This window comes from Triticum aestivum, chromosome 6A, assembly GCF_018294505.1.
Source record: "Triticum aestivum cultivar Chinese Spring chromosome 6A, IWGSC CS RefSeq v2.1, whole genome shotgun sequence".
Classification (NCBI taxonomy): domain Eukaryota; kingdom Viridiplantae; phylum Streptophyta; class Magnoliopsida; order Poales; family Poaceae; genus Triticum; species Triticum aestivum.
Window position 1 is genome coordinate 192,999,321 of NC_057809.1, and position 72,089 is coordinate 193,071,409.

At 46.0% G+C, this 72,089-nt stretch overlaps 2 protein-coding genes and 1 long non-coding RNA gene across 5 annotated transcripts; all 3 read right to left on the bottom strand.

Moving 5' to 3' along the window:
- Positions 1-17,419: 17,419 nt before the first annotated feature.
- On the bottom strand, positions 17,420-19,357 carry LOC123130545 (uncharacterized). Its single transcript, XR_006463866.1, has 3 exons — positions 18,939-19,357; positions 17,850-18,845; positions 17,420-17,741 (listed from the first exon to the last, which is right to left on the bottom strand). It is a non-coding gene; the product is annotated as an uncharacterized lncRNA (long non-coding RNA).
- Positions 19,358-20,748: 1,391 nt separating this feature from the next.
- LOC123127240 (uncharacterized) lies at positions 20,749-25,020 on the bottom strand. Of its 2 annotated transcripts, none has more exons than XM_044546844.1 (9): positions 24,660-25,020; positions 24,030-24,180; positions 23,802-23,930; positions 23,576-23,691; positions 22,115-22,196; positions 21,876-21,935; positions 21,681-21,788; positions 21,546-21,591; positions 20,749-21,194 (listed from the first exon to the last, which is right to left on the bottom strand). In XM_044546844.1, the coding sequence occupies exons 2-9, from the start codon at positions 24,123-24,125 to the stop codon at positions 20,977-20,979; spliced, it is 855 nt and encodes a 284-aa protein (XP_044402779.1). In that variant the 5' UTR covers positions 24,126-24,180; positions 24,660-25,020; the 3' UTR covers positions 20,749-20,976. The 2 variants fall into 2 exon arrangements, with proteins under 2 accessions (XP_044402779.1, XP_044402778.1); XM_044546843.1 differs by lacking the exon at positions 24,660-25,020 and adding an exon at positions 24,467-24,548.
- Positions 25,021-47,809: 22,789 nt separating this feature from the next.
- Positions 47,810-52,009, bottom strand: LOC123127241 (uncharacterized). Of its 2 annotated transcripts, none has more exons than XM_044546846.1 (9): positions 51,663-52,009; positions 51,033-51,183; positions 50,805-50,933; positions 50,579-50,694; positions 49,119-49,200; positions 48,880-48,939; positions 48,685-48,792; positions 48,550-48,595; positions 47,810-48,198 (listed from the first exon to the last, which is right to left on the bottom strand). In XM_044546846.1, exons 2-9 carry the CDS (start codon positions 51,126-51,128, stop codon positions 47,981-47,983), a joined length of 855 nt encoding a protein of 284 aa, XP_044402781.1. In that variant the 5' UTR covers positions 51,129-51,183; positions 51,663-52,009; the 3' UTR covers positions 47,810-47,980. The 2 variants fall into 2 exon arrangements, with proteins under 2 accessions (XP_044402781.1, XP_044402780.1); XM_044546845.1 differs by lacking the exon at positions 51,663-52,009 and adding an exon at positions 51,470-51,551.
- Between the last annotated feature and the right edge of the window lie 20,080 nt (positions 52,010-72,089).

A 72,089-nucleotide genomic window follows, 5' to 3' on the forward strand; every position in this document is an offset into this window, starting at 1 on the left:
CCAGACATGTCTGGATCATGCGCTGATATGTTGCGCCGGCGTTTTTCAGCCCGAAGGGCATTGTGTTGAAGCAGAATGGGCCGTATGGTGTGATGAATGCTGTTGCAGCTTGGTCTGATTCTGCCATCTTGATTTGATGGTAACCGGAGTATGCGTCGAGGAAACACAACGAGTCGTGTCCTGCGGTGGCATCGATAATTTGATCGATACGGGGGAGGGGGAAGGGATCCTTTGGGCAAGCCTTGTTAAGGTCTTTAAAATCGACACACAGGCGCCAGGATTTGTCCTTCTTTGGTACCATCACCAAGTTTGCTAGCCAGTCCGGATGTTTTATGTCTCTAATGAATCCGGCCTCCAATAGCTTGGCTAGCTCCTCTCCCATAGCCTGTCTCTTGGGTTCGGAAAAACGCCGAAGGGCTTGTTTGACAGGTTTGAATCCTTTTAGGATATTTAAGCTGTGTTCGGCCAGCTTGCGTGGGATCCCTGGCATGTCTGAAGGGTGCCAGGCGAAAATGTCCCAGTTCTCTCGTAGGAACTCTCGCAGTGCGGCGTCTACATCAGGGCTCAGTCGTGCCCCGATGGAAGCTGTTTTATTGGGGTCCGTTGGATGGACCTGGAATTTGACTATTTCGTCAGCTGGCTTGAAGGATGTGGATTTGGATCTCTTATCGAGTATCACATCATCCCTGTTAACCGTGGAGCGCAGCGCAGTCAGTTCCTCGGCCGCTAGGGCTTCGGATAGTGCCTCAAGGGCTAATGCGGCCGTCTTGTTTTCGGCGCGGAGTGCAACATCCGGATCACTAGCTAGAGTGATAATTCCGTTCGGCCCGGGCATCTTAAGCTTCATGTACCCGTAATGGGGTATTGCTTGGAAGATTGTGAATGCTTCCCGTCCCAGTAAAGCGTGATGTCCGCTCTTAAACGGGGCCACTTGAAACGTGACTTCTTCGGACCTGTAATTATCCGGCGTGCCGAACACCACATCTAGTGTGATTTTTCCTGTGCAGCGCGCTTCCCGACTGGGGATTATTCCTCTAAAGGTTGTGCTGCTTCGCTCGACGCGGCTCCAGTCTATTTCCATTTTTTGAAGGGTTTCCTCATAAATGAGGTTCAGTCCGCTGCCTCCATCCATGAGCACCTTGGTGAGGCGAAAGCCGTCCACTATGGGACTGAGGACCAATGCGGCTGGTGCTCGGGCTGTTCGGAATTTAGGTTCATCACTTGCGTTGAAGGTAATAGCAGTGTCGCTCCATGGATTTATTGTTGCAACTTGATAGACTTCGGCGAGGCTGCGGAGTGTTCTTTTTCGCACATTGTTTGATGCGAAAGTCTCGAAGACTGTGAGAACGGTACTGGTGTCCTCGGGCTGGCTTTCTGCGGCCTCCAGGATTAAGAGGTCCTCGCCAATTTTGGCCACCTGCCGGAGTATCCAACATGCTCTAAGGCTGTGAGTTGGTGTGGCGTCCTCTGTACTGTGAATTCTACAGGGTCCATCAAGCCACCTTTCCAGTACGGTTCCATGCCCTGTAGAGGGTTTTGGCTTTTTGGTGTTTATCCCGGGTGTCCTATGATGATGCACCCTCTTAGTTCGGACGGGATTACTATTCAAGGCCGGATTATCCCAAAATTTTATTTCGGTTTTCCAGGCGCTTTCCATCGCACAATATTTTTGTACTATGGACGCCAAGTCAGCGAAGCGTGTAATATCACGACGACTTACGGCGTTAAGGATTCCCTCGTCCGTGCAATTACTGCAGAAAATTGAGATTGCGTCTTCCTCGCGGCAATCCTTTATCCTGTTCATAACCAGGAGGAATCTGGCCCAGTAATGATGTACTGTTTCCTCGGGCCTCTGCCTGATTTGGGAGAGATCGCTTATGTTCGGGTGGGCGGGTGTCGTTGAATCTGAAACCTCACCCAATCCAAGATTCGGAGGCCGAAGAGTTTCCGAACTCTGAAGTTCGGATTCTTGGATGTTGTCCAATGAATCTAGCCCGTTGCCTGATCCTAAGCTCAGGTCTTGAGTTACATCCTCCCCTCCGCGGGTATCCGGCTTGGAGGAGTCAGGAATTCGGACGTAGCTAGTCCTTAAAATAGATGAAGGGTCGCCGCACTGCGCCTCTACCACGGCAACGTGGTGGGTGACTTGGGGAGAGTTAATTTCTCTTAGATCGGGTTTAAGCCCAACCTGGTCGTAATCCGTAGCGACCCCCAGGGCGGCGATGCGATCCAAGAGCTCTCTTACGGAAGAGAGCTCCATTGGATCTAGCTGCTCGACGAGCTCCGAGCTGACGTGTAGGTTGCTTTTGATGACCCGAGAGGTCACTGTCGGCGCAACAGCCAAACAGGTGGTCATGAGGAAACCACCTAGCCGGAGGGTCTGGCCAACAGCCAAGGCTCCCTTAGCAACGGCACCGTCTTTAAAGACGGGAAGAGGCATCCTTCCTGATTGTGACGGCACAGAGGAACTCTCAATGAAAGCACCAATGTCGGTGTCAAAACCGGCGAATCTCGGGTAGGGGGTCCCGAACTGTGCGTCTAGGCCGGATGGTAACAGGAGACAGGGGACACTTTGTTTTACCCAGGTTTGGGCCCTCTCGATGGAGGTAATACCCTACTCCTGCTTGATTAATATTGATGATATGGGTAGTACAAGAGTAGATCTACCACGAGATCAAGGAGGCTAAACCCTAGAAGCTAGCCTATGGTATGATTGTTGTGTATGGAGTTGATTGCCTACGGACTACAACCCTCCGGTTTATATAGACACCGGATAGGGTTAGGGTTACACAGAGTCGGTTACAATGGTAGGAGATCTTGAATATCCGCATTGACAAGCTTGCCTTCCACGTCAAGGAAAGTCCCATCCGGACACGGGACGAAGTCTTCAATCTTGTATCTTCATAGTCCAAGAGTCCGGCTGAAGGTATAGTCCGGCTACCCGAACACCCCCTAATCCAGGACTCCCTCAGGAGGTGTCCAACTCCTGATACTCTCCACGAAGACGTGTCAGAGCAGCATAAGCAGCATCGTGGACCGCCATGTCGATAGTCACTCCAACACCATGAGCAGTGTGCAGCACAGTAGTGGAGTCATACTCTCGAGAGTAGAGATGGACGATGGCACGGTACTACTCCTGGTTGAAGTCCTGGTACTCCTCATAGACGGTGTACTCAGGGTGCCAGCGATAACCCAGATAGGTCATCATCTCAACCAACACAGCAGGTGATCCCGAGGCACCAATGGCTGTCGTGTGGCACAGGACCTGTCTCGTGGGTTCCATCTGAAAACAAAGACGTTTCAAAGGAGTCAACTGACAGTGTGGATAATGTTCAATATACAACTCTAAAGAATAGGTTGGGCTTATCCAACTTTGGGGTGAACGTGGTTACGGGATCCTAGTGTTAGAGTTAGTAAAATCGTTTAACCCGAGTAGGAGAGAGTTCAGAGTCCCAGAGTAAGGATTGAGGAGTAAAAGATCCTAATACCACCTAGATGGCGACGTGGGCCCGTAAGGCACACAACCATGTTAGTAAAAGTTTTTGTAATGTCTAGACTCGACTTCGGCCAAGGAGTGTGGAAGGGGGATTCCTACAGGCAGTCGGCTCTTATACCAACTTGTGACGCCCCCGATTCAATCGTACACTAATCATACACGCAAACGTGTACGATCAAGATCAGAGACTCACGGGAAGATATCACAACACAACTCTACAAATAAAAATAAGTCATACAAGCATCATATTACAAGCCAGGAGCCTCGAGGGCTCGAATACAAGAGCTCGATCATCGACGAGTCAGCGGAAGCAACAATATCTGAGTACAGACATAAGTTAAACAAGTTTGCCTTAAGAAGGCTAGCACAAACTGGGATACATATCGAAAGAGGCGCAGGCCTCCTGCCTGGGATCCTCCTAAACTACTCCTGGCCGTCGTCAGCGGGCTGCACGTAGTAGTAGGCACCTCCCGAGTAGTAGTAGTCGTCATCGACGGTGGTGTCTGGCTCCTGGGCTCCAACGTCTGGTCGCAACAATCGAGTATAGAAAGGGGGAAAAGGGGGAGCAAAGCAACCGTGAGTACTCATCCAAAGTACTCGCAAGTAAGGAGCTACACTACATATGTATGCATTGGTATCAAATGGAAAAGGCTATCATATGTGGACTGAACTGCAGAATGCTGGAATAAGAGGGGGATAGTGTCACGCCCTCGATGCGGCTATATCTCCCATGTGTCGAAGCACGACTTAGAGGCATAACCGCATTGAAAGCAATGTCGCAAGTGAGGCAATCTTTGCAAACAACCCATGTAATACAATAGGGGAAAAGATACATAGTTGGCTTACAATCACCACTTCACACAATTACATGAATAAAGCATTACATCATCCAAATACACTCAAGGTCCGACTACGGAACCAAAATAAAAGAAGAACCCCAAATGCGACAAAGGTCCCCGGTCGACCCCAACTGGGCTCCACTACTGATCAACTAGAACGAAGCAACACAAAGGACAAGATCTTCAATGAGCTCCTCCTTGAGCTTGGTTGCGTCACCTGCTCTGTTCAACGGCACCTGCAAGCTGGTTTTGGAAGTATCTGTGAGCCACAGGGACTCAGCAATCTCGCACCCTCGCGATCAAGACTATTTAAGCTTATGGGTAAGGTAAAGGTATGAGGTGGAGCTACAGCAAGCGACTAGCATATATGGTGGCTAACAAACGCAAAAGGGAGCGAGAAGAGAAGGCAAAGCACGATCGATAAAAGTATGATCAAGAAGTGATCCTAAAACAACCTACGTCGAGCATAACTCCAACACCGTGTTCACTTCCCGGACTCCGCCGGAAAGAGACCATACGGTTACACACGCTGTTGATATATTTTAAATTAAGGTTAACTTCAGGTTTTCTACAACAGGACGTTAATAAATTCCCATCTGCCCATAACCGCTGGCACGGCTTTCGAAAGTTCAAATCCCTGCAGGGGTGTCCCAACTTAGCCCATGACAAGCTCTCACGGTCAACGAAGGAATAGACCTCCTCCCGAGACATTCCGATCAGACTCGGTATCCCGGTTCTTCAAGACATCCTCGACAATGGTAAAACAAGTCCAGCAAAGCCGCCCGATGTGCCGACATCCTGATGGGAGCTGCACATATCTCATTCTTAGGGCAACACCGGATAGGTCAAGTTACGAGTAAAACCAGCCCTCAAGTTTCCCCGAGGTGGCCCCGCAGGCTGCCCATTTCAGACCAACACTTAGACAAGCACTGGCCCGGGGGGGTTAAAATAAGATGACCCTCGGGATGTGCGACTCCCAAGGGAAAAAAGGCTAGGTGGTGAATGGTAAAACCAAGGTTGGGCCTTGCTGGAGGAGTTTTATTCAAAGCAAACTGTCAAGGGGTTCCCATTATAACCCAACCGCGTAAGGAACGCAAAATCCGGGAACATAACACCGATATGACGGAAACTAGGGCGGCAAGAGTGGAACAAAACACCAGGCATAAGGCCGAGCCTTCCACCCTTTACCAAGTATATAGATGCATTAATTAAATAAGAGATATTATGATATCCCAACAAGTAAAATGTTCCAACAAGGAACAACATCTCCATGTTCTAACAAGGAACAAACTTCAATCTTCACCTGCAACTAACAACGCTATAAGAGGGGCTGAGCAAAGCGATAACATAGCCAATCAACGGTTTGCTAGGATAAGGTGGGTTAGAGGCTTGGTTCAACAATATGGGATGCATGATAAGCAAGTGGTAGGTATCACAGCATAGGCATAGCAAAAGAGCGAGCATCTAGCAAGCAAAGATAGAAGTGATTTCGAGGGTATGGTCATCTTGCCTGAAATCCCGCAAGGAAGAAGAACGAGTCCATGAAGAAGACAAACGGACGTAGTCGAACGGATCCTCACACACACGATGTTATCGGAACCAACCCGAAGAAGCAAACACCGGAAAGAAGCAAACAATCATGGTAAACAACCACCACATAAGCATGACACGATGCGCAAACAAGTATGATGCATGTCCAGTTTAATGAGGCATGGCATGGCAAAGTGCACAAACAGCCCTACAAATTAAGTGGAGCTCAATATGCAACTCCGTTGCATATTGACGAAACACCACATTCAAGTTATTTAGTTCGATCTCGGTTAGGTACTCAACAAAATTAAATGTTTGTTAACATGGCAAGAGGTGAAGCATATGAAAAAAAACTACCTATCTAGGCAAGTTTAAATGAGGCCGGAACAACAAACTACAATTCCGATAAATCCTCATGTGCATTAGCAATTTAATGCAACAACAATTTTTAAACATATTAAATGTTGTTATCATGATGCGGATGTCATGTTCAAGTTTATGCAATTTTAAGAAAATGTTAACAAGAGCATGTTATGAAGCATTTGTCATCGTGGCGGAAATGAAAGGGGTGCCATGACAACGAATACGAAAATGATGCCATGGCAACATATCGGTTATCCGGTAGCCCATGGGGATACCAGTGCAAAAGGAAGTGACGGGAGCGTGCAAAAGATGGTGGGCTGATCCCGGTAACCGGGTTCCCACATGTCAGTGGCAAGGCAAAAGAGGGGCAACGTGCACCGATAGTTAAGACTCGAGGCAAAACAAGGGTGCATCTCATACAACATGCATGCGTTCGTTCACGAGCGTCGTCTCGGGGTTATACCTTCGAAGCGTGCAAACGGGACGATTCCCGTTTGGTGCAAAGTAGAGGAAGTAGTTGTTCTCGTTTCGTAGTTGTACACACTCCGTAGGTGTTCGGGGTCACACCAAGGAACTTGTCGTCCGCGGGTTCTTCGAGGGTCGACGGTAGTGGTACTCGGTCGTTTTGAAGAGGTACTTCGTGACATGCACGGGATGGTAGTTGTACACGGTCATCGTGGGAAGTAAAGGTACACACGAAGGTAGTCGAACTTGACGGTTCCGTTGCACGGGTCTTCGGCGACAGTAGTGGTACGCGTTTCGTAGTCGTTCGGGTCATCGTTAGAGGAACTTGGCAGAGTTGAATCCCTTCGAGGTTGTCGTGGTACTTGGCGATTTCGAAGGCGGCGGAAACAAACTTGGCGGTCTCCGTTGACCTGGTACTTGGCGAATCCCTGTTCGGTGGTCTTCCTTGGCGGTTCAGGGCACGGTGCATGTACTTGGCATGATGCAGGGGCGATGGCCGCAGGACACTAGGACCCGAAGTGGAGGAGCAGGGGATCGAGGCTCTGGCCATCTCCTGAGGTGTTGCGCTGGACGGCGGCGGTAAGGCGACAGCGGCAGAGCTGCCATGGATGGCAACAGCGCCATGGAAGAAGCAGGGGCGTGAGAACGGCGGAAGCGGCAAGGTGGACTTGGGCGCTGGAGGAAGCAGCAAGGTAGCACCATGGAGTTCCTGGACGACGGGGCCAGATTGGCCGGCAGGGCGCCAAGGGACATCGAGGTGGCGGAGGTCGCAGGTCGGGCGTCAGGCTTGAGGTGCAGGGGAACCCCGGGCGGCGGCGAGGATGGCCGGCTGCGAGGAGGCAGCAGAGACGCGACGAGGTGCATCGGTGGGAGCTTCGAGCTCGGTCGGCTACGGCCATGGAGGACGGCGGCGCGAAGGCGGGGCCCTTGAGGGCGCGACGCTCGGGATCCGGTGTTCGCCCATGGTCGCGATAGCGGCCCCCTCTCTGTGCAGCGATGCCAGGAGGAAAGGGAAGAGAGGCGGCGCGAGGCCAGGAGAGGGCGTCGGCGAGGATGGGATCGAGGGAGAGGGTGAGGAGGCACTGGATGATCGAGAGGGAGAAGGAGGTCGAGCGCACGGGGATGGGATCGAGGGAGAAAGAGGCTGGCGGCGTGAGGATGAGTCGAGGGAGAGAGGAGGGATGCGCTAGGGTTAGTGCGGCTGGGCTGCGAGATGGCCTTGGGCCAAATGGGCCTTAGAGGCCGGCGGGGCTGCTGGTTGGACCTCGATCTGCTGAGCCAGACCATGGAGAGGGAAAGGCCAGAGGCCTGGTCGGCTGTTGTTGCTGGCATCTACCTCTCTCTTCTTCAAATCTCTCACAAAAACAGGAAAGCAAAGAAATAAAAGGAGAAAAAAGAAGTGAGTGGACAAGAATTTGGGCAAAGGGATTATTTTCCCGGACTCACAAAAATACGCTTGTTTCGAGAAAATATAAAAGGCCAAGATTGGAAGATGTAAATTCAAACTCATTTGAATTTAATTCAAATGGGTTTGAACTAGGACTAGGTTTTGGAAGTGTCCAAAAATGTTGAGAATTTAGGTGGAGCTCCGGAAAATGACGAAAGGATATATGGCAATGTTTGAGGAGCAACTCGAAGCAGAAAAGACTTGAGAGTTACATTGCAAGTGCGTCACGGTAACTCCACAAGAATAGAAATATTTATAATAGCTCCCTAATATCGGGAGGATATGTTATAAAGAGAATCACCATGTGAATTCCCTCGATTTAAATGGACCGAAAATCCATGCAATTTATTTAGTGAGATGCAAAAGACTTATGACATGATGACATGATGACATGATGCAATGCACGAATAAAAGGGCGGCACAAATGAAACACACGGTGAAACCCAGAACACATGGAAGGCATCTGAAGCTCCGGTCTTGGGGCGTCACAACACTTCACCACTATGAGAGGATCTCGTCCCGAGATCTAGGATGGCACCGGAGGGAAACGGAAAAGGAAGAGAAGAGGTAAAACTAATTGCTTCTTTGACAAATGAGTGAAACCAAAGAACCTTGCGAGGTTGAACAAATTTAAAGAAGAAAACAACGAAGATGGACGAAGTTGAAAACACTCCGTTAGAAAAGAGAAACAGGGAAGAACAAATTCGGACATCACTCCGGTAGAAAAGAGATGCAAGGCTTGATAAGGCGAAAAGAACTTGAGCAAAAGGGCGCAACACTCCTGTTAAATGGATAGGCATGAAAAGAACATGATCTTTGAAAAAACGAGATGATGGGTGAAAAGAACAACGTCGCAATGCCTCCGGAAGAGAGAAATAGAATATAGATCATTGAAATAAAAGAATGGAGAAGAAAAGCCAACTTCTGCCACAAAGAGCTTGAAAAGGCATCTTTAGGAGAAGGGTCGAACGGAGTTGTTGGAACACCAACAACGGAAGGACAAACTTGAAGTGGACTTATAGAAGGCATCTCAACATTATGAGGTGACAACTTGCCACTCACAGAAAAAATTTGATTGGGTTGATAACAACGAGGAGACGAGAAACTTATTTCACCGGGAGGATAAATGAAGAACTTGGGTCAATTATAAGCACCATAATAGCAAAAATCCTTAGGGAAAGCTTTAGGTGAAATATAACCCAATATAACTCCAATGACGAGATTGATGGATTTAAAATATCTCATTCTTGACCACATGTGAATCATGAAAACATGAACTCAATTATCAAGAATGACATAAAACCACCTCCAATAATATGGAAGAAAGAATTGCACTCCCGATAGCAAGATGGAGAATGCTTGAACTCCTTTGAAAAGAATCTCAATGAACACTTCGAGAAGGAAATAAATCCTTGATGAACCATCATGTAGGGCCTTCATGAAGAACTCCGGTAATGAAAGAATGATCAAACAAAAGAAAGAGAAGTTGAAGGCACAAGGTGAATCCTTGTAATGACTTAGATGGATCTCCGTGATGAAATAGTTGAAAAGGTTGGAACTCCGGGAAAAAGAGAAGATGAACAATTGGAAACAAGAATTTTGATGAACCTCCGGAATAAGGAATTGAATAAACTCGATGAAACAAGAATAAGAATTACATTATGCGTATCCTTCACCAATTAAAATTGATGACAAGCAATGGAATTGGCATACTACTTATTCTCGTAGAAAGGATTATGATAGATATAGCGCCAACTTGAGAAAGTCTTCAGCAAGTCACCGGTAGGATAGAAAAACAACGAAAGAATTAGTATGACAACCAAGGAAGAGATCTTGAGCGAACCACCGTAAAAGTTGAAAAGAACGATGAGAAGAAAAAGAAACACCGGGTAAGAATTAGCAAATGAATGAAGAAGCTTGAGAGAATTTAGATACAAGAGAACAAAGAGATCACGAGCTGATTGAAGATCACTTAAACGAAGCACCGGTAAGATTGGAGAATGATAACTGAAAGCTAAGAAAGAATACCCCTGAATTGATGGACTCCGGATAACAAATTGAGAAGACTCTTGAATTAGCTCCGGATAGTTGAAAAGAATTCTCGCAATCCAAAAACAACTATGAGAGGATGGCAACAAGCTAGAATCACAAATCTTGAAGAGAATGGAGCAAGATATGGAGGAAAATTCTTCTTCGGTCTTCAAGTGTTATGAAAGATGATGACAGACACCACCATAAATTATTGAGGCACTCCGGAAGAAACAAAAGCGAAGAGGTTGAGCCAACTATGAAAAGAATTTGGAAGATCTTGGAGAAGTCATTTGACTGACGATAATTCATTCTTACGTCAAACTTCGAAAAGAATTTAGTATAGCTCCGGGAAAATAAGAAGAGTCAGGTAAGATCCTGGAAAAAGACCTGTGGTTTAGGGCCCACTCAAAAGAAACACCGTAGAATCATTTGGAAGGGAGATTGCACCGGTTGAATTAAATGGCTTGAATGAGATAACATCCTCAAAAGAGCTTGAATGAATGTAGAGTGGAAAACACGAATCATCGAGATATCTTGAGCACTCGGGAACAATAGAATAGCAAGCGGGGAAGTTTAAGAGGTGCACCGGCATGAAAAGACATTTGAAACGAGGAAAAAGGATATGATCAACACCAAAAGCTTGAATTGGTTCCACCGGAGAAGAAAAAGAATGGATAATGGTGAACTAGAAACTGCGTTAAAATCTTCATGAGCATCACCGGGTACGAACATGAAGGAAGAAGAATGGAGAGACTTCCATAATAAAATGGATACTTGATAAAGAAATCCGAGTCCTAGGAGAAAAAACAAAGGGAGGGAGGGTGGGAAAAACAAAGACAATTTGGAATGGGTGAAACGAACACCGTTGAGAAGAACTGATACTTGATCTTGCTGATGTTGAAAGGATCGGATCCACTTGAAGAGAAACAAGCCGGTGAAAAGGATTGACATGACAAACTCGATGATCAAGAAGGATTGGTATCCACATATAAATATGAGAACACCGTTTAGGAAAGGTATGGAATCAACATTTGACTTTGAAGCAACTCGAATACCATGACTCAAAACAAAAACAAGGGATTGGCTTGCAAAATAAGCCGGAACAAACATATGATGGAGTTTTCGTCCGAAGTTTTCGTGGTGGGGCCTACACGGGCTCGATCGTACAACACCATCATGTACAAGGCAGTGCACATGACATACGAAGCGTCCCCGAGTCGGCATAGCCAAGGACTCTTTAAGACACAACGAGACCATTGTAAAATCGACCGTGAATAGGCAGACAACTAGACGTCGAACCCCAATTTCATATCATACATCTGTCGGAAAGATATCCTAAGAGCTACTTGAATTCCCACTTATAAACTCCCGAAACTTTCCGGTTATGCAATCAGGTGTTGGGGATACAGGTGAAGCATAATATCTCACCCAAACTAGCAAATCCTACATCCAGTTGTATCCATCCTTCAACACATAAACAAGAAACCTTCGGAAATCATCTACCTCAACCTTTGAAAAGCATCGTTATACGAGTTATGGCAATACTCCCGAACTCCCGCCCCAGTACTGGGTGGCGTCGAGGTTATCTCACCAATGAACTGCATAAAAGAGATTTTCGATGTCGGCTTACTAAACTCAGGTATTCCAGAACTGCAACGATAAGATTATGACGACAACACCTCGGAGCTCAACTCCCCAGGACACTTCCACAAAACCCCTGACAGGAGGCACCAAGACAATGTTCTCGTCACAAAACCATCGGAACGATTCCAAGATACCCGCGTGATCCTAAAAAAATTTAGTGAAATTTGAGAAGAGAAGAGTCAAAACTCTACGTCAGGATGCCTCACCAGAGCGATGAAGAGACTGGGAAGTAAAAAGAATTCCTAAACTCTCCGATATATAATTCCTAAATGACTCAAAACATTTTTCTAGACTCAACAACGGCTGCTAAAAACGATCAAACAGTGGGGGCTCCTAAGGTCGGGGAAGGCTCTGATTACCAACTTGTAACGCCCTCGATGCGGCTATATCTCCCACGTGTCGAAGCACGACTTAGAGGCATAACCGCATTGAAAGCAATGTCGCAAGTGAGGTAATCTTCTCAAACAACCCATGTAATACAATAGGGGAAAAGATACATAGTTGGCTTACAATCACCACTTCACACAATTACATGAATAAAGCATTACATCATCCAAATACACTCAAGGTCCGACTACGGAACCAAAATAAAAGAAGAACCCCAAATGCGACAAAGGTCCCCGATCAACCCCAACTGGGCTCCACTACTGATCAACTAGAACGAAGCAACACAAAGGACAAGATCTTCAACGAGCTCCTCCTTGAGCTTGGTTGCGTCACCTGCTCTGTTCAATGGCACCTGCAAGTTGCGTTACGCGGTCCAACCCGGCGCGCCGCTCAGTCGCTGACGTCACGAAGGCTTCGGCTGATACCACGACGTCGAGTGCCCATAACTGTCCCACGTAGATGGTTAGTGCGTATAGGCCAGTAGCCAGACTCAGATCAAATACCAAGATCTCGTTAAGCGTGTTATTCTGAAATAACCACGGACACCAACCAGGGCCAGGCTCACCTCTCTCCTAGATGGTATCAACCTGCCCTGTCGCTCTGCCACAAAGTAATTGTCGGGGGCCTTTGGGAACTCAGGCCCACCTCTACCGGGATGGAGCCACCTGCCCTTTCAGCCCCCAACATCAGAATCACTCGCGGGTACTCCTACGAGCCGACCCGACTTTAATCACCACAAGTATCATATATTATGTATAAGTAAATACCCGTGACCACCTCCCAAGTGATCACGGCCCGATAGTATAGCATGGCAGACAGACAAGAATGTAGGGCCACTAATGGTAAACTAGCATTCAGGATGGCAGGTAAGGTATCAACAGCTGGAGCAACAATGATAGGCTATGCATTAGAATAGGATTAACGGAAAGCAGTAACATGCCACACTACACTAATGCAAGCAGTATAGAGGAGAGTAAGCGATATCTGGTGATCAAGGGGGGGGCTTGCCTGGTTGCTCTGGCAAGAGAGAGGGGTCGTCAACACCGTAGTAGTACTGGGTAGCAGCGGCGTCGGTCTCGGTGTCTAGCGAGAGAAGAGGGGGAAGAAACAATAAATATAATGCAAACAAATGCAAGACGATGCATGACATGGCAAAGCGTGATGCTAGGTGTGCCCTAACGCGGTACGAGGTGGTACCGGTGAAGGGGGAAACATCCGGGAAAGTATCCCGGTGTTTCGTGTTTTCGGGCAAAGGAGCCAGAGGGGGAAAGTTGCGTGTTTGCTATGCTAGGGATGCGTGGCGGACGAACGGGCTGCGTATCCGGATTCGTCTCGTCGTTCTGAGCAACTTTCATGTTGAAAATAATTTCATCTGAGCTACGGTTTAAAAGATATGATTTTCTAAAGATTTTATTAATTTCTAGAATTTAGTTAATTATTTAATTTAATTCAAAAATGGATTTATGACATCAGCATGAGGTCATGCTGACGTCAGCAGTCAACAGGGTTAACTGGTCAACCTGACCAGTGGGTCCCACTTGTTAGAGACACATTTTAATTGAACAATTTAATTACCCTAACTAGTACTCCCTCCATTCCAAAATATAGTGCGCCCGCGCTTCCCGAGGTCGAACTTTGACCATAAATTTAATGAACGAGACCGACTGCGGCGGGAGAAAAAGTTACATAATTAGAAACTTCTTTCGAATACGAATTTATTGATATAATTTTTGCTCCCGCCGCAATCGGTCTTGATAGTTAAATTTATGGTCAAAGTTGAAACACGAGGATAGAGGAAGCACTACATTGTGGAATGGAGGGAGTATTAATTAGGGGGTGGGCCCCACTGCCATACTAATTAATTAGCTAATTAACTAACCAGGTTAATTAGATAACTAATGTTTAATTAGTTTAATTAATCAAAATTAATTAAGTTAATTATTATTTCCTTTAATTAATTAATTATTTTTATTTTTATTTTTATTTTTTTTAAACGTTCTGTGGGGGTTGGGCCCCACATGACATAGGCAAGGGGGCCATAGCAGGTGTGGGCTACGGGCACAACACGAACGGGCGAGGGGGATACGGGCAACGGGCGGGTGCCCATTAACGGCGGCTGCGGTGGCAGGGATGAGGACGGCGCACGTGTGCGCAGCGAGCACGCGCAGGAAGCAGCGGCTGCGGCGCGAGGCGATGGTCGGCGGCGGGAGCAGCGGGGCGCGCCTGCAGGCGGGCTGGGCGGCGGCCAGTGAGGGGGAGCAGCGCGGGGCAGGCGCGCCGGGGGCAACGATGGAGAGCAACGCGGGTCGGCGGGGCCGTGCGGCTGCGGGTGTGGCTGCGGTGCAGCGAGCGCGAGCGCGCACATGCGTGAGCACGAGCACAGGCGCGATGGGGGGCGGCGAGCGTTCGTGCAGGAGGGGGGGCAGCGGAGGCCGCGGCGGAGCTGCGGTAAGGCAGCGCGGCACGACGACGTGGTCGGCGCGCGGCGACAGGCAGCGCGAGCGTGCAAGCGAAAGAGAGAGAGAGGGGGGTGCGGGCTCACGGTGGGGGGTAGGGCACGGGGCAGCGGGTGTCGTGGGGGAGGACGGGGACGTCGTCAGCGTCGAGGAGGCAGGCCGGTGGGGGGGAGCGCCGGCGAGGTCCAGGCAGAGAGGGGTCGATGGCGTTCGGCGGCGACGTGGGGCGTCGAGGGCACGGTCACCCCGATCCCGATCCGGATCGAGGGAGCGATGGGGGAGCGAGCGGGGCGAGTGGGGCGACGGGGTGGACGGCTAGGGTTTCGGGAGGGGTTAAGGAAAGGGAGTGGGCCGGCTGGGCCTTTGCCCAGTTGGGCCGATGGCCTGGCCGGCTGTGGCCTGGTGGGCCGAATCCCAAGGGGCCGGGGGTTCTTTTCTTTTATTTTTGCTTTCTGTTTTGTTTCTTTTCCTTTTATTTATTTTCTTTTACTGTTTTAATTCAACTTAGGGCATATAAGTATTTTATAAATTTGTGTTTTCTTTACTATAATTATCTATGTAATATTTAGCACTAACCGAACATTTTTATTTTGATGTTTGACAATATTTAAATTTTGAATTTGAAAGTTTCGAACCGACGCGAAATTAGCAACAGTAAATGAGGTGACGTGACATCATTAGCAAAGGTTCATTGTAGCTTAAATATCCGGACGTCACATCCATGCAGAGCATTGTTGACATAGAAAATTGCAAAATACATATGGATCTGAATGTAGCAGACCCGTTGACTAAACCTCCATCACAAGCAAAACATGATCACACCTTAGTACTCTTTGGGTATTAATCACATAGCATGTGAACTAGATTATTGACTCTAGTAAACCCTTTGAGTGTTGGTCACATGACGATGTGAACTATGGGTGTTAATCCCATGGTGATGTGAACTATTGATGTTAAATCACATGGCGGTGTGAACTAGATTATTGACTCTAGTGCAAGTGGGAGACTGAAGGAAATATGCCCTAGAGGCAATAATAAAGTTATTATTTATTTCCTTATATCATGATAAATGTTTATTATTCATGCTAGAATTGTATTAACCGGAAACATAATACATGTGTGAATACATAGACAAACAGTATGTCACTAGTATGCCTCTACTTGACTAGCTCGTTGAATTAAATATGGTTAAGTTTCCTAGCCAGACATGAGTTGTCATTTGATTAACGGGATCACATCATTAGAGAATGATATGATTGACTTGACCCATTCCGTTAGCATAGCACTTGATCTTTTAGTTTGTTGTTATTGCCTTCTTCATGACTTATACATGTTCCTATGACTATGAGATTATGCAACCCCGTTTACCGGAGGAACACTTTGCGTGCTACCAAACGTCACAACGTAACTGGGTGATTATAAAGGTGCTCTACAGGTGTCTCCGAAGGTACTTGTTGGGTTGGCGTATTTCGAGATTAGGATTCGTCACTCCGATTGTTGGAGAGGTATCTCTGGGCCCACTCGGTAATGCACATCACTATAAGCCTTGCAAGCATTGCAACTAATGAGTTAGTTGCGGGGTGATGTGTTACGTAACGAGTAAAGAGACTTGCCGATAACGAGATTGAACTAGGTACTGAGATGCCGACGATCGAATCTCGGGCAAGTAACATACCGATGACAAAAGGAACAACGTATGTTGTTATGCAGTTTAACCGATAAAGATCTTCGTAGAATATGTAGGAGCCAATATGAGCATCCAGGTTCCGTTATTGGTTATTGACCGGAGACGTGTCTCGATCATGTCTACATAGTTCTCGAACCCGTAGGGTCCGCACGCTTAAAGTTCGATGACGGTTATATTATGAGTTTATGTGTTTTGATGTACCGAAGGAATTCGGAGTCCCGAATGAGATCAGGGACATGACGAGGAGTCTCGAAATGGTCGAGATGTAAAGATCGATATATTGGACGACTATATTCGGACATCGGAAAGGTTCCGAGTGATTCGGGTATTTTCAGGAGTACCGGGGAGTTACGGGAATTTGTATTGGGCCTTAATGGGCCATAAGGGAAAGGAGAGAAAGGCCTCAAAGGGTGGCCGCACCCCTCCCCATGGGCTGGTCCGAATTGGACTAGGGAGGAGGGCGCCCCCTTCCTTCCTTCTCCTTTTCCCTTCCCTTTCCTTCCCTCCTACTCCTACTACTTGGAAGGGCTCTAGTTCTACTAGGAAAGGGGGAATCCTACTCCCGGTGGGAGTAGGACTCCCCTAGGGCGCATGGCGCGCCCTCCCCCTAGGGAAGGGGAATCCTACTCCCGGTGAGAGTAGGACTCCCCTAGGGCGCATGGCGCGCCCTCCCCCTCCTCCACTCCTTTATATACGGGGGCAGGGGGCACCCCAAAGACACAACAATTGATCTTTTGATCTCTTAGCCGTGTGCGGTGCCCCCTCCACCATAATCCACCTCGATCATATCGTAGCGGTGCTTAGGCGAAGCCCTGCGTCGGTAGAACATCATCATCGTCACCACGACGTCGTGCTGACGAAACTCTCCCTCAACACTCGGTTGGATCGAAGTTCGAGGACGTCATCGAGTTGAACGTGTGCAGAACTCGGAGATGTCGTGCGTTCGGTATTTGATCGGTCGGATCGTGAAGACGTACGACTATATCAACCGCGTTGTGCTAACGCTTTTGTTTTCGGTCTACAAGGATACGTGAACAACACTCTCCCCTCTTGTTGCTATGCATCACCATGATCTTGCATGTGCATAGCAAATTTTTGAAATTACTACGTTCTCCATCATGTAGGAGTAACAAAACAAAGAAGAACATCTAAAGAAAGGAAATAAGCAGACACCTATTTCTTCCGAGCAAATGTACACGCTATGACACAACATGATCATGCTTATCAATTGAACATCAGGAAGGAAGAAACTACCATATGCCAGTGCGGAGGTAAGGGCCAGCACACACGGCGAACGAGGCATCGATGACGACGGGATTTTCATCTAGCACGGTGGAATTGATCAGTGTGATGACATCAAATCCAGAACTCCCAGCCCATATGTCTCTCCCCTCGACTGCAATTGTCACAACAATAAGTATATCAATCAATATCTATGGACACAGCTGCACGAGGGAACAACAGAAAAAACACATCAATCAGTATGCTTGTACAGTACACACACCTTCGATAACATTATATTCTCCTTTCGATATTTGATTTCTACCACATAATAAGCACCGTCATCCATCCTTCAAAGTCCTGGTTGTTAATTCTGCATCATGTGTGTGGTAATCTGGATTCAGCAAACTCTGAATCCTTTCCTGATAATCTCAGTGTTATCAACTTGTCATAGAAGAAGAATTGTTTGGAAAAACCTACCAGAAAAAAGGTTGCCACGGGACAAATCAAGAAACCTATTGTCCCAGTTTTAAATCAAGCAACAGTCAACTCACCTTATTGAGTACACAACCAGAACCATCATCCGTTGCACATAGAGGAGAAGGACATCGTAGGCAAAAGGGAGTGTGTTGGCGGCAGACAACGATGCCTTTGGTTTCTCATCAGTCTCGTCTAGGCTTCGATTGCATATAAGTAAGCGTTACACGGGGTGGGCCGCTGCTCCAGTAACAAATTTGTCGATTTGCCATTCATTTAGCCTGACTTAGCTTTTAATGTGTTCCTAGCTCTCACCCTTATTATATCTCTAACCGGCCACACGATAACTTTTCTGCTAAAATTGTTGCAGGTGAATTTTGGCCTTCCCTTCATCTTTCACTCTGTCAAGTAAATCTGAACTTATCCTATATCAATTTATGAATGCAATAGTATTAAATACTAATGGCAAATGGGAAAAGTTGTTGATATAACTTGTAACATCTTAATTTTGGAAGAGAATGATTAACCAACTGCAATTGGAGTTACTTAAGTTCAGTGCTTACTATACAGTATGTACTATCTATCTATGTCAGAACACTTCTAAGTTCTTGCAGGAATGGGAAACTCTCATTGTAGACTCACTGTTTGGGCAATAAAGATCACTTATGGGTATTACTAATCTTATTATGCCAAATGTCAAATATTACCAGGCAAACACAAGTGATGGCCGCACTGTGAAGAGCACCTTAAATACCATCAGCAAATATGTATGCGTCATTGTAAGTATATCTTGTACTGTTCACTGCTTGCAGATCAAATTAACAGTAAGAAAGTGCATAATCTTCCCTTGTCAGAACCTGAAATCAGAAAAAAGGTACATACGGGTGATTCTCACCTTGACGCTGAACAGGGCAAGCAACTGCTTGCAGCAGAATTGGTGGAGGACCAGCCCTTGTTCATCGCAACCAGCTTGACCGGGGGGTAGAATGTGTCGACGGCCGTTTAAGGTCATCCCTTCCATAAGCTCTTCTTGCGAGATTGGGATGCTCCGACCGTCCGGCGGCCGGCGGCCCACAACGACAACGCGATGCCTATGACATGGAGGAAGTTTGAAATAAATTCGTCGCACCCCGTTCGATGCCTATGCCTGGCGGTGGCGACCGCCACTCAGGGTCGAGATCGAGAGATTGAGTCGTGGCTTGATGTTCGCGCCGGTAGTGGCTGGGGGCGGCGGCACACTAGGGTGAGGGTAACACAGCCAGGTCGAAGAAGAGGAGAGGTCGGGGAGAGAGACGAAAGAACGGGGCCGAGAGAGAGGAGATGCTCGTGTGCTCATGGGCTTCGTGGGACAGAATATTTGTGCGTGAAACTGGCCCAACTAACCAGAGGCCACCGAAACGGTTTCTGGAGTAGCAGCCCTTAGGACAGCCGGCCTAGTTAGCGCTAAACAACGATCTGACGACCAGAAACATTTCAAACACATGATCTAACGGCCAAAATTGCAAGTGCGTGAGAGAGCTCGCTTTAGGCTCAGTTTTACTGTCCTTAATAATAGCTGGAGTAAGAATTTTTTAAAAGATCACCTAGGAGCAAGAAAAGCTTACAGAAACAGCGATTTTTGTTGTCTTATTATTCAGGCCATCATTCAGGCCATCAGCATAATTGTCAGGGTAAAGCCAGCAGTATAATTGTCGTTGTATGCTAAATCCTTAGTGACAAAAAAAGGATAAATTTGGTACTACAATTCAACCTGCTAATCTAGAAACCGATTTGACCGCAAGTTAGGTTGGCATGAACGCTCCTATAATAGAAGATAGGGTTATCTCTACGTTATGAAGGCAGATGAAACATGAAGCTCTCTACTAATGTGCAGCAAGAGCATTGCAACATCCACTAAGGCCCAGTTCTTTACGTGGTGGATTCTGCAGAATCAAGATTCTAGAAATTTCTCACAGAATCTGTCGCCTAGTTCTTTTCTAAGATTGTAGTTTGAGATTGTGGATTCAGTTATGTGGCGAAATGTCTGTACTGCCCTTAGACAGAAAATGTTTGATGAATTGTTAACACTTTAGCTCTAGCTGCACTGACTTTCTCCATCTAAAACATACAGCCATTAGCGCATCTATTCATCAGCACATACCAAAATTACCAAGCACCAAGTAGCAGTACCAAATTGGCAATTACCAAATTGAAATTGTCAAGCGACAGATACAGATTTAAACATACATCAATGCATTAGCAGTACCATTTATTCATCAATACATGCATCTATCCATCCATCTATTCACCTAGATGTTAACAGAGAAACAGAGAAGAATACAGAGGTAGAAGAGAGACGGGACAGAGAAGAAGAGTTCCCATCGGGCGTCTAGGCAGGGCGGCCAGAGGCGACCAGAGGCGGCAGGCTGCCCTTCCAGCGGGGTCGCGAGGAGCAAGGCTGACGGAGCTCCCGTCCGGCGGCGTCGTGAGGAGGGGTGCTGTCGGTGTTCCCATCTGGCGGCGGCGAGGCAGGCCGTCGTGAGGAGAGGGGCCGCCCCAAGGCGAGAACCGGCATGTAGGCTGGGCTGCCAGGGGGTGGCCGGTGGCGGGCTGGTGGAGCTCCCGCCGCCGCTAGCGCTCGTGGGGATCGAGCGTTTGCTGGGCCGTTCAGTCGTGCAAAAGGGGCAGTTTGGCTGCAAATTATTCCTCCAATAGGGGTACTCTCATATCCGAAACGTTTTCTTTGGTGGGACTTATCAGAATCCTGGGATTCTGTGAAAATCTATGTTTTTCGAGGATTTTGAATTGCACTAGGATTCTGCAGAATCCGCTCGAGATTTTGGAAGGCAAATCGAGTTCTTTTCGCTCAGGATTTTCCAGGACGAGATTCTTCACAATCTGTTCAAAAGAACTGGGCCTAATTGCCGAATGCAGCGGTATTCTTTCGCTGGAGGTCATTGCTGGATTTGCTTTAGCTCTTCGGGCTGTTTTTCGTAATCTCCAAGCCTCTTCAACCACCGTAAACCGAGGTCAGATCCAGACTCAGCTGCTATCTGGAACTGCTCCTTTGCCAGCTTTACTGGGTCCTGCTGTATGGTCCTTTTTCGCACCTTCCCAGTTGACGGACTCTTGCCTGAGTTGAACCTGGTAATGACTTCAGGCACTTCAGCACCTGAAACAACCACACGGTAAGCATAAACAGATAGGCCTGGAGTCTGGAGTAATCTAACAATTCCAGCCAAAATTAAACAAAATCAGTTGACCAAGAGCTGTCCAAATTAATGGTGAAACCATAACTTCACAACCTGTTTACTCTAAAATAGCCATTACAAGAAGGATAATATAAGGACACATGATTATCTCTTGAAACGTTAAGAGTTACTCCCTCCGTAAACAAATATAAGAGCGTTTAGATCACTAAGAGTTACTCCCTCCATAAACAAATATAAGAGCGTTTAGATCACTACTTTAGTGATCTAAACGCTCTTATATTTCTTTACAGAGGGAGTACTTGTCTACAAACCTTTCAGAAGAAGGGAACCATATGCAATTGCAGCTCCAGCATGTCCCTGAGATGTCAGAAAAACAGAAATAACAACGTGATTCATGGGTTGCAAGTAAATAAGATAATTTTGAGTTGATCTATTTCATTTACTACCTTTTCTGAAGCTCTATGGAAACACCACATAGCTGAAGCTATGTCCCTCTTAACGCAATCCCCAGTTATATATACAGCACCAAGAAGATACAAAGCACCAGGATGCAACTGCATTCAAAGATAGGTAAAAGCTGAATATGCTTACCAAGAAGCATAGTAGAAAATATATGATCAACATTCAGGTGGCAAGCATACCTGGTCAACAGCTTTCTCTATATAATGAAAGGCCTGTTGATCAGACTGAACATGATCATTCTACAAGCAACAAAGGTAACCATCAACTGAGGTGAAGAAATATTCCACCGAAATGGTCTAAGGAATGAAACTATCATTTGCCCAGCAAACAACTAATATTCGATTAATAAAGTGCCCCACAAAAAAAGAATTAAATAGGTGGAACAGAAAGATGCCAAAAGCAGATGAAGAGTGAAAACCTCAACTCTTAGCCGACATCCAAGTTCATACTGTGCCTCTGGATCACCCATGTTCGCAGCTTCAACAAGCAAAGCAGCACCACTGTACGCATGAAAAGTGAGAGATGAGCATAATTCACATGAAATGTGTACTGAAGGCAAGTTTTGCTTCATGTGGAGGTAGCGGAATAAATGTTCCTACTAAAACGCAGCAAAAGAAAAGGATGGTTTGCCTCACTCAATATTTTACGATTTAATTGAAGGTCAAAAAAGTAAACATCGTTCCCAATTTTCTTTTCCAATCAAGGAGCTGCTAATCTCGTTAATCTTCTGTCCTGGTAAGTACTAATGCAGCAATTATTGCTGACTAATTGGACACATAATGTTGTTAGTAACCGCAATTCAAATATATTGCCAGTACAAATTATCTCAAAGCGCCAAACTCGAGGCATACCAGTGGTTTATTAAACATTTTGACCAAGACAATAAGGTTCAGTTCCAGTTAGGATTTTGAATAGGTTCACCCGCAAAAAAAAAAGGATTTTGAAGAGGTTTTGACCCACAAAATTTCAAGTTACTCTTTTCTATTCCCTCTGTTTCTTAATATAAGACTCTGTAGAGATTTCAATACGGACTACATACAGATGTATATAGACGTATTTTAGAGTGTAGATTCACTCGTTTTGCTCTGTATGTAGTCCATAGTGAAATCTCTAAAAGGTCTTATATTTAGGAACGGAGGGAGTATTAGATAGTAGATACCAATGCCCATCAGGCCATTACCCCATTGCCCAAATGCTGCATACACCTTATAAACATCAACCGAGATTCATAAGCAAAGCTGTGTGACATTCACACGAACTTCTTAACTTTGTTGGGGAAACTAGTATTTCTCATGAGCTGCTAAGCATAGTAGCTACAAGAGTAACGAGACCCATACAAGTAGCGGTGACTTGGACATCAACAAAGACACACTTTTATGGAAGATATCTTCACACTGCCTGATATGTAAATATTACTAAAACACTTAATTAACAAGGTATACCTACAGCGCTAGCCAAATTATATGCAATGCAAACAAAATTATCCTGCAGCTTTAGCTCTGTCAGATAAAACAAGCACAGTATTATCTGCAACTGGTCCGTCAGATAAAACAAATACTAAGAAATAATTCTGGTATGCAACTATCTAACTGAGGCGCAATGGTATCCAGTATTCAGAATCATGGCACTTACATACTAGCCAGGTCCTTAAAAAGGATAGTTCGCAAAAAAAAAAGGTCACTTATAAAGGATTCAAATTGAGTCAAAACAACAACATAACTACATAAGCAACGATAAAATTAGTTGTTTGCATCACGTTCACAGATTCCTGGAATAGCAGTGAAACAACAAAGTAGTGTACATGCCATATGAGCAGGTTGAACGACACAGCAAAGTAAGTAAATTAACACTAACATCATGGGAGGTAAAATTAACTCACATTGCCTTGCACGCCCCGGGAACATGGTACTTGAAATGCATCTTGGCCAGCCAACATCTCGCGTGAGTATTCATATTGTCGATCTCTAGAGCCAGCTCAAAGTTCTCCTTTGCGCCCTTCGACACCGAGAAAGAATCGCACAACAAAAAGTTAAAACCCCAACAACAGGTCACAACAGAATGGTTCCAAATGGGGGAAGAGAGGGAACGTGAATCCAGAGCTGTACCCTGAGAAGTGGGATTAGTCGCTTGTCGTTGCGGTCGGCGAAGTCGATGACGCGATCGACCTCCTGTAGGGCGCTCCAACCCTTGGCCACCAACTCCATTGCCTTCTTGTTCCGGTCGTGAATCCATCTCTGCAACCACAAAGAAGTTTATTCACCGCCTGGCAACATACTAGAGCATGAAATCAAATAGATACGTAGATGCGCGCGTCTCATCCGCGCCACACTCACCTGGTGATTCAGCGTCGAGGCCAGCTGGGAGACATGGCCGGACGGGGAAGACGAAGCGGCGGCGGCAGCGACCCGCCGCGCCGATGCGGCGATCATGGCGGGGTGACGCCCTTCTCCGTGAGCCCGGCTGCAGAGGGGATGACAGGGTGGTCTGCCCCCCAAAAAAATTATAAGCAATATGGACACGTGAACATTCTAACTAATTACCAATATCACAAAGAAATAGATCAATATGGTCTTACAAACACACTAAAATTCTCAATTAAATCTTAGTTTTGCATAAAGAAGCCTACATATTACATACTACATGGAACATACTCCCTCCGTTCCGAATTACTTGTCGCAGGTATGGATGTATCTAGATGTATTTTAATTCTACATACATCCATTTCTGCGACGAGTAATTTGGAACGGAGGAAGTAGTAGATAGTGCATACCTTGAGAAATTCAAAAAGACTGTTTCTGGCCTACGTTTTTGCATTGCCATGAAGATATCAATTATATCAGCTTCATTCACCTCTGAGAAAGCATCCCTCTCAATGTATGTGACTAGGCCGAAATTATGTGCAAAATTATGTATGGATAGTGCAAAAATGAAACCCTAAATCAGAAATTAGGGTATTTCGGTACCTTCAATTCCGGAGGCTGGTGTGGTGACTGAGCGGCAGTGGCTGCCGCCAAACTTGCAGGGGGGCGAGGGCAGGGGCGCCAGGCTTCCGGCCGGCGGCAGGGGCACGGCCGCGCGCAGGGAGGGGCGTGGGCAGGGAGGCGCGGCTGGACCAGAGGGCTGTCCGACCGGGCGGGAAGGAGAGGCGCGGGCGCCAGGAGGCTGGGATCCGGGCTCCGGCTGGCGACCGGCGGTGAGGTCGCGAGGAACGGCGACGGCGAGGCGGCTGGGCGTCGATGTCGGGCAGTGGCGCAGTGCTGTGCGAGGGCGTCGCCGTGTCGGGAGGAAGGGCTCTGCTCGATGTGGACTGGGCCGCGAGGACTATTTCTCGCATTCAGCGAGGCTCGCTGAACCGTTTAGAAATAGAAAAAGTAAGAGAAAATGAGGGCCTGGGTTCGATTCTGTACTGCATAGAGTTTTTTTTTCTTAACACAGTACAGACGCAAGCGCTTATATACACGCGCAGACACTCACCCTTATAAACATGTACACACTCTATTTCTATGAGCATCTTCAAAAGACTAAGCCGGCATATTATCTTGAAATTTACGAAGTCACCGTAGGCACCTCATCGTCAACGTGAACGTCTCGAACTTGAATACTGGTGGATTAAGGATATCATAGTCCCTCTAACCATTCAACCACAGATTGACTACATAGAGTTGCTAGCCGCTATGCCACTTATCATTTCGCGTTCGCACCCTAGTTGATGTAAAAGACCGGAGCTTTCTTTTCTATTTCTCCTCTTTTAATGCTTATTCATTTTTCTTCTTTTCTCTTCTCCAACTTTTCCTTTCTTTTTTGCATTTGTCCCTTCGTTTTTTCCTCCTTTTTCATTTTTTGTTTCTCCTTTCTCCTTTGTTTTTTATGTTTGCTTTCGTTTTCACTCTACATTTTCATATATGTCAAAAATATTTTTTGTATAAGTGGTCAACATTTTTTGTATACACGTTCAACATTTCTCAAAAACTTGTTCAACATTTTCATAGTTATTCAAAAAAAATCAAATGCTTGATCAACATTTTTAATACTGATTCAACATTTTCAAATACTTGTTCAACATTGTATTATACTCGTTCAACATTTTCTAATATCTATTCAACATTTTTAAAATACTGTCGAACAGTTTTAATACTTATTCAACATTTTCAAATACTTGTTCAACATTTATCAAATTTTTGCTCAACATTTTTAAATACATGTTCATCATTTTTTATATACTTGTTCAATATTTTTTTAATACCTATTCAAAATATTTAAAATATTTTTTCAACATTTTTAATACTTGTTCAACATTTTTCAAATACTTGCTCAACATTTTACAAATTCTTGTTCAACATTTTTTAATACTTATTCAATATTTTATCAAATGTATTTTTGAAGAGTGTTTTTAATATATATATATATAATATTTTTAAAGTATAAAAAATGAAAACAAAAACAAAAAATGTAAAAATAAATAAAACTAAGGAACATGCCGGTGTTGCCAGCGCGGGTGGCCCAGCCTAGACGCTCACGCGCTTCAGCGAGTCAGATGCCTCGACTCGCTGAACGCGAGGAATAGCGATGCCCGGACTGGGCGTGGTTGTATTTGTCAACTGGTATGTATACTGGGCCATTTTTTTCTGGCCCTGTAACTAGATGTTCCAACCCATGATAAAGTTTTTTCGGAAACCTAGGAGCCTCCGCTTAGGCGATTAGGGTTTCGTGGAGCACGGCGGCGCTCGCCAGATCTTGATTGGCGGGGTGCGTGATTGGCCGGGCAAGATGTCCTCATCGGGCGCCGGCAGAGGGGTGGGTCTAATCCCACGCCTGGGCGGACAGAGAACCAAGGAGAGAAGGCGCAGGCGGCACCAGGATCGTCGGGCGCGGCTAGGGCTCAACTGGAAGAGGCCCTTGGAAAACTCGGGATCATCGACGAGGAGGCGACGCCTCTAGTTATTGATGATCGGGAAGACGAAGCTCCGGTGAAGTGGCTACTTGCAGGGAAGGTTTTGAACCGCAATCTCCTCCATATCCGAACCATAAGCAATGCCCTCCGCCCAGCTTGGGGAAACCCTAGGGGGTTGAAGTTCACGTCCATGGGAGATAATATGTTCGTGGTTGTGTTTGAATCCAAGAGAGACAGAGATCAGATCTGGGACGGATCGCCGTGGCATGTGAGCAAGAACGCGGTAATCCTTGCTGAATTTGAGGAGTGTATGAGGCCGGATGAGGTGAGTTTTGACCGGCTGCAGTTATGGGCACGAGTTATCAATCTTCCCTACAATCTCAGGGATGATGTATGGGGCAAAGAAATCGCAAAGCAGATTGATAAGAAGGCTTCCTCGGTGCAGTTTGACCACACGGGAGGTTATTTGCGCGCGAGAGTCACCATTGATGTGAGTAAATCTCTGAGGAGGTGGATTTTAATTGAATCGGCCAGGAGGAAGAAGCAAGACTTGTATGAGATACAATATGAAAATGTGCTGCACTTCTGTTTCTCCTGTGGCCGCTTGGGACATTCGGAGCTCTTTTGCCCTACCCCGGGGAAGAGAGACAAGAACGGAGATCTCCCCTTTGGGGCAGGCCTGCGTGCTCCGGAGAAGAGGAGGAAAGATTTCTCGGGTGACAGTACGAAGAGAGAGCACACTACAGCCAGCACCAGCAAACGAGAATCAAAGAACTCCAGTAATGTTGCTACGGGCAAAACTACTGTGGAGGTTACCTCACCGATCAAATCTCGCTTACCAAAAAGAAAGGAGGTGCCTACCCAGGAATACCAAAGAGTTAATCAACCACTATTGTTGAAATCTGCTGTGGAGCATGAAGACATGAGCAATAGTGAGGATGGTTCAGAGGGGCAGAATGAAGAGGACATGCTTAGGAAGAAGAAGCCAACACCAGAAAATTCGGCAGAGGCTACGGTGCAGCCCTGCCCGTCCAAATGAATTGCATGAGCTGGAACTGCCGGGGGCTTGGGAACCTCGAGGCAGTTCGCGAGCTTCGCAGCATTGTGAAGCAAGAAGGTCCTGCCCTTTTATTTGTAATGGAAACTAAAATAAGGGCAAAGAGAGTGGAAAACCTGAAACTCACGTTAGGGTTTGCGGGTTGTTTCGCAATCGATAGTGATGGTCTGAGTGGTGGTGTTGGACTGTTCAGGTCGAAGGAAGTTTCAGTTGAGTTGAAGAATTATAGTCTGAGTCATATTGACGTCATAGTTAAGAAGGAGGGACAAGTTTCTCCGCCATGGAGATTTACAGGTTTCTATGGAGCACCGAGAGCAGAGAATCGTTACCATAGCTAGCGCTTCATGAGAACTCTTTATGCGATCCAACATCGAGCTTGGATCTGCGTTGGTGATTTTAATGAGACCTTGTATGGGTCCGAGCACTTCAGCCGGGCGGCACGGCCGGAGTGGCAGATGCGGGCCTTCCGCGAGGTGGTGCAAGAGTGCGCCCTACAGGATCTAGGATGGAATGGCTTGGAATACACATGGGATAACAAACAGCAAGGGGAAGCGAATGTGAAAGCACGACTCGATCGTGCGCTCGCAAATGAGGATTTTTTCAATCTTTTTCCCCTTACTCGAGTTAGACATGTCAGTTCCATAGAATCTGATCATTGTTTTCTTATAATTGAACTTAGTGAGCATCAACTTATGAATAATAAAGGGAAGAAGCAGTTCCGTTATGAGAATGTATGGCAGTCTCATGCAGACTATGATGAGCTTGTAAATGAATCATGGAAGAGGCTACATCGGGGACAGGGACTTGCAGGTATAGCCGGTACCCTGCAACAACTACAGGGCGAACTGGGTACCTGGGGTGCCCGGGAGTTTGGGAACCTTTCCCGGACTGTTAAAAAGTTGTAGAAGAAGCTAGAAACTCTCCGGAAACATTCAGTGGGGCGTGGTCCTTCTGATGAGGAGGTAGTTACAGCACAAAAATTGAGAGAAGCTCTTCGGCAGGAAGAAGTATGGGTGCGACAGCGATCGCGAGTCCGCTGGTTGCGAGCCGGTGATCGGAATACGTCATATTTTCAAGCCCAAGCAAGACAGCGTAAGCGTATGAAAAAAATCTTGAGGCTGAGAAGACGGGATGATACGATCTGTCAAACACCCGAAGAGGACAAAGAAGAGGTTCAATCCTTTTATCAGATGCTCTACACCTCTCAAGGTTTTAATGACATGGAGGGCTTCCTTCAGTTTGTACCAGCACAGGTCAGCGAGGAAATGAATACAGAACTGACCAAGCCCTATGTTGCCGCTGAAGTTAAGGCGGCGCTGTTCCAGATGGCACCCTCAAAGGCGCCGGGAGTGGACAGTTTTACAGCAGGTTTCTTTCAGCGACATTGGGCTCTTGTGGAAAAGGACCTAGTGCCGGTAGTATTGGATTTTCTGAACGGGGGAGAGATGCCAGTGGGTAGAAATGACACTTCAATTACTCTCATTCCGAAGGTGAGACACCCCCAGTCTATCTCACAGTACCGACCTATATCGCTCTGTCCAGTGCCGTATAAAATTGCGGCAAAAGCTATAACCAACCGTTTGAAACCTTGGATGGATGCGATAGTGGGAGAGGAACAGAGTGTGTTCGTCCCGGGACGACTCATCACAGATAATGTGCTTGTTGCTTTCGAGAGTATACATTCGATGAAAAGAAGGAAGAAAGGAAAACAATTTTCATGTGTCGTTAAGTTGGATATGATGAAGGCATATGACCGGGTGGAGTGGCATTACCTGGAAGCAATGCTTCTCAGACTGGGCTTCGATGCTCCTTTTGTTCGTCTGATTATGAGGTGCGTCACTTCCGTCAGATTCTCAGTTCGGATGAATGGTGAATTACTACCTTCCTTCACCCCATCTAGAGGACTGAGACAAGGTTGCCCTGCGTCCCCCTTCCTGTTTCTATTATGTGCGGAAGGACTAACCTCCTTGTTAAATCATTTTGGTGGACATTTTGTGGACAGAGGTATTCAGGTGTCATGCAGGTCACCCTGGATCAACCATCTACTCTTCGCCGACGACAGCCTCATCTTCATTAGTGCGACGGTGGAGAGTGTCGACAGATTGAATCAAATCTCTCCCTAATAATAAAGCACGGATTGGGTCTCCGGGTTCACCGTTATATTTTTTTTTACTTTCCGTACGTGGTCTCTTTTGCTGGTCCCTACGAGGTGGTACTATTTTCTATTCTACCTTGCTCCACGTCTCCTCTCCTCGATGGAATTTTAAAAGAATCGTACGTACAGGTACGGAGAGCCACGCCAGCCCATCTAACTAACCGCAAAAAACATGGGCCTCCTTATGGGCCGCGTGCACGTGAGTGGGCTTTCTTATCTTAGGTCTTAGAGAAAGAAAAAAGAAACCGCTACAATACAGAATCGAACCTGAGATCTATTATAATTCTTTCAATCAGGACAACCAACTGAGATAAACATATTACGTGCAGAATAGTCCCACCTCACAATTTCAAACATAGGCAAACCAGTTAAAATACCAGCCGCCGCAGTAATTAACAAACAGCCGTGAAAAAGGGGCAGCTAATTAAGTGGATGGGGTAATTATTGTGCGCGGCTAATTCAAAGGAAGGATGGTGTGGGCTCGGAAGAATATAAAGGAAGGATGGTGTGGCAGAATATTTAAATTTATGGGATCCTTAATAAGGCAAGGAAGGATTGTGATGGGATTGCGAGAATATTTAAATGACTGGGATTTATGTGAGGCTAATAATTAAAAGGGAGGATTTGATTGTGGGCTGAATATTTGAAGACGGTCGAGGAGAGGCTAAATAATTAAAAGGGAGGATTTGATTGTGGGCTGAATATTTGGGATCCGGCTTGCCTGCTCCCTTCCCATGCTCCCATCCGTGCTCCCACTTCATCCTATGGCTGTCCTTTTTCCTTTTTCTTTTCTAATCTAATATTTGGGAGCAGGCAAGTCTCATCCGAATATTTGAAGACGGTCGAGGAGGACTGTGTGATCCGGACAAACGTGACCACCATTGACAATGGTGACGAAAAGAAGAATTAGTAACAATAATGTGTCTCTAGAAATGCATAATTTTTTTATGGCCGGTTGTATCGGCGCTAATAACATTTTTTCCCCTACCGATCTCTACGTGCCCAATAATAAAAGAAAATAGCATGCTATAGAGTCAAATAAAGTCTTCCATAAATAGTATTAATGTGTCAATCAACCGTGTGATCTCATTATCAAAGCTTTTTTATTAATATTAATGTTATTTAGAGAGATAAGGCAGTACGTACGTCTTCTCATTATTACAATTGAAAACATGTTTTAGGACCTCTAGAGCTTGATACCTACTATTTTTATTTTTTAGAATTGTTTGTGTACAATGCATGTATTTCCACTTTTTATTTTGTTAATATTGTGTGAAAACGGCACGGATCACTGACAACTGGTGCTCACCAGCCACCTAGCACATCCCAACACCACATCTACAACCATCATGGAATATATTTCAAGCTGGGATAGAAGATAACCAGTTCTATTTTAACTTACAATATGATGATGAATTATAGCTCTATATAGAAAATTAAAGTCCATTTGGAATCGGTAGAAAACTTGCTACTCCCGTATCATTGTGTTTTGCCCATTTAATTCTAACCAAATTTAAATACACATTAATTGCGTCTTCCGTAGCAACGCACGGACATTTTTGCTAGTCCTACAAATTTATGCAGACTGTTCGGGGCAGAGTGTGAATAAAACAAAAAGCTCGGTTTTCTTCTCTTCGAATACGCCAACAGGGAGACGCCACATAGTGAAGCAAAGGTTGGGTATTTGCGTGGAGGCATTCAGTGAGCGCTACCTTGGTCTTCCTACAGCAGTGGGAAGGATCACCAGCGAGACGTTTGATCATATTGGCGATCGGGCGCGGACTAGCATGCAAGGATGGTCTGAAAGGAATTTTGCTTGTGCAGGACGTGAAATTCTTGTGAAATCAATAGTGCAAGCAATACCTACCTTCAACATGTCTTGTTTCTGCCTCACGAAGAAAGTTTGCAAGAAGTATACAGCAAACATGGCGAAATATTGGTGGAGCAGCTCACTTGATAAACGGTCTTTGCACTGGATATTATGGAAGTCGCTCGCATCTCCAAAAATTAATGGCGGAATGGGCTTCCGTGATATGGAACTCTTCAACATTGCTCTCCTAGGGAAACATGGTTGGAGGTTCATGACCAGCCTAGACTCTTTATGTGCTCGTGTTATGAAGAGCAGGTACTTCCCAAATACTGATTTCATGCATGCAACAATGTCGCAATCATCCTCTGCCATATGGAGAGCTATTGTGGCTGGGCGGGAAGCTCTTCGAGCTGGTCTGATTATGCGTGTTGGGGATGGCAGTTCCATCTCTGTTTGGAATGACAAGTGGATCCCAGGTACAATATGCATGTTCCCTATGATTAGGCCAGCCAATTCTCTAATCCAGTTTGTTCAGGAGTTAATTGATGATGTAAATTCGAGATGGAAGGATGATCTAATCCGTAACACTTTCCTAGCACCAGACGCAGAGGCTATCTTAAACATACCACTACGCAATGGGAGAGCTAACGTGCAGGAGGGGGGCAGCGGAGGCCGCGGCGGAGCTGCGGCAAGGCAGCGCGGCACAACGACGTGGTCGGCGCGCGGCGACAGGCGGCGCGAGCGCGCAAGCGAGAGAGAGAGAGGGAGAGAGAGAGAGAGAGGCGCGGGCTCACGGTGGGGGTAGGGCACGGGGCAGCAGGTGTCGTGGGGGAGGACGGGGACGTCGTCGGCGTCGAGGAGGCAGGCCGGTGGGGGGAGCGCCGGCGAGGTCCAGGCGGGGAGGGGGCGACGGTGTTCGGCGGCGACGTCGGGCGTCGAGGGCGCGGTCACCCCGATCCCGATCCGGATCGGGGGAGCGAGGGGGGAGCGAGTGGGGCGAGTGGGGCGACGGGGTGGACGGCTAGGGTTTCGGGAGGGGTTAAGGAGAAGGGTTGGGCCGGTGGCCTGGCCGGCTGTGGCCTGGTGGGCCGAAGCCCAAGGGGCCGGGGGTTTCTTTTATTTTATTTTTGCTTTATGTTTTGTTTATTTTCCTTTTATTTATTTTGTTTTACTGCTTTAATTCAACTTAGGGCATATAAGTATTTTATAAATTTGTGTTTTCTTTACTATAATTATCTATGTAATATTTGGCACTAACCGAACATTTTTGTTTTGATGTTTGAAAACTTTTGATGTTTGACAATATTTAAATTTTGAATTTGAAAGTTTCGAACCGACGCGAGATTAGCAACAGTAAACGAGGTGACGTGGCATCATTAGCAGAGATTCACTACAGCTTAAATATCTGGACGTCACAATTCTCCTCCACTACAAGAAATCTTGTCCCGAGATTTAGGAGGTAGAAGGAAACAGTGCGGGGTATTCATCACGCAGGCGGTCCTCGCGTTCCCAAGTGGCTTCATCTTCAGAATGGTGCGACCACTGGACTTTGAGGAACTTGATCGCCTTCTGACGTGTGCGGCATTCAGCTTGGTCAAGAATGCAGACCGGATGCTCTTTATAGGAGAGGTCCTGTTGCAATTCGAGCACTTCATGTTCCACTGCTCGGATTGGATCCTTGAAGCAACGGCGGAGTTGTGACACGTGGAACACATCATGAACCTGGGAAAGGTTCGGCAGAAGCTCCAGTTGATATGCCACTTTTCCACGCCTTTCAAGAATAGTGAAGGGACCGATATAGCGAGGAGCTAGCTTGCCCTTGATCCCGAAGCGGTGAGCACCCTTCATTGGTGTAACTCGAAGATAAGCCTTTTCGCCAGGTTGATAGACCATGTCTTGGTGATGGCGGTCATACTGACTTTTCTGACATGACTGAGCAGTCTTGAGATTCTCGCGAATAATGCGAACTTGTTCTTCGGCCTGTTGGATAATATCCGGACCGAAGAGTGGACGTTCCCCAGTTTCTGACCAGTTTAGAGGGGTCCGACACTTTCGTCCATATAGCACTTCGAAGGGGGACATCTTCAGACTAGCTTGATAGCTATTATTATAAGAGAACTCGGCATATGGAAGAGATTCCTCCCATTTCTTGCCGAAGGAAATTACACAAGCTCGAAGCATGTCTTCGAGAACTTGGTTGACACGTTCAACCTGTCCTTGCAACTGTGGATGAAACGCCGTACTGAACGACAGGTGAGTTCCCATAGCTTCTTGGAAACTCGCCCAAAATCTTGAAGTGAATAAGCTGCCACGGTCTGAACTGATAACCAGTGGAATACCGTGAAGTGAAACAATTCTGGACATGTAGAGAGTAGCAAGCTGACTAGCAGTGATTGTCCCTTTGACCGCCAGAAAATGTGCAACTTTAGAAAGCCGGTCAATGACGACAAGAATAGCATCATTACCTTTCTGTGATTTGGGAAATCCAGTGACGAAGTCCATTTCAACATGGTCCCATTTCCATTCAGGAATAGAGATAGGTTGCAGAGTTCCAGCCGGCCATTGATGCTCTGCTTTGATACGGCGGCAAACGTCACACTCAGCAACATAACGAGCAATATCCTGCTTCATATTGGACCACCAGAATCTTTGATGAATATCCTGGTACATCTTTGTACTACTAGGATGAATAGACAAAGGCGTATCATGAGCTTCTTTCCTAACCTCTTTAGTCTGATCCAGGTTTTTCCTCGAACGTGGTACCACTAGGCGGACTTTGAAGTACAAGGCGCCATCATCGGTGATAGAGAAGAAGGAGGTCTTTCCTTCTGCTAGATGACGTTTAATCTTATGGACTTCAGAGTCATAACCTTGAATAGTCTTTATACCAGCTACGAGATCCGATACGACAGCCAGGGTATTTAGAGAACCCTTAGTAACAACATGAAGATTCATCTTCTGAAACTCTGGGGGAGGGGGCGAGTGCTCCAGGAGGAACAATATGAAGGTTCAGCTTTCTAAATTCTTCGACAAGCGAGGGCTGAACTTTGTGAACCTGGAGGTGATTGCAATAAGACTTGCGGCTCAAGGCATCAGCCATTACATTAGCCTTGCCGGGGGTATAGGATATACCCACGTCAAAGTCTGCAACAGTCTCCATCCATCTCTGCTGACGGAGGTTCAGATCTGGCTGAGTAAACAGATACTTCAGCCTTTGGTGGTCGGTGTGTTGGGGAACGTAGCATAAATTCAAAATTTTCCTACGTGTCACCAAGATCAATCTATGGAGTCATCTAGCAACGAGGGAGGATTGGATCTACATACCCTTGTAGATCACGCGCGGAAGCGTTCAAGAGAACGGGGTTGATGGAGTTGTACTCGTCGTGATTCAAATCACCGATGATCCTAGCGCCGAACGGACGGCACCTCCGCGTTCAACACACGTACGGAGCAGCGACAATGTTTTGATATCCTATTTGCAAGATTTCATAAATGATGCAGTAATTGCTAATATAGTTCCAACAGACTCTTAGCATCGCTACGAGTGAGAAAGTCTCACCGTAGTCAACTCCTTGAACTTGTCGGAAACTTCTTAACGACAAGTCGAGCTTTCTTAATGGTGACATTTACCATCATTGTCCGTCTTCCTTTTAAAATCCATATGTACCTAACAGCCTTACGACCATCAAGTAGTTCTGCCAAAGTCTACACTTTGTTTTCATATATGGATCCTCTCTCGGATTATATGGCCTCGAGCCATTTTGGAATCCAGGCCCACCATCGCTTCTCCATAGCTTGTAGGTTCATTGTTGTCTAGCAACATGACTTCCAAGACAGGATTACGTACCATTCTGAAGTAGTATGCATCCTTGTTATCCCACGAGGTTTGGTAGTGGCTTGATCTGAAGTTTCATGATCACTATCATAAGCTTCCACTTCAATTGGTGTAGGTGCCACAGGAACAACTTCATGTGCCCTGCCACACACTAGTTGAAGAGACGGTTCAATAACCTCATCAAGTCTCCACCATCCTCCCACTCAATTCTTTCGAGAGAAACTTTTCCTCGAGAAAGGGCCCGATTCTAGAAACAATCCCCTATTGCTTTCGGATCTAAGACACGAGGTATACCCAACTGTTTTGGGTGTCCTATGAAGATGCATTTATCCACTTTGGGTTCGAGCTTATCAGCCTGAAACTTTTTCACATAAGCGTCGCAGCCCCAAACTTTTAAGAAATGACAGCTTAGATTTCTCTAAACCATAGTTCATACGGTGTCACCTCATCGGAATTACGTGGTGCCCTATTTAAAGTGAATGTGGTTGTCTCTAATGCCTAACCCATAAACTATTGTGGTAATTCGATAAGAGACATCATGGTATGCATCATATCCAATAGGGTGCAGTTATGATGTTCGGACACACCATCACACTATGGTGTTCCAGACTGTATTGGTTGTGAAACAATTTCCACAATGTCTTAATTCTGTGCCAAACTCGTAATTCAGATATTCATCTCTATGATCATATTATAGATCTTTTATCCTCTTGTCACGACGATCTTTCAACTTCACCCTGAAATTACTTGAACCTTTCAATAATTCAGACTCGTGATTCATCAAGTAAATGTACTCAACATCTACTCAAACCATCTGTGAAGTAAGAACATAACGATGTCCACTACACGCCTCAACACTCATTGGACTGCACACATCAAAATGTATTACTTCCAACAAGTTGCTTTCTAGTTCCATTTTACTGAAAAACGAGGCTTTCAGTCATCTTGCCCATGTGGTATGATTTGCATGTCTCAAGTGATTCAAAATCAAGTGAGTCCAAACGATCCATCTGTATAGAGTTTCTTCATGCATATCTACCAACAAACATGGTTCGCATGTCTCAATCCTTTCAAAAATGAGTGAGTCCAAAGATCCATCAACATGGAGCTTCTTCATGTGTTTTATACCGATATGACTTAAGTGGCAGTGCCACAAGTAGGTGGTACTATCATTACTATATTTTGGCATGAACATGTGTATCACTACGATCGAGATTCAATGAACCATTCATTTTAGGTGCAAGACCATTGAAGGTATTATTCAAATAAATAGAGTAACCGTTATTCTCCTTAAATGAATAACCGTATTGCGATAGACATAATCCAATCATGTCTATGCTCAATGCAAACACCAAATAACAATTATTTAGGTTTTAATACCAATCTCGATGGTAGAGGGAGCGTGCGATGCTTGATCATATCAACCCTGGAAACACTTCCAACACATATCGTCAGCTCACCTTTAGCTAGTCTCCGTTCAATCCGTAGCTTTTATTTCGAGTTACTAACACTCAGCAACCGAATCGGTATCTAATACCCTGGTGCTAGAGTACTAGTAAAGTACACATCAACACAATGTATATCCAACATACTTCTATCGACCTTGCCAGCCTTCTAATCTACCAAGTATCTAGGGTAATTCTGCTCCAGTGGCTGTTCCCCTTATTACAGAAGCACTTAGTCTCGGGTTTGGGTTCAACCTTGGGTTTCTTCACCAGAGCAGCAGCTGAATTGCCGTTTCATGAAGTATCCCTTCTTGCCCTTGCCCTTCTTGAAACTAGTGGTTTCACCAACCATCAACAATTGACGCTCCTTCTTGATTTATACTTTGGTGTCAAACATCGCGAATATCTCAAGGATCATCATATATGTCCCTGATATATTATAGTTCATCACGAAGCTCTAGCAGCTTGATGGCAATGACTTTGGAGAACCATCACTATTTCATCTGGAAGATCAACTCCCACTCGATTCAAGCGATTGTTTTACTCAGACAATCTGAGCACAAGCACAACAATTGAGCTTTTCTCCTTAGTTTGCAGGCTAAGAAAATCGTCGGAGGTCTTATACCTCTTGACGTGGGCACGAGCCTGAAATCCCAATTTCAGCCCTCGAAACATCTCATATGTTTCGCGATGTTTCAAAACGTCTTCGGTGCCTCAACTCTAAACCGTTTAACTGAACTATCACGTAGTTATCAAAATGTGTATGTCAGATGTTCGCAACATCCATAGACAACGTTCGAGGTTCAGCACACTGAGCGGTGCATTAAGGACATAAGCCTTCTATGAAGCAATGAGGACAATCCTCAGTTTACGGACCTAGTCCGCATAATTGCTACTATCAACTTTCAACTAAATTTTCTCTAGGAACATATCTAAACAGTAGAACTAAAGCGCGAGCTATGACATAATTTGCGAAGATCTTTTGACTACGTTTAGGATAATTAAGTTCATCTTATGAACTCCCACTCAGATAGACATCCCTCTAGTCATCTAAGTGATTACATGATCCGAGTCAACTTGGCCGTGTCCGATCATCACGTGAGACGGACTAGTCATCATCGGTGAACATCTTCATGTTGATCATATCTACCATACGACTCATGATCGACCTTTCGGTCTTCTGTGTTCCGAGGCCATGTATGTACATGCTAGGCTCGTCAAGTCAACCTAAGTGTTTGCATGTGTTCCGAGGCCATGTCTGTACATGCTAGGCTCGTCAACACCCGTTGTATTCGAACATAAGAATCTATACACCCGATCATCACGTGGTGCTTCGAAACTACGAACTGTCGCAACGGTGCACAGTTAGGGGGAACACTTTCTTGAAATTTTAATGAGAGATCATCTTATTTACTACCGTCGTTCTTAGTAAAAAAGATGTATAAACATGATAAACATCACATGCAATCAAATAATAGTGACATGATATGGCCAATATCATATAGCTCCTTTGATCTCCATCTTGGGGCTCCATGATCATCTTGTCACCGGCATGACACCATGATCTCCATCATCATGATCTCCATCATCGTGTTTCCATGAAGTTGCCTCGCCAACTATTACTTCTACTTCTACAGCTAACGGTTAGCAATAAAGTAAAGTAATTACATGACGTTTATGTTGACACGCAGGTCATAAATAAAGACAACTCCTATGGCTCCTGCCGATTGTCATACTCATCGACATGAAAGTCGTGATTCCTATTACAAGAACATGATCAATCTCATACATCACATATATCATTCATCACATCCTTTTGGCCATATCACATCACAAGGCATACCCTGCAAAAACAAGTTAGACGTCCTCTAATTGTTGTTTGCATGTTTTATGTGGCTGCTATGGATTTCTAGCAAGAACGTTTCTTACCTACGCAAAGACCACAACGTGATATGCCAATTGCTATTTACCCTTCACAAGGACCCTTTTCATCGAATCCGATCCGACTAAAGTGGGAGAGACAGACACCCGCTAGCCACCTTATGCAACTAGTGCATGTCTGTTGGTGGAACCAGTCTCATGTAAGAGTACATGTAAGGTCGGTCCGGGCCGCTTCATCCCACGATGCCGTCGAATCAAGATAAGACTAGTAACGGCAAGCATATTGAACAAAATCAACGCCCACAACTACTTTGTGTTCTACTCGTGCATAGAAACTACACATAGACCTAGCTCATGATGCCACTATTGGGGAACGTAGCATAAATTCAAAATTTTCCTACGTGTCACCAAGATCAATCTATGGAGTCATCTAGCAACGAGGGAGGATTGGATCTACATACCCTTGTAGATCACGCGCGGAAGCATTCAAGAGAACGGGGTTGATGGAGTCGTACTCGTCGTGATTCAAATCACCGATGATCCTAGCGCCGAACGGACGACACCTCCGCGTTCAACACACGTACGGAGCAGCGATGTCTCCTCCTTCTTGATCCAGCAAGGGGGAAGGAGAGGTTGATGGAGATCCAACAACACGACGGCGTGGTGGTGGAAGTAGCGGGATTCCAACAGGGCTTCGCTAAGCGCTGCGGGAGGAGGGAGATGTGTCACGGGAGGGAGAGGGAGGCGCCAGGCCTTAGGTATGGTTGCTCCTCCTTTTCCCCACTATATATAGGGCCAAGGGAGAGGGGGGAGGCACAGCCCTTGCCCCTTCCTCCAAGGAAGGGTGCGGCCAAGGGGGGGAGGAGTCCATCCTCCCCAAGGCACCTCGGAGGTGCCTTCCCCTTTTAGGACTCTCCCCTTTTTCTCTTCTCTTGGCGCATGGGCCTCTTGGGGCTGGTGACCTTGGCCCATGTAGTCCAAGGCGCACCCCCTACAGCCCATGTGGCCCCCCGGGGCAGGTGGCCCCACCCGGTGGACCCCCGGGACCCTTCCGGTGGTCCCGGTACAATACCGGTGACCCCGAAACTTGTCCCGATGGCCGAAATAGCACTTCCTATATATAATTCTTTACCTCCGGACCATTTCGGAACTCCTCGTGACCTCCAGTATCTCATCCGGGACTCCGAACAACTTTCGGGTTACCGCATACTAATATCTCTATAACCCTAGCGTCACCGAACCTTAAGTGTGTAGACCCTACGGGTTCGGGAGACATGCAGACATGACTGAGATGACTCTCCGGTCAATAACCAACAGCGGGATCTGGATACCCATGTTGGTTCCCACATGTTCCACGATGTCAAGGACTTAATCAATCCCGTATACAATTCCCTTTGTCTAGCGGCATTGTACTTGCCCGAGATTCGATCGCCGGTATCCCGATACCTTGTTCAATCTCGTTACCAGCAAGTCTCTTTACTCGTTCCGTAACACATCATCCCGTGATCAACTCCTTGACCACATTGTGCACATTACGATGATGTCTTACCGAGTGGGCCCAGAGATACCTCTCCGTCACACAGAGTGACAAATCCCAGTCTCGATTCGTGCCAACCCAACAGACACCTTTCGAAGATACCCGTAGTGTACCTTTATAGCCACCCAGTTACGTTTTGACGTTTGGCACACCCAAAGCACTCCTACGGTATCCGGGAGTTGCACAATCTCATGGTCTAAGGAAATGATACTTGACATTAGAAAAGCTTTAGCATACGAACTACACGATCTTGTGCTATGCTTAGGATTGGGTCTTGTCCATCACATCATTCTCCTAATGATGTGATCCCGTTATCAATGACATCCAATGTCCATGGTTAGGAAACCGTAACCATCTATTGATCAACGAGCTAGTCAACTAGAGGCTTACTAGGGACATGGTGTTGTCTATGTATCCACACATGTATCTGAGTTTCCTATCAATACAATTCTAGCATGGATAATAAACGATTATCATGAACAAGGAAATATAATAATAATCAATTTATTATTGCCTCTAGGGCATATTTCCAACACGGTGAAGATTTCGCAACTATTACCGAGAAGGTAATGTCGCCACTGCTTCAGTGCATGAATGACAGCAGCAAGCTCGAGGTCGTGAACTGGGTAGTTTTCTTCGTGAGGGCGCAGTTGATGAGAGGCATAAGCAATCACTCTACGCTCTTGCATTAGGACACGGCCTAATCCTTGACGGGAAGCATCATAGTAAATGACGAAGTCCTTAGTATCAGGTGGAGCAAGCACTGGGGCAGAAGTCAACTTGTCTTTGAGCGCCTGGAAACTTTCCTAACACTTGTCTGTCCAGTCGAACTTGACACCCTTATGCAACAGATTAGTCAGAGGCCTGTCAATCTTGGAGAAGTTCTCGACGAATCGACGGCAATAGCTGGCGAGACCGAGAAAACTTCGGACTTGCTTGACATTCTTCGGAGGAGTCCAATCGAGAATAGCCTGAAGTCGTTCAGGGTTGACGGCAATACCATCCTTGGAGATGACATGCCCAAGATAGGTTACTTTGGGGAGCCAGAATTCACACTTGGAATACTTAGCATACAGTTGATGCTCTCGAAGCTTTTCCAGCACAAGACGAAGATGTTCAGCATGTTCTTCCTTGATCTTGGAAAATACAAGGATATCGTCCAAATAAACCACGACGAACTTGTCGAGGTAATCCATGAATATATAGTTTATCAGACGAGAGAAGGTGGCTGGAGCATTCATTAAGCCGAATGACATGACGGTGTACTCGTATGATCCATATCGAGTCACGAAGGCGGTTTTTGGGATATCCTCTTCACGAACACGGATCTGGTGGTAACCCAACCTCAAGTTGAGTTTGGAGAACACTGATGAGCCAGCCAGTTGATCATAAAGATCATTGATCCGAGGAAGAGGGTATTTATTCTGAATGGTAGCTTGGTTTATAGGACGGTAGTCTTGGACTAATCGGTTTGTCCCATCCTTCTTCTTAACAAAGAGAGAAGGTGCTCCCCAAGGAGAGCAACTTGGGCGAATGAAACCTTTGACAAGAGATTTGTCAATTTCCTCCTTAAGCTCAATGAGTTCATGTGGCGGCATCTTGTAGGGTTGTTTGGCTATAGGGGTGGTGCCGGGTTTCAAGTCGATGATGAATTCGACAGCTCTAGCAGGGGGAATCCCTGGAAGTTCTTCTGTGAAGACGTCTTGGAATTCACAAACGATGAGAATGTTTTCAATGCCCTCGAGTGGTGCAGCGTTCAACGCATTCAAGGCATAAAGTCGTGCCTCGGCGTTCTGAACTAGATGAGCTTGGTAAGCAATTATTTCATTAGAAGGGTGTAGCAGATGGACGACCTTAGTGGCGCAAACTATAGAAGAAGTATGCGCTTTCAACCAATCCATCCCCAGAATGAGGTCGATGTTAGACGACTTCAGGATAATGGGAGAGGCATAGAATTCCAGCCCTTCGATTTCCATGGGGACGTCGATGCCAACCAGTGAGGTTTGACATTGTCCCACGGGGTTTTTACCAATACCGAAGTGTTCATCTCCTCACATTTAACATCATGCTTGTATGCAAAATCGTCTGACATGAATGAATGCGATGCTCCTGAATCGAATAAAACAGATGCAGGTACTAAATTTACAAGGAGTGTACCCATCACGGTAGCAGGCTGGTCTAGAACTTTATTGAGATCAGTGTGGTTTGCATGAACACAACCATTGAGGTCCAAACCACACCTTCTCCTTTCCGTGAGTTATCATCAGAGCGCTTCCAGCAAAGGTCCATTCCAACATGACCAGCTGTCGCAGCTCCTCCCCTCGCCCCTCCGGTCCCAAACCCGGGGACTGGGAGAGTTGCACCATCCCGCATAGCAAGTTAGCGTCACTTCAGGCCAAGGGATTCCTCCCTTAGGCATACATGGTCCCGGTCCGAGCCGGTCTCGCCACCTATAATGGCGGAAAACAAGCGGAGAGCACCCCCAATCCTTCTAAAGGAGAGCGGGTGTGCCTCGTCCCCTATCTAATAAGGGGACTGGGATTTCCAATTCACCCGTTTCTCCATGGGCTTCTGGAGTTCTATGGCCTCCAGCTGCACCATCTCACGCCCGCCTCCGTATTGCACATCGCAGGTTTCGTCGCCCTTTGCGAGCTATTTTTAGGCGTGGAGGCTCATTTCGCGCTGTGGAAGAGGTTATTCTGCCTGGTGCCCCGTTCTGAAAAGGGGTCTATATATCAAGTGGGAGGAGCCGAAGTATGGCGCATCGCCGGGACCAGATACCTATCCGAAACCCCAAAGAAGGCGTCCGAGGACTGGCCTTCGGAATGGTTTTACATAGATGACGTCCCGCTTCCGGACCCTATCCGGGTCGGTCTCCCTGAGTTCAACAGTGCTCCATTGAAGAAACGCTTGAGCTGGCGTCCGCGGAGCTCTCAGAGAGAAAGTGATAGAGACGTCCTTTACCTGATGGGCCGGATAAGACTGTTGGCTCATTCCAGACTAACCATGATTGGAGTCATGGCCGCATGCATTATGCGGGGGGTGCAGCCGCTTCAATATAGAGGCCACCCCATGTGGGATTTCAACGGGGAGGATGACGCCACACGTTACGGTCGTAAGGGGCCGGACTCAGCCGCCGCCTTAGTAAAGATCTTATCCTCTTTGTATAAGGGAGAAAAGGAGGAATTCCTCCGCGTCAATCCGCAGGCCGGATTTACTATGTACGATCCTCCAAGTTGGGTAAGTGAATAATTGCGCTTGCCTGTTTGTTCTATACTCCCATGGTTAGATATGTAGTCTAATGACTTTAGTGCAGGAACTGCGACAGGAGGTAAAGGATATAAATAGACGCCCTCCACAGCCCGAGGACCCAGAACGGTCCCTCGATCCGGACTCCGAAGAGGATCCGGACATATCGGTGGAGCTTATCGACGGGGTGTTCCATCAGCTAAGCAAGGACAATACCTTGGTAGCCATCACGGCTGATTACCCAGGGTTAATCCCGGCCTCCAAGGTGACAGAAGCCGGCATCTCATTCCCTCGAGAGAGATTGCACTCTCGCGTATTCCGGTGTTTCTGACGACAACCATGTTTTGCAGGGGAGTTTTCCAAGGCAGGAGGCCGAACCTGCGGCGGCCAGCCAACGAGGGGCCGCAGGGCCCCGTGGGGCAAAAAGGAATGAAGTCCGGACTGAGATGCCGGCGCAAAGGTATAGTGCACCCTCTGTTTCCCTGGTGTTATTCTGTCAGGGCATATTAACGTTCGTGCTATCTTCAGAATGAAGAGACCTTGCCGGACTACATCCGGAGAGGTTGCCAATCGCGCCTCCGCCAGCCAGGCTCCAACGGCTGGCCAGGAAGCGGAGGCGAGCACAAGGCGCGTACCGGATGCTCCTCCGACAGAGGATGAGGACAGGCTGTCTGCCACAAATTCTGAAGTGGAGAGTGCCATGAACCACAGGCGTCGCCGGACAGTTCTACGCGACGCTTGTTTCTCCCAAGAGGCTTTAGATACCTTTAATTTGGGAGATGCGTACCTCCGTGCCGCTCAAAATGGTTTAGCCAGGGCCACGGAGCAGTATGTAAAAGACATACGGGTAAGAAAATTTTGGTCAAAGATATATATACCAGTAGCCCCCGAGACTTGAAACAGTTAGAGCAACTGATTTAAGGATCTTTTAATATGCAGGTTCTTACAGAGAAGAATATTGTACTGTCCCAGGAGCTGGAAAAGTGCAGGGCCCAACTAGAGGCCGCACTAGCCGCAGCAGGGGAGTCCAAAGAGACCCCCTCAGGTAAGATAGACTTCGAAAGATTAGTATTGTGCGGTGTGGGTGTAAATCTGACAAATCATATTGCAGATGGCGCCGGACTCGATCCGGACAAACAACAACTCTTACGCCAGCTAAAGGCCGGTGAGAGTATGTTGACAAGGGTGAGGCGAGAGAAGAATGATCTTCAGGATGCCAACACCAAGCTGGACGTCGAACTTAAAGATGTTCGTGGCCAGCTGTCAGACTCCACGAAGGAGAATCAACGGCTTCGACGCGGCATTTTTAGTAAGTGCTTGAACGAACTTTGAAAAAAGAGTTCGGCGAAGAAGTCGACTAACAGAGTAATGTCTGTAGGTATGCTCACAGGTTGTCCTGCAGAGGAGATGCCCGGTTCTACGGGTGAGCTTCTTCCCGAACTCATGCAACTGCACGAGCGAATTCAGCAGGCGATGCGAGGTGTTGCCCAAGCCTTATGGCCTGCCCACTCCATGCCCGAGGGCCTTGGAGAGCTTGCGGAGAAGCTGAAGGGAGCTCGGCGGTGCTTCCGGTTGTGGAAAATATCGGCCTGCCGACAAGGCGCTAGGGAAGCCTGGGCCATGGTGAAGACCCGTTTTATGAAGTCTGACCCAAACCACATGGCCGAGGTCGGACCGGTGGGGCCTGACGGGAAGGAGATCCCTGTGAGCTTAGTATACGGCCAAGTAGAGTTGGCCGCGAAGTATTCCCAGCAGGACTATAAATTAGACAGCCTGTTAGATGGTATAGAAGAGGAATACAATCAGTCAGAATGACTATGTAATTTTGAATTGACATGTGTAATGCCTTCTAGCCGGATTGTAGATCATTTGTCGTTGCCGACCTTTTCGCTTCAACCTCGGGACCTGACGGTCCGGAGTGTGTCCGAATACCATAGCGGTTATATAAGAACCGTGGTATGCGTGGAGACCAGGCGTAGGGGTCATTAGTGCTTTATCAGACAAGTGCCCAACTAGTTATGTTATATTACATGGTTAGTAAGAAACATCTTCCAGAGAGAATAGTTCCGTTGGGGGTTCCTTTTGCTGGGAGGCATGCCCTAAAGTGCATGTCCGGACTGCGTAAAAAGACGCAGAAAAAAGCATCTGGGGGCGCATAAAAAGAAAAGGATCATCTCTTATCTCACCGACCGAATATTCCCTTAAGAACGCTAGCTTTCGGCTTCACCCAGTCTGAGGTACACATCCGGCTGACCCGGCAGTAACAATCGCAGAGGTGCTCCCTTTACCATCTAGCCGAACAATCGGGAATGTAGGGGTAAGCACAGGAGCCAGGCAACCCAGCTTGGCCAAAACTTAAGTCATATCGATGCATATAATGGTGAAGAAAAAGGTACATGCGGAAGTTTGACGCATGTGTTGGGCGTGAAGCCCGTATAAATAAGCTTCTGTTAAAGAAGCCCCCAGGTTTAATGAGCGCGAGTGGCGCGTCACTAGATAAGCCTTTAAGGGCTATAAAAGAAAAGAGGGGAAGGAGAGAAATGTAAGATAGAAAAATGCAAAAAATGGACAGAGGAAGGAGACGAACACAGAGTCCGGCGCTAGGCATAGAATCTTCGGAGACGGGTGGCGTTCCATGGGTTCGGCTCGAGTCGGTTATCCGACGCATCTCGCAGGCGGTATGCCCCGCCAGTCAGGACTTGGTCGATTATGAATGGACCTTCCCACTTGGGCTTGAGTTTGTCCTTTTTCTTATCCGACAGGCGTAGAAATAGTTCGCCAACATTGTAATTTTTGTCCTGTACTTCTCTGCCTTGATATCTTCGGGCCTGCTGTTGATAAAATGCGGAATGGGCTTTTGCCACGTCGCGCTCTTCCTCTAGGGCGTCCAAGTTGTCCTGCCGATCGAGCTCGGCTTCTCTTTCTTCGTACATGCGCACTCTAGGTGAGTCATGAATTATGTCGCAGGGCAGAACTGCCTCTGCGCCGTACACCATAAAAAATTGCAAGTGCGTGAGAGAGCTCGCTTTAGGCTCAGTTTTACTATCCTTAATAATAGCTGGAGTAAGAATTTTTTAAAAGATCACCTAGGAGCAAGAAAAGCTTACAGAAATAGCGATTTTTGTTGTCTTATTATTCAGGCCATCAGCATAATTGTCAGGGTAAAGCCAACAGTATAATTGTCGTTGTATGCTAAATCCTTAGTGACAAAAAAAGGATAAATTTGGTACTACAATTCAACCTGCTAATCTAGAAACCGATTTGACCGCAAGTTAGGTTGGCATGAACGCTCCTATAATAGAAGATAGGGTTATCTCTACGTTATGAAGGCAGATGAAACATGAAGCTCTCTACTAATGTGCAGCAAGAGCATTGCAACATCCACTAAGGCCCAGTTCTTTTCGTGGTGGATTCTGCAGAATCAAGATTCTAGAAATTTCTCACAGAATCTGTCGCCTAGTTCTTTTCTAAGATTGTAGTTTGAAATTGTGGATTCAGTTATGTGGCGAAATGTCTGTACTGCCCTTAGACAGAAAATGTTTGATGAATTGTTAACACTTTAGCTTTAGCTGCACTGACTTTCTCCATCTAAAACATACAGCCATTAGCGCATCTATTCATCAGCACATACCAAAATTACCAAGCACCAAGTAGCAGTACCAAATTGGCAATTACCAAATTGAAATTGTCAAGCGACAGATACAGATTTAAACATACATCAATGCATTAGCAGTACCATTTATTCATCAATACATGCATCTATCCATCCATCTATTCACCTAGATGTTAACAGAGAAACAGAGAAGAATACAGAGGTAGAAGAGAGACGGGACAGAGAAGAAGAGTTCCCATCGGGCGTCTAGGCAGGGCGGCCAGAGGCGACCAGAGGCGGCAGGCTGCCCTTCCAGCGGGGTCGCGAGGAGCAAGGCTGACGGAGCTCCCGTCCGGCGGCGTCGTGAGGAGAGGTGCTGTCGGTGTTCCCATCTGGCGGCGGCGAGGCAGGCCGTCGTGAGGAGAGGGGCCGCCCCAAGGCGAGAACCGACGTGTAGGCTGGGCTGCCAGGGGGTGGCCGGTGGCGGGCTGGTGGAGCTCCCGCCGCCGCTAGCGCTCGTGGGGATCGAGCGTTTGATGGGCCGTTCAGTCGTGCAAAAGGGGCAGTTTGGCTGTAAATTATTCCTCCAATAGGGGTACTCTCATATCCGAAACGTTTTCTTTGGTGGGACTTACCAGAATACTGGGATTCTGTGAAAATCTATGTTTTTCGAGGATTTTGAATTGCACTAGGATTCTGCAGAATCCGCTCGAGATTTTGGAAGGCAAATCGAGTTCTTTTCGCTCAGGATTTTCCAGGACGAGATTCTTCACAATCTGTTCAAAAGAACTGGGCCTAATTGCCGAATGCAGCGGTATTCTTTCGCTGGAGGTCATTGCTGGATTTGCTTTAGCTCTTCGGGCTGTTTTTCGTAATCTCCAAGCCTCTTCAACCACCGTAAACCGAGGTCAGATCCAGACTCAGCTGCTATCTGGAACTGCTCCTTTGCCAGCTTTACTGGGTCCTGCTGTATGGTCCTTTTTCGCACCTTCCCAGTTGACGGACTCTTGCCTGAGTTGAACCTGGTAATGACTTCAGGCACTTCAGCACCTGAAACAACCACACGGTAAGCATAAACAGATAGGCCTGGAGTCTGGAGTAATCTAACAATTCCAGCCAAAATTAAACAAAATCAGTTGACCAAGAGCTGTCCAAATTAATGGTGAAACCATAACTTCACAACCTGTTTACTCTAAAATAGCCATTACAAGAAGGATAATATAAGGACACATGATTATCTCTTGAAACGTTAAGAGTTACTCCCTCCGTAAACAAATATAAGAGCGTTTAGATCACTAAGAGTTACTCGCTCCATAAACAAATATAAGAGCGTTTAGATCACTACTTTAGTAATCTAAACGCTCTTATATTTCTTTACAGAGGGAGTACTTGTCTACAAACCTTTCAGAAGAAGGGAACCATATGCAATTGCAGCTCCAGCATGTCCCTGAGATGTCAGAAAAACAGAAATAACAACGTGATTCATGGGTTGCAAGTAAATAAGATAATTTTGAGTTGATCTATTTCATTTACTACCTTTGCTGAAGCTCTATGGAAACACCACATAGCTGAAGCTATGTCCCTCTTAACGCAATCCCCAGTTATATATACAGCACCAAGAAGATACAAAGCACCAGGATGCAACTGCATTCAAAGATAGGTAAAAGCTGAATATGCTTACCAAGAAGCATAGTAGAAAATATATGATCAACATTCAGGTGGCGAGCATACCTGGTCAACAGCTTTCTCTATATAATGAAAGGCCTGTTGATCAGACTGAACATGATCATTCTACAAGCAACAAGGTAACCATCAACTGAGGTGAAGAAATATTCCACCGAAATGGTCTAAGGAATGAAACTATCATTTGCCCAGCAAACAACTAATATTCGATTAATAAAGTGCCCCACAAAAAAAAGAATTAAATAGGTGGAACAGAAAGATGCCAAAAGCAGATGAAGAGTGAAAACCTCAACTCTTAGCCGACATCCAAGTTCATACTGTGCCTCTGGATCACCCATGTTCGCAGCTTCAACAAGCAAAGCAGCACCACTGTACGCATGAAAAGTGAGAGATGAGCATAATTCACATGAAATGTGTACTGAAGGCAAGTTTTGCTTCATGTGGAGGTAGCGGAATAAATGTTCCTACTAAAACGCAGCAAAAGAAAAGGATGGTTTGCCTCACTCAATATTTTACGATTTAATTGAAGGTCAAAAAAGTAAACATCGTTCCCAATTTTCTTTTCCAATCAAGGAGCTGCTAATCTCGTTAATCTTCTGTCCTGGTAAGTACTAATGCAGCAATTATTGCTGACTAATTGGACACATAATGTTGTTAGTAACCGCAATTCAAATATATTGCCAGTACAAATTATCTCAAAGCGCCAAACTCGAGGCATACCAGTGGTTTATTAAACATTTTGACCAAGACAATAAGGTTCAGTTCCAGTTAGGATTTTGAATAGGTTCACCCGCAAAAAAAAAGGATTTTGAAGAGGTTTTGACCCACAAAATTTCAAGTTACTCTTTTCTATTCCCTCTGTTTCTTAATATAAGACTCTGTAGAGATTTCAATACGGACTACATACAGATGTATATAGACGTATTTTAGAGTGTAGATTCACTCGTTTTGCTCTGTATGTAGTCCATAGTGAAATCTCTAAAAGGTCTTATATTTAGGAACGGAGGGAGTATTAGATAGTAGATACCAATGCCCATCAGGCCATTACCCCATTGCCCAAATGCTGCATACACCTTATAAACATCAACCGAGATTCATAAGCAAAGCTGTGTGACATTCACACGAACTTCTTAACTTTGTTGGGGAAACTAGTATTTCTCATGAGCTGCTAAGCATAGTAGCTACAAGAGTAACGAGACCCATACAAGTAGCGGTGACTTGGACATCAACAAAGACACACTTTTATGGAAGATTTCTTCACACTGCCTGATATGTAAATATTACTAAAACACTTAATTAACAAGGTATACCTACAGCGCTAGCCAAATTATATGCAATGCAAACAAAATTATCCTGCAGCTTTAGCTCTGTCAGATAAAACAAGCACAGTATTATCTGCAACTGGTCCGTCAGATAAAACAAATACTAAGAAATAATTCTGGTATGCAACTATCTAACTGAGGCGCAATGGTATCCAGTATTCAGAATCATGGCACTTACATACTAGCCAGGTCCTTAAAAAGGATAGTTCGCAAAAAAAAAAGGTCACTTATAAAGGATTCAAATTGAGTCAAAACAACAACATAACTACATAAGCAACGATAAAATTAGTTGTTTGCATCACGTTCACAGATTCCTGGAATAGCAGTGAAACAACAAAGTAGTGTACATGCCATATGAGCAGGTTGAACGACACAGCAAAGTAAGTAAATTAACACTAACATCATGGGAGGTAAAATTAACTCACATTGCCTTGCACGCCCCGGGAACATGGTACTTGAAATGCATCTTGGCCAGCCAACATCTCGCGTGAGTATTCATATTGTCGATCTCTAGAGCCAGCTCAAAGTTCTCCTTTGCGCCCTTCGACACCGAGAAAGAATCGCACAACAAAAAGTTAAAACCCCAACAACAGGTCACAACAGAATGGTTCCAAATGGGGGAAGAGAGGGAACGTGAATCCAGAGCTGTACCCTGAGAAGTGGGATTAGTCGCTTGTCGTTGCGGTCGGCGAAGTCGATGACGCGATCGACCTCCTGTAGGGCGCTCCAACCCTTGGCCACCAACTCCATTGCCTTCTTGTTCCGGTCGTGAATCCATCTCTGCAACCACAAAGAAGTTTATTCACCGCCTGGCAACATACTAGAGCATGAAATCAAATAGATACGTAGATGCGCGCGTCTCATCCGCGCCACACTCACCTGGTGATTCAGCGTCGAGGCCAGCTGGGAGACATGGCCGGACGGGGAAGACGAAGCGGCGGCGGCAGCGACCCGCCGCGCCGATGCGGCGATCATGGCGGGGTGACGCCCTTCTCCGTGAGCCCGGCTGCAGAGGGGATGACAGGGTGGTCTGCCCCCCAAAAAAATTATAAGCAATATGGACATGTGAACATTCTAACTAATTACGAATATCACAAAGAAATAGATCAATATGGTCTTACAAACACACTAAAATTCTCAATTAAATCTTAGTTTTGCATAAAGAAGCCTACATATTACATACTACATGGAACATACTCCCTCCGTTCCGAATTACTTGTCGCAGGTATGGATGTATCTAGATGTATTTTAATTCTACATACATCCATTTCTGCGACGAGTAATTTGGAACGGAGGAAGTAGTAGATAGTGCATACCTTGAGAAATTCAAAAAGACTGTTTCTGGCCTACGTTTTTGCATTGCCATGAAGATATCAATTATATCAGCTTCATTCACCTCTGAGAAAGCATCCCTCTCAATGTATGTGACTAGGCCGAAATTATGTGCAAAATTATGTATGGATAGTGCAAAAATGAAACCCTAAATCAGAAATTAGGGTATTTCGGTACCTTCAATTCCGGAGGCTGGTGTGGTGACTGAGCGGCGGTGGCTGCCGCCAAACTTGCAGGGGGGCGAGGGCAGGGGCGCCAGGCTTCCGGCCGGCGGCAGGGGCACGGCCGTGCGCAGGGAGGGGCGTGGGCAGGGAGGCGCGGCTGGACCAGAGGGCCGTCCGGCCGGGCGGGAAGGAGAGGCGCGGGCGCCGGGAGGCTGGGATCCGGGCTCCGACTGGCGACCGGCGGTGAGGTCGCGAGGAACGGCGACGGCGAGGCGGCTGGGCGTCGATGTCGGGCAGTGGCACAGTGCTGTGCGAGGGCGTCGCCGTGTCGGGAGGAAGGGCTCTGCTCGATGTGGACTGGGCCGCGAGGACTATTTCTCGCATTCAGCGAGGCTCGCTGAACCGTTTAGAAATAGAAAAAGTAAGAGAAAATGAGGGCCTGGGTTCGATTCTGTACTGCATAGAGTTTTTTTTTCTTAACACAATACAGACGCAAGCGCTTATATACACGCGCAGACACTCACCTTATAAACATGTACACACTCTATTTCTATGAGCATCTTCAAAAGACTGAGCTGGCATATTATCTTGAAATTTATGAAGTTGCCGTAGTCACCTCATCGTCAACGTGAACGTCTCGAACTTGAATCCTGGTGGATTGAGGATATCATAGTCCCTCTAACCATCCAACCACAGACTACATAGAGTTGCTAGCCGCTATGCCACTTATCATTTCGCGTTCGCACCCTAGTTGATGTAAAAGACCGGAGCTTTCTTTTCTATTTCTCCTCTTTTAGTGCTTATTCATTTTTCTTCTTTTCTTTTCTCTTCTCCAACTTTTCCTTTCTTTTTTGCATTTGTCCCTTCGTTTTTTCCTCCTTTTTCATTTTTTGTTTCTCCTTTCTCCTTTGTTTTTTATGTTTGCTTTCGTTTTCACTCTACATTTTCATATATGTCAAAAATATTTTTTGTATAAGTGGTCAACATTTTTTGTATACACATTCAACATTTCTCAAAAACTTGTTCAACATTTTCATAGTTATTCAAAAAAAATCAAATGCTTGATCAACATTTTTAATACTTATTCAACATTTTCAAATACTTGTTCAACATTGTATTATACTCGTTCAACATTTTCTAATATCTATTCAACATTTTTAAAATACTGTCGAACAGTTTTAATACTTATTCAACATTTTCAAATACTTGTTCAACATTTATCAAATTTTTGCTCAACATTTTTAAATACATGTTCATCATTTTTTATATACTTGTTCAATATTTTTTTAATACCTATTCAAAATATTTAAAATATTTTTTCAACATTTTTAATACTTGTTCAACATTTTTCAAATACTTGCTCAACATTTTACAAATTCTTGTTCAACATTTTTTAATACTTATTCAATATTTTATCAAATGTATTTTTGAAGAGTGTTTTAATATATATATATATATATATATATATATATATATATATATATATATAATATTTTTAAAGTATAAAAAATGAAAACAAAAACAAAAAATGTAAAAATAAATAAAACTAAGGAACATGCCGGTGTTGCCAGCGCGGGTGGCCCAGCCTAGACGCTCACGCGCTTCAGCGAGTCAGATGCCTCGACTCGCTGAACGCGAGGAATAGCGATGCCCGCACTGGGCGTGGTTGTATTTGTCAACTGGTATGTATACTGGGCCATTTTTTTCTGGCCCTGTAACTAGATGTTCCAGCCCATGATAAAGTTTTTTCGGAAACCTAGGAGCCTCCGCTTAGGCGATTAGGGTTTCGTGGAGCACGGCGGCGCTCGCCAGATCTTGATTGGCGGGGTGCGTGATTGGCCGGGCAAGATGTCCTCATCGGGCGCCGGCAGGGGGTGGGTCTAATCCCACGCCTGGGCGGACAGAGAACCAAGGAGAGAAGGCGCAGGCGGCACCAGGATCGTCGGGCGCGGCTAGGGCTCAACTGGAAGAGGCCCTTGGAAAACTCGGGATCACCGACGAGGAGGCGACGCCTCTAGTTATTGATGATCGGGAAGACGAAGCTCCGGTGAAGTGGCTACTTGCAGGGAAGGTTTTGAACCGCAAGCTCCTCCATATCCGAACCATAAGCAATGCCCTCCGCCCAGCTTGGGGAAACCCTAGGGGGTTGAAGTTCACGTCCATGGGAGATAATATGTTTGTGGCTGTGTTTGAATCCAAGAGAGACAGAGATCAGATCTGGGACGGATCGCCGTGGCATGTGAGCAAGAACGCGGTAATCCTTGCTGAATTTGAGGAGTGTATGAGGCCGGATGAGGTGAGTTTTGACCGGCTGCAGTTATGGGCACGAGTTATCAATCTTCCCTACAATCTCAGGGATGATGTATGGGGCAAAGAAATCGCAAAGCAGATTGATAAGAAGGCTTCCTCGGTGCAGTTTGACCACACGGGAGGTTATTTGCGCGCGAGAGTCACCATTGATGTGAGTAAACCTCTGAGGAGGTGGATTTTAATTGAATCGGCCAGGAGGAAGAAGCAAGACTTGTATGAGATACAATATGAAAATGTGTCGCACTTCTGTTTCTCCTGTGGCCGCTTGGGACATTCGGAGCTCTTTTGCCCTACCCCGGGGAAGAGAGACAAGAACGGAGATCTCCCCTTTGGGGCAGGCCTGCGTGCTCCGGAGAAGAGGAGGAAAGATTTCTCGGGTGACAGTACGAAGAGAGAGCACACTACAGCCAGCACCAGCAAACGAGAATCAAAGAACTCTAGTAATGTTGCTACGGGCAAAACTACTATGGAGGTTACCTCACTGATCAAATCTCGCTTACCAAAAAGAAAGGAGGTGCCTACCCAGGAATACCGAAGAGTTAATCAACCCCTATTGTTGAAATCTGCTGTGGAGCATGAAGACATGAGCAATAGTGAGGATGGTTCAGAGGGGCAGAATGAAGAGGACAGGCTTAGGAAGAAGAAGCCAACACCAGAAAATTCGGCAGAGGCTACGGTGCAGCCCTGCCCGTCCAAATGAATTGCATGAGCTGGAACTGCCGGGGGCTTGGGAACCTCGAGGCAGTTCGCGAGCTTCGCAGCATTGTGAAGCAAGAAGGTCCTGCCCTTTTATTTGTAATGGAAACTAAAATAAGGGCAAAGAGAGTGGAAAACCTGAAACTCACGTTGGGGTTTGCGGGTTGTTTCGCAATCGATAGTGATGGTCTGAGTGGTGGTGTTGGACTGTTCTGGTCGAAGGAAGTTTCAGTTGAGTTGAAGAATTATAGTCTGAGTCATATTGACGTCATAGTTAAGAAGGAGGGACAAGTTTCTCCGCCATGGAGATTTACAGGTTTCTATGGAGCACCGAGAGCAGAGAATCGTTACCATAGCTAGCGCTTCATGAGAACTCTTTATGCGATCCAACATCGAGTTTGGATCTGTGTTGGTGATTTTAATGAGACCTTGTATGGGTCCGGGCACTTCAGCCGGGCGGCACGGCCGGAGTGGCAGATGCGGGCCTTCCGCGAGGTGGTGCAAGAGTGCGCCCTACAGGATCTAGGGTGGAATGGCTTGGAATACACATGGGATAACAAACAGCAAGGGGAAGCGAATGTGAAAGCACGACTCGATCGTGTGCTCGCAAATGAGGATTTTTTCAATCTTCTTCCCCTTACTCGAGTTAGACATGTCAGTTCCATAGAATCTGATCATTGTTTTCTTATAATTGAACTTAGTGAGCATCAACTTATGAATAATAAAGGGAAGAAGCAGTTCCGTTATGAGAATGTATGGCAGTCTCATGCAGACTATGATGAGCTTGTAAATGAATCATGGAAGAGGCTACATCGGGGACAGGGACTTGCAGGTATAGCCGGTACCCTGCAACAACTACAGGGCGAACTAGGTACCTGGGGTGCCCGGGAGTTTGGGAACCTTTCCCGGACTGTTAAAAAGTTGTAGAAGAAGCTAGAAACTCTCCGGAAACATTCAGTGGGGCGTGGTCCTTCTGATGAGGAGGTAGTTACAGCACAAAAATTGAGAGAAGCTCTTCGGCAGGAAGAAGTATGGGTGCGACAGCGATCGCGAGTCCGCTGGTTGCGAGCCGGTGATCGGAATACGTCATATTTTCAGGCCCAAGCAAGACAGCGTAAGCGTATGAAAAAAATCTTGAGGCTGAGAAGACGGGATGATACGATCTGTTAAACACCCGAAGAGGACAAAGAAGAGGTTCAATCCTTTTATCAGATGCTCTACACCTCTCAAGGTTTTAATGACATGGAGGGCTTCCTTCAGTTTGTACCAGCGCGGGTCAGCGAGGAAATGAATACAGAACTGACCAAGCCCTATGTTGCCGCTGAAGTTAAGGCGGCGCTGTTCCAGATGGCACCCTCAAAGGCGCCGGGAGTGGACAGTTTTACAGCAGGTTTCTTTCAGCGACATTGGGCTCTTGTGGAAAAGGACCTAGTGCCGGTAGTATTGGATTTTCTGAACGGGGGAGAGATGCCAGTGGGTAGAAATGACACTTCAATTACTCTCATTCCGAAGGTGAGACACCCCCAGTCTATCTCACAGTACCGACCTATATCGCTCTGTCCAATGCCGTATAAAATTGCGGCAAAAGCTATAACCAACCGTTTGAAACCTTGGATGGATGCGATAGTGGGAGAGGAACAGAGTGCGTTCATCCCGGGACTACTCATCACAGATAATGTGCTTGTTGCTTTCGAGAGTATACATTCGATGAAAAGAAGGAAGAAAGGAAAACAATTTTCATGTGCCGTTAAGTTGGATATGATGAAGGCATATGACCGGGTGGAGTGGCATTACCTGGAAGCAATGCTTCTTAGACTGGGCTTCGATGCTCCTTTTGTTCGTCTGATTATGAGGTGCGTCACTTCCGTCAGATTCTCAGTTCGGATGAATGGTGAATTACTACCTTCCTTCACCCCATCTAGAGGACTGAGACAAGGTTGCCATGCGTCCCCCTTCCTGTTTCTATTATGTGCGGAAGGACTAACCTCCTTGTTAAATCATTTTGGTGGACATTTTGTGGACAGAGGTATTCAGGTGTCATGCAGGTCACCCTGGATCAACCATCTACTCTTCGCCGACGACAGCCTCATCTTCATTAGTGCGACGGTGGAGAGTGTCGACAGATTGAATCAAATCTCTTCCTAATAATAAAGCACGGATTGGGTCTCCGGGTTCACCGTTATATTTTTTTTACTTTCCGTACGTGGTCTCTTTTGCTGGTCCCTACGAGGTGGTACTATTTTCTATTCTACCTTGCTCCACGTCTCCTCTCCTCGATGGAATTTTAAAAGAATCGTACGTACAGGTACGGAGAGCCACGCCAGCCCATCTAACTAACCGCAAAAAACATGGGCCTCCTTATGGGCTGCGTGCACGTGAGTGGGCTTTCTTATCTTAGGTCTTAGAGAAAGAAAGAAGAAACCGCTACAATACAGAATCGAACCTGAGATCTATTATAATTCTTTCAATCAGGACAACCAACTGAGATAAACATATTACGTGCAGAATAGTCCCACCTCGCAATTTCAAACATAGTCAAACCAGTTAAAATACCAGCCGCCGCAGTAATTAACAAACAGCCGTGAAAAAGGGGCAGCTAATTAAGTGGATGGGGTAATTATTGTGCGCGGCTAATTCAAAGGAAGGATGGTGTGGCAGAATATTTAAATTTATGGGATCCTTAATAAGGCAAGGAAGGATTGTGATGGGATTGCGAGAATATTTAAATGACTGGGATTTATGTGAGGCTAATAATTAAAAGGGAGGATTTGATTGTGGGCTGAATATTTGAAGACGGTCGAGGAGAGGCTAAATAATTAAAAGGGAGGATTTGATTGTGGGCTGAATATTTGGGATCCGGCTTGCCTGCTCCCTTCCCATGTTCCCATCCGTGCTCCCACTTCATCCTATGGCTGTCCTTTTTCCTTTTTCTTTTCTAATCTAATATTTGGGAGCAGGCAAGTCTCGTCCGAATATTTGAAGACGGTCGAGGAGGACTGTGTGATCCGAACAAACGTGACCACCATTGACAATGGTGACGAAAAGAAGAATTAGTAACAATAATGTGTCTCTAGAAATGTATAATTTTTTTATGGCCGGTTGTATCGGCGCTAATAACATTTTTTTCCCTACCGATCTCTACGTGCCCAATAATAAAAGAAAATAGCATGCTATAGAGTCAAATAAAGTCTTCCATAAATAGTATTAATATGTCAATCAACCGTGTGATCTCATTATCAAAGCTTTTTTATTAATATTAATGTTATTTAGAGAGATAAGGCAGTACGTACGTCTTCTCATTATTACAATTGAAAACATGTTTTAGGACCTCTAGAGCTTGATACCTACTATTTTTATTTTTTAGAATTGTTTGTGTAAAATGCATGTATTTCCACTTTTTATTTTGTTAGTATTGTGTGAAAACGGCACGGATCACTGACAACTGGTGCTCACCAGCCACCTAGCACATCCCAACACCACATCTACAACCATCATGGAATATATTTCAAGCTGGGATAGAAGATAACCAGTTCTATTTTAACTTACAATATGATGATGAATTATAGCTCTATATAGAAAATTAAAGTCCATTTGGAATCGGTAGAAAACTTGCTACTCCCGTATCATTGTGTTTTGCCCATTTAATTCTAACCAAATTTAAATACACATTAATTGCGTCTTCCGTAGCAACGCACGGACATTTTTGCTAGTCCTACAAATTTATGCAGACTGTTCGGGGCAGAGTGTGAATAAAACAAAAAGCTCGGTTTTCTTCTCTTCGAATACGCCAACAGGGAGACGCCACATAGTGAAGCAAAGGTTGGGTATTTGCATGGAGGCATTCAGTGAGCGCTACCTTGGTCTTCCTACAGCAGTGGGAGGGATCACCAGCGAGACGTTTGATCATATTGGCGATCGGGCGCGGACTAGCATGCAAGGATGGTCTGAAAGGAATTTTGCTTGTGCAGGACGTGAAATTCTTGTGAAATCAATAGTGCAAGCAATACCTACCTTCAACATGTCTTGTTTCTGCCTCACGAAGAAAGTTTGCAAGAAGTATACAGCAAACATGGCGAAATATTGGTGGAGCAGCTCACTTGATAAACGGTCTTTGCACTGGATATCGTGGAAGTCGCTCGCATCTCCAAAAATTAATGGCGGAATGGGCTTCCGTGATATGGAACTCTTCAACATTGCTCTCCTAGGGAAACATGGTTGGAGGTTCATGACCAGCCTAGACTCTTTATGTGCTCGTGTTATGAAGAGCAGGTACTTCCCAAATACTGATTTCATGCATGCAACAATGTCGCAATCATCCTCTGCCATATGGAGAGCTATTGTGGCTGGGCGGGAAGCTCTTCGAGCTGGTCTGATTATGCGTGTTGGGGATGGCAGTTCCATCTCTGTTTGGAATGACAAGTGGATCCCAGGTACAATATGCATGTTCCCTATGATTAGGCCAGCCAATTCTCTAATCCATTTTGTTCAGGAGTTAATTGATGATGTAAATTGGAGATGGAAGGATGATCTAATCCGTAACACTTTCCTAGCACCAGACGCAGAGGCTATCTTAAACATACCACTATGCAATGGGAGAGCTAACGTGCAGGAGGGGGGCAGCGGAGGCCGCGGCGGAGCTGCGGCAAGGCAGCGCGGCACAACGACGTGGTCGGCGTGCGGCGACAGGCGGCGCGAGCGCGCAAGCGAGAGAGAGAGAGAGGGAGAGAGACAGAGAGGCGCGGGCTCACGGTGGGGGTAGGGCACGGGGCAGCAGGTGTCGTGGGGGAGGACGGGGACGTCGTCGGCGTCGAGGAGGCAGGCCGGTGGGGGGAGCGCCGGCGAGGTCCAGGCGGGGAGGGGGCGACGGCGTTCGGCGGCGACGTCGGGCGTCGAGGGCGCGGTCACCCCGATCCCGATCCGGATCGGGGGAGCGAGGGGGGAGCGAGTGGGGCGACGGGGTGGACGGCTAGGGTTTCGGGAGGGGTTAAGGAGAAGGGTTGGGCCGGTGGCCTGGCCGGCTGTGGCCTGGTGGGCCGAAGCCCAAGGGGCCGGGGGTTTCTTTTATTTTATTTTTGCTTTATGTTTTGTTTATTTTCCTTTTATTTATTTTGTTTTACTGCTTTAATTCAACTTAGGGCATATAAGTATTTTATAAATTTGTGTTTTCTTTACTATAATTATCTATGTAATATTTGGCACTAACCGAACATTTTTGTTTTGATGTTTGAAAACTTTTGATGTTTGACAATATTTAAATTTTGAATTTGAAAGTTTCGAACCGACGCGAGATTAGCAACAGTAAACGAGGTGACGTGGCATCATTAGCAGAGATTCACTGTAGCTTAAATATCTGGACGTCACAATTCTCCTCCACTACAAGAAATCTTGTCCCAAGATTTAGGAGGTAGAAGGAAACAGTGCGGGGTATTCATCACGCAGGCGGTCCTCGCGTTCCCAAGTGGCTTCATCTTCAGAATGGTGCGACCACTGGACTTTGAGGAACTTGATCGCCTTCTGACGTGTGCGGCGTTCAGCTTGGTCAAGAATGCAGACCGGATGCTCTTTATAGGAGAGGTCCTGTTGCAATTCGAGCACTTCATGATCCACTGCTCGGATTGGATCCTTGAAGCAACGGCAGAGTTGTGACACGTGGAACACATCGTGAACCTGGGAAAGGTTCGGCGGAAGCTCCAGTTGATATGCCACTTTTCCACGCCTTTCGAGAATAGTGAAGGGACCGATATAGCGAGGAGCTAGCTTGCCCTTGATCCCGAAGCGGTGAGCACCCTTCATTGGTGTAACTCGAAGATAAGCCTTTTCGCCAGGTTGATAGACCATGTCTTGGTGATGGCGGTCATACTGACTTTTCTGACGTGACTGAGCAGTCTTGAGATTCTCGCGAATAATGCGAACTTGTTCTTCGGCCTGTTGGATAATATCCGGACCGAAGAGTGGACGTTCCCCAGTTTCTGACCAGTTCAGAGGGGTCCGACACTTTCGTCCATATAGCACTTCGAAGGGGGACATCTTCAGACTAGCTTGATAGCTATTATTATAAGAGAACTCGGCATATGGAAGAGATTCCTCCCATTTCTTGCCGAAGGAAATTACACAAGCTCGAAGCATGTCTTCGAGAACTTGGTTGACACGTTCAACCTGTCCTTGCAACTGTGGATGAAACGCCGTACTGAACGACAGGTGAGTTCCCATAGCTTCTTGGAAACTCGCCCAAAATCTTGAAGTGAATAAGCTGCCACGGTCTGAACTGATAACCAGTGGAATACCGTGAAGTGAAACAATTCTGGACATGTAGAGAGTAGCAAGCTGACTAGCAGTGATTGTCCCTTTGACCGCCAGAAAATGTGCAACTTTAGAAAGCCGGTCAATGACGACAAGAATAGCATCATTACCTTTCTGTGATTTGGGAAATCCAGTGACGAAGTCCATTTCAACATGGTCCCATTTCCATTTAGGAATAGAGATAGGTTGCAGAGTTCCAACCGGCCATTGATGCTCTGCTTTGATACGGCGGCAAACGTCACACTCAGCAACATAACGAGCAATATCCTGCTTCATATTGGACCACCAGAATCTTTGATGAATATCCTGGTACATCTTTGTACTACTAGGATGAATAGACAAAGGCGTATCATGAGCTTCTTTCCTAACCTCTTTAGTCTGATCCAGGTTTTTCCTCGAACGTGGTACCACTAGGCGGACTTTGAAGTACAAGGCGCCATCATCGGTGATAGAGAAGAAGGAGGTCTTTCCTTCTGCTAGATGACGTTTAATCTTATGGACTTCAGAGTCATAACCTTGAATAGTCTTTATACCAGCTACAAGATCCGATACGACAGCCAGGGTATTTAGAGAACCCTTAGTAACAACATGAAGATTCATCTTCTGAAACTCTGGGGGAGGGGGGCGAGTGCTCCAGGAGGAACAATATGAAGGTTCAGCTTTCTAAATTCTTCGACAAGCGAGGGCTGAACTTTGTGAACCTGGAGGTGATTGCAATAAGACTTGCGGCTCAAGGCATCAGCCATTACATTAGCCTTGCCGGGGGTATAGGATATACCCACGTCAAAGTCTGCAACAGTCTCCATCCATCTCTGCTGACGGAGGTTCAGATCTGGCTGAGTAAACAGATACTTCAGCCTTTGGTGGTCGGTGTGTTGGGGAACGTAGCATAAATTCAAAATTTTCCTACGTGTCACCAAGATCAATCTATGGAGTCATCTAGCAACGAGGGAGGATTGGATCTACATACCCTTGTAGATCACGCGTGGAAGCGTTCAAGAGAACGGGGTTGATGGAGTTGTACTCGTCGTGATTCAAATCACCGATGATCCTAGCGCCGAACGGACGGCACCTCCGCGTTCAACACACGTACGGAGCAGCGACGTCTCCTCCTTCTTGATCCAGCAAGGGGGAAGGAGAGGTTGATGGAGATCCAACAACACGACGGCGTGGTGGTGGAAGTAGCGGGATTCCAACAGGGCTTCGCTAAGCGTTGCGGGAGGAGGGAGATGTGTCACGGGAGGGAGAGGGAGGCGCCAGGCCTTAGATATGGTTGCTCCTCCTTTTCCCCACTATATATAGGGCCAAGGGAGAGGGGGGAGGCGCAGCCCTTGCCCCTTCCTCCAAGGAAGGGTGCGGCCAAGGGGGGGAGGAGTCCATCCTCCCCAAGGCACCTCGGAGGTGCCTTCCCCTTTTAGGACTCTCCCATTTTTCTCTTCTCTTGGCGCATGGGCCTCTTGGGGCTGGTGCCCTTGGACCATGTAGGCCAAGGCGCACCCCCTACAGCCCATGTGGCCCCCCGGGGCAGGTGGCCCCACCCGGTGGACCCCCGGGACCCTTCCGGTGGTCCCGGTACAATACCGGTGACCCCGAAACTTGTCCCGATGGCCGAAATAGCACTTCCTATATATAATTCTTTACCTCCGGACCATTCCGGAACTCCTCGTGACATCCAGGATCTCATCCGGGACTCCGAACAACTTTAGGGTTACCGCATACTAATATCTCTATAACCCTAGCGTCACCGAACCTTAAGTGTGTAGACCCTACGGGTTCGGGAGACATGCAGACATGACCGAGATGACTCTCCGGTCAATAACCAACAGCGGGATCTGGATACCCATGTTGGTTCCCACATGTTCCACGATGTCAAGGACTTAATCAATCCCGTATACAATTCCCTTTGTCTAGCGGCATTGTACTTGCCCGAGATTCGATCGCCGGTATCCCGATACCTTGTTCAATCTCGTTACCGGCAAGTCTCTTTACTCCTTCCGTAACACATCATCCCGTGATCAACTCCTTGATCACATTGTGCACATTATGATGATGTCCTACCGAGTGGGCCCAGAGATACCTCTCCGTCACACGGAGTGACAAATCCCAGTCTCGATTCGTGCCAACCCAGCAGACACCTTTCGGAGATACCCGTAGTGTACCTTTATAGCCACCCAGTTACGTTGTGACGTTTGGCACACCCAAAGCACTCCTACGGTATCCGGGAGTTGCACAATCTCATGGTCTAAGGAAATGATACTTGACATTAGAAAAGCTTTAGCATACGAACTACACGATCTTGTGCTATGCTTAGGATTGGGTCTTGTCCATCACATCATTCTCCTAATGATGATCCCGTTATCAATGACATCCAATGTCCATGGTCAGGAAACCGTAACCATCTATTGATCAACGATCTAGTCAACTAGAGGCTTACTAGGGACATGGTGTTGTCTATGTATCCACACATGTATCCGAGTTTCCTATCAATACAATTCTAGCATGGATAATAAACGATTATCATGAACAAGGAAATATAATAATAATCAATTTATTATTGCCTCTAGGGCATATTTCCAACAGTCTCCCACTTGCACTAGAGTCAATAATCTAGTTCACATCGCCATGTGATTAACACTCAAGGTCACATCCCCATGTGACTAACACCCAAAGAGTTTACTAGAGTCAATAATCTAGTTCACATCACTATGTGATTAACACTCAATGAGTTCTGGGTTTAATCATGTTATGCTTGTGAGAGAGGTTATAGTCAACGGGTCTGAACCTTTCAGATCCGTGTGTGCTTTACAAATCTCTATGTCATCTCCTAGATGCAGCTACCACGCTCTATTTGGAGCCATTTCAAATAACTGTTCTACATGGAGCTATTCTAAATTGTTGCTCCATTATACGTATCCAGTATCTCTACTCAGAGCTATCCGGATAGGTGTTAAGCTTGCATCAACGTAACCCTTTACGACGAACTCTTTTACCACCTCCATAATCGAGAAAATTCCTTAGTCCACTAGTTACTAAGGATAACTTTGACCGCTGTCCTGTGATCCATACTTGGATCACTCTTGTACCCCTTGACTGACTCATGGCAAGGCACACTTCAGGTGCGGTACATAGCACAGCATACTGTAGAGCCTATGTCTTAAGCATAGGGGACGACCTTCGTCCTTTCTCTCTATTCTACCATGGTCGAGCTTTAAGTCTTAACTTCATACCTTACCACTCAGGCAAGAACTCCTTCTTTGACTGGTCCATCTTGAACACCTTCAAGATCATGTCAAGGTATGTGCTCATTTGAAAGTACCATTAAGCGTTTTGATCTAACCTTATAGATCTTGATGCTCAATGTTCAAGTAGCTTAATCCAGGCTTTCCATTGAAAAACACTTTCCAAATAACCCTATATGCTTTCCAGAAATTCTACTTCATTTCTGATCAACAATATGTCAACAACATATACTCATCAGAAATTCTATAGTGCTCCCACTCACTTCTTTGGAAATACAAGTTTCTCATAAACTTTGTATAAACCCAAAATCTTTGATCATCTCATCAAAGCATACATTCCAACTCCGAGATGCTTACTCCAGTCCTTAGAAGGATTGCTGGAGCTTTGCATACTTATTAGCATCTTTTAGGATTGACAAAACCTTCCGGTTGTATCACATACAAACTTTCCTCAAAAATCGTCGAGGAAACAATGTTTTGATATCCTATCTGCAAGATTTCATAAATGATGCAGTAATTGCTAATATAGTTCCAACAGACTCTTAGCATCGCTACGAGTGAGAAAGTCTCACCGTAGTCAACTCCTTGAACTTGTCGGAAACTTCTTAACGACAAGTCGAGCTTTCTTAATGGTGACATTTACCATCATTGTCCGTCTTCCTTTTAAAATCCATATGTACCTAACAGCCTTACGACCATCAAGTAGTTCTGCCAAAGTCTACACTTTGTTTTCATATATGGATCCTCTCTCGGATTATATGGCCTCGAGCCATTTTGGAATCCAGGCCCACCATCGCTTCTCCATAGCTTGTAGGTTCATTGTTGTCTAGCAACATGACTTCCAAGACAGGATTACGTACCATTCTGAAGTAGTATGCATCCTTGTTATCCCACGAGGTTTGGTAGTGGCTTGATCTGAAGTTTCATGATCACTATCACAAGCTTCCACTTCAATTGGTGTAGGTGCCACAGGAACAACTTCATGTGCCCTGCCACACACTAGTTGAAGAGACGGTTCAATAACCTCATCAAGTCTCCACCATCCTCCCACTCAATTCTTTCGAGAGAAACTTTTCCTCGAGAAAGGGCCCGATTCTAGAAACAATCCGTTATTGCTTTCGGATCTAAGACACGAGGTATACCCAACTGTTTTGGGTGTCCTATGAAGATGCATTTATCCACTTTGGGTTCGAGCTTATCAGCCTGAAACTTTTTCACATAAGCGTCGCAGCCCCAAACTTTTAAGAAATGACAGCTTAGATTTCTCTAAACCATAGTTCATACGGTGTCACCTCATCGGAATTATGTGGTGCCCTATTTAAAGTGAATGTGGTTGTCTCTAATGCCTAACCCATAAACTATTGTGGTAATTCGATAAGAGACATCATGGTATGCATCATATCCAATAGGGTGCAGTTATGATGTTCGGACACACCATCACACTATGGTGTTCCAGACTGTATTGGTTGTGAAACAATTTCCACAATGTCTTAGTTCTGTGCCAAACTCGTAATTCAGATATTCATCTCTATGATCATATCATAGATCTTTTATCCTCTTGTCACGACGATCTTTCAACTTCACCCTGAAATTACTTGAACCTTTCAATAATTCAGACTCGTGATTCATCAAGTAAATGTACTCAACATCTACTCAAACCATCTGTGAAGTAAGAACATAACGATGTCCACTACACGCCTCAACACTCATTGGACTGCACACATCAAAATGTATTACTTCCAACAAGTTGCTTTCTAGTTCCATTTTACTGAAAAACGAGGCTTTCAGTCATCTTGCCCATGTGGTATGATTTGCATGTCTCAAGTGATTCAAAATCAAGTGAGTCCAAACGATCCATCTGTATAGAGTTTCTTCATGCATATCTACCAACAAACATGGTTCGCATGTCTCAATCCTTTCAAAAATGAGTGAGTCCAAAGATCCATCAACATGGAGCTTCTTCATGTGTTTTATACCGATATGACTTAAGTGGCAGTGCCACAAGTAGGTGGTAGTATCATTACTATATTTTGGCATGAACATGTGTATCACTACGATCGAGATTCAATGAACCATTCATTTTAGGTGCAAGACCATTGAAGGTATTATTCAAATAAATAGAGTAACCGTTATTCTCCTTAAATGAATAACCGTATTGCGATAGACATAATCCAATCATGTCTATGCTCAATGCAAACACCAAATAACAATTATTTAGGTTTTAATACCAATCTCGATGGTAGAGGGAGCGTGCGATGCTTGATCATATCAACCCTGGAAACACTTCCAACACATATCGTCAGCTCACCTTTAGCTAGTCTCCGTTCAATCCGTAGCTTTTATTTCGAGTTACTAACACTCAGCAACCGAACCGGTATCTAATACCCTGGTGCTAGAGTACTAGTAAAGTACAAATCAACACAATGTATATCCAACATACTTCTATCGACCTTGCCAGCCTTCTAATCTACCAAGTATCTAGGGTAATTCTGCTCCAGTGGCTGTTCCCCTTATTACAGAAGCACTTAGTCTCGGGTTTGGGTTCAACCTTGGGTTTCTTCACCAGAGCAGCAGCTGAATTGCCGTTTCATGAAGTATCCCTTCTTGCCCTTGCCCTTCTTGAAACTAGTGGTTTCACCAACCATCAACAATTGACGCTCCTTCTTGATTTATACTTTGGTGTCAAACATCGCGAATATCTCAAGGATCATCATATATGTCCCTGATATATTATAGTTCATCACGAAGCTCTAGCAGCTTGGTGGCAATGACTTTGGAGAACCATCACTATTTCATCTGGAAGATCAACTCCCACTCGATTCAAGCGATTGTTGTACTCAGACAATCTGAGCACAAGCACAACAATTGAGCTTTTCTCCTTAGTTTGCAGGCTAAGAAAATCGTCGGAGGTCTTATACCTCTTGACGTGGGCACGAGCCTGAAATCCCAATTTCAGCCCTCGAAACATCTCATATGTTTCGCGATGTTTCAAAACGTCTTCGGTGCCTCAACTCTAAACCGTTTAACTGAACTATCACGTAGTTATCAAAATGTGTATGTCAGATGTTCGCAACATCCATAGACAACGTTCGAGGTTCAGCACACTGAGCGGTGCATTAAGGACATAAGCCTTCTATGAAGCAATGAGGACAATCCTCAGTTTACGGACCTAGTCCGCATAATTGCTACTATCAACTTTCAACTAAATTTTCTCTAGGAACATATCTAAACAGTAGAACTAAAGCGCGAGCTATGACATAATTTGCGAAGATCTTTTGACTACGTTTAGGATAATTAAGTTCCTCTTATGAACTCCCACTCAGATAGACATCCCTCTAGTCATCTAAGTGATTACATGATCCGAGTCAACTTGGCCGTGTCCGATCATCACGTGAGACGGACTAGTCATCATCGGTGAACATCTTCATGTTGATCATATCTACCATACGACTCATGCTCGACCTTTCGGTCTTCTGTGTTCCGAGGCCATGTATGTACATGCTAAGCTCGTCAAGTCAACCTAAGTGTTTGCATGTGTTCCGAGGCCATGTCTGTACATGCTAGGCTCGTCAACACCCGTTGTATTCGAACATAAGAATCTATACACCCGATCATCACGTGGTGCTTCGAAACTACGAACTGTCGCAACGGTGCACAGTTAGGGGGAACACTTTCTTGAAATTTTAATGAGAGATCATCTTATTTACTACCGTCGTTCTTAGTAAACAAGATGTATAAACATGATAAACATCACATGCAATCAAATAATAGTGACATGATATGGCCAATATCATATAGCTCCTTTGATCTCCATCTTGGGGCTCCATGATCATCTTGTCACCGGCATGACACCATGATCTCCATCATCATGATCTCCATCATCGTGTTTCCATGAAGTTGCCTCGCCAACTATTACTTCTACTTCTACAGCTAACGGTTAGCAATAAATTAAAGTAATTACATGACGTTTATGTTGACACGCAGGTCATAAATAAAGACAACTCCTATGGCTCCTGCCGATTGTCATACTCATCGACATGAAAGTCGTGATTCCTATTACAAGAACATGATCAATCTCATACATCACATATATCATTCATCACATCCTTTTGGCCATATCACATCACAAGGCATACCCTGCCAAAACAAGTTAGACGTCCTCTAATTGTTGTTTGCATGTTTTATGTGGCTGCTATGGGTTTCTAGCAAGAACGTTTCTTACCTACGCAAAGACCACAACGTGATATGCCAATTGCTATTTACCCTTCACAAGGACCCTTTTCATCGAATCCGATCCGACTAAAGTGGGAGAGACAGACACCCGCTAGCCACCTTATGCAACTAGTGCATGTCTGTCGGTGGAACCAGTCTCATGTAAGAGTACATGTAAGGTCGGTCCGGGCCGCTTCATCCCACGATGCCGTCGAATCAAGATAAGACTAGTAACGGCAAGCATATTGAACAAAATCAACGCCCACAACTACTTTGTGTTCTACTCGTGCATAGAAACTACACATAGACCTAGCTCATGATGCCACTATTGGGGAACGTAGCATAAATTCAAAATTTTCCTACGTGTCACCAAGATCAATCTATGGAGTCATCTAGCAACGAGGGAGGATTGGATCTACATACCCTTGTAGATCACGCGCGGAAGCATTCAAGAGAATGGGGTTGATGGAGTCGTACTCGTCGTGATTCAAATCACCGATGATCCTAGCGCCGAACGGACGACACCTCCGCGTTCAACACACGTACGGAGCAGCGACGTCTCCTCCTTCTTGATCCAGCAAGGGGGAAGGAGAGGTTGATGGAGATCCAACAACACGACGGCGTGGTGGTGGAAGTAGCGGGATTCCAACAGGGCTTCGCTAAGCGCTGCGGGAGGAGGGAGATGTGTCACGGGAGGGAGAGGGAGGCGCCAGGCCTTAGGTATGGTTGCTCCTCCTTTTCCCCACTATATATAGGGCCAAGGGAGAGGGGGGAGGCGCAGCCCTTACCCCTTCCTCCAAGGAAGGGTGCGGCCAAGGGGGGGAGGAGTCCATCCTCCCCAAGGCACCTCGGAGGTGCCTTCCCCTTTTAGGACTCTCCCCTTTTTCTCTTCTCTTGGCGCATGGGCCTCTTGGGGCTGGTGCCCTTGGCCCATGTAGTCCAAGGCGCACCCCCTACAGCCCATGTGGCCCCCCGGGGCAGGTGGCCCCACCCGGTGGCCCCCCGGGACCCTTCCGGTGGTCCCGGTACAATACCGGTGACCCCGAAACTTGTCCCGATGGCCGAAATAGCACTTCCTATATATAATTCTTTACCTCCGGACCATTCCTGAACTCCTCGTGACCTCCGGGATCTCATCCGGGACTCCGAACAACTTTCGGGTTACCGCATACTAATATCTCTATAACCCTAGCGTCACCGAACCTTAAGTGTGTAGACCCTACGGGTTCGGGAGACATGCAGACATGACTGAGATGACTCTCCAGTCAATAACCAACAGCGGGATCTGGATACCCATGTTGGTTCCCACATGTTCCACGATGTCAAGGACTTAATCAATCCCGTATACAATTCCCTTTGTCTAGCGGCATTGTACTTGCCCGAGATTCGATCGCCGGTATCCCGATACCTTGTTCAATCTCGTTACCAGCAAGTCTCTTTACTCGTTCCGTAACACATCATCCCGTGATCAACTCCTTGACCGCATTGTGCACATTACGATGATGTCTTACCGAGTGGGCCCAGAGATACCTCTCCGTCACACAGAGTGACAAATCCCAGTCTCGATTCGTGCCAACCCAACAGACACCTTTTGAAGATACCCGTAGTGTACCTTTATAGCCACCCAGTTACGTTGTGATGTTTGGCACACCCAAAGCACTCCTACGGTATCCGGGAGTTGCACAATCTCATGGTCTAAGGAAATGATACTTGACATTAGAAAAGCTTTAGCATACGAACTACACGATCTTGTGCTATGCTTAGGATTGGGTCTTGTCCATCACATCATTCTCCTAATGATGTGATCCCGTTATCAATGACATCCAATGTCCATGGTTAGGAAACTGTAACCATCTATTGATCAACGAGCTAGTCAACTAGAGGCTTACTAGGGACATGGTGTTGTCTATGTATCCACACATGTATCTGAGTTTCCTATCAATACAATTCTAGCATGGATAATAAACGATTATCATGAACAAGGAAATATAATAATAATCAATTTATTATTGCCTCTAGGGCATATTTCCAACACGGTGAAGATTTCGCAACTATTACCGAGAAGGTAATGTCGCCACTGCTTCAGTGCATGAATGACAGCAGCAAGCTCGAGGTCGTGAACTGGGTAGTTTTCTTCGTGAGGGCGCAGTTGATGAGAGGCATAAGCAATCACTCTGCGCTCTTGCATTAGGACACGGCCTAATCCTTGACGGGAAGCATCATAGTAAATGACGAAGTCCTTAGTATCAGGTGGAGCAAGCACTGGGGCAGAAGTCAACTTGTCTTTGAGCGCCTGGAAACTTTCCTAACACTTGTCTGTCCAGTCGAACTTGACACCCTTATGCAACAGATTAGTCAGAGGCCTGTCAATCTTGGAGAAGTTCTCGACGAATCGACGGCAATAGCTGGCGAGACCGAGAAAACTTCGGACTTGCTTGACATTCTTCGGAGGAGTCCAATCGAGAATAGCCTGAAGTCGTTTAGGGTTGACGGCAATACCATCCTTGGAGATGACATGCCCAAGATAGGTTACTTTGGGGAGCCAGAATTCACACTTGGAATACTTAGCATACAGTTGATGCTCTCGAAGCTTTTCCAGCACAAGACGAAGATGTTCAGCATGTTCTTCCTTGATCTTGGAAAATACAAGGATATCGTCCAAATAAACCACGACGAACTTGTCGAGGTAATCCATGAATATATAGTTTATCAGACGAGAGAAGGTGGCTGGAGCATTCGTTAAGCCGAATGACATGACGGTGTAATCGTATGATCCATACCGAGTCACGAAGGCGGTTTTTGGGATATCCTCTTCACGAACACGGATCTGGTGGTAACCCAACCTCAAGTTGAGTTTGGAGAACACTGATGAGCCAGCCAGTTGATCATAAAGATCATTGATCCGAGGAAGAGGGTATTTATTCTGAATGGTAGCTTGGTTTATAGGACGGTAGTCTTGGACTAATCGGTTTGTCCCATCCTTCTTCTTAACAAAGAGAGAAGGTGCTCCCCAAGGAGAGCAACTTGGGCGAATGAAACCTTTGACAAGAGATTTGTCGATTTCCTCCTTAAGCTCAATGAGTTCATGTGGCGGCATCTTGTAGGGTTGTTTGGCTATAGGGGTGGTGCCGGGTTTCAAGTCGATGATGAATTCGACAACTCTAGCAGGGGGAATCCCTGGAAGTTCTTCTGTGAAGACGTCTTGGAATTCACAAACAATGAGAATGTTTTCAATGCCCTCGAGTGGTGCAGCGTTCAACGCATTCAAGGCATAAAGTTGTGCCTCGGCGTTCTGAACTAGATGAGCTTGGTAAGCAATTATTTCATTAGAAGGGTGTAGCAGATGGACGACCTTAGTGGCGCAAACTATAGAAGCAATATGCGCTTTCAACCAATCCATCCCCAGAATGAGGTCGATGTTAGACGACTTCAGGATAATGGGAGAGGCATAGAATTCCAGCCCTTCGATTTCCATGGGGACGTCGATGCCAACCAGTGAGGTTTGACATTGTCCCACGGGGTTTTTACAATACCGAAGTGTTCATCTCCTCACATTTAACATCATGCTTGTATGCAAAATCGTCTGACATGAATGAATGCGATGCTCCTGAATCGAATAAAACAGATGCAGGTACTAAATTTACAAGGAGTGTACCCATCACGGTAGCAGGCTGGTCTAGAAC

Bases quoted from the DNA above. Each gene is read 5' to 3' on its own strand.
- LOC123127240 (XM_044546843.1), bottom strand. From the start codon at position 24,516: ATGGCAATGCAAAAACGTAGGCCAGAAACAGTCTTTTTGAATTTCTCA. The intron at 23,931-24,029 runs GTGAGTGTGGCG...TTGTGGTTGCAG, and splicing joins CCTCGACGCTGAATCACCAG to AGATGGATTCACGACCGGAA. The intron at 22,197-23,575 runs GTGAGTTAATTT...TCATGCGTACAG, and splicing joins CCCGGGGCGTGCAAGGCAAT to TGGTGCTGCTTTGCTTGTTG.
- LOC123127241 (XM_044546845.1), bottom strand. From the start codon at position 51,519: ATGGCAATGCAAAAACGTAGGCCAGAAACAGTCTTTTTGAATTTCTCA. The intron at 51,184-51,469 runs GTATGCACTATC...TTTGGGGGGCAG, and splicing joins GTCTTTTTGAATTTCTCAAG to ACCACCCTGTCATCCCCTCT. The intron at 48,596-48,684 runs GTAGTAAATGAA...CTGACATCTCAG, and splicing joins TCCATAGAGCTTCAGCAAAG to GGACATGCTGGAGCTGCAAT.